At 41.4% G+C, this 72,089-nt stretch overlaps 1 protein-coding gene across 1 annotated transcript; it reads right to left on the bottom strand.

Moving 5' to 3' along the window:
* Positions 1 to 17,436: 17,436 nt before the first annotated feature.
* On the bottom strand, positions 17,437 to 45,462 carry LOC146782679 (extracellular calcium-sensing receptor-like). Its single transcript, XM_085637793.1, has 5 exons — positions 45,229 to 45,462; positions 43,263 to 44,099; positions 32,275 to 32,502; positions 27,298 to 27,421; positions 17,437 to 19,153 (listed from the first exon to the last, which is right to left on the bottom strand). The coding sequence occupies exons 1-5, from the start codon at positions 45,379 to 45,381 to the stop codon at positions 18,219 to 18,221; spliced, it is 2,277 nt and encodes a 758-aa protein (XP_085493919.1). The 5' UTR covers positions 45,382 to 45,462; the 3' UTR covers positions 17,437 to 18,218.
* Positions 45,463 to 72,089: the final 26,627 nt, after the last annotated feature.

The following is a 72,089-nucleotide window of genomic DNA, read 5'->3' on the forward strand; positions in this document are numbered from 1 at the left end:
AATCTGAATCTAAAGAAGAGTCGCTAAATAACAAGCAATATGTACAGCATATTCCTAGAATATTGTCGCATAAGCAAATGTGTAATATGTGGACTTGTGGAGTAGAGTTAGGAAAAAAAAACATCTAAAATGTGAAACTAAGGGAGAACCAAAGTGGGTCCAGAAGGGAAATCACTAAAACCCCTCCTTGTTCGTGAAAAGGCTTAGCATCTAACAAAACAATAATAAAAATAATAATCTAATAATTAGCCAATCAACCTCAAAGCAATGTTATTATAATGAAAAATAAAAAATATAAGTACAATGGATAGAGGACTAATTTATGTAAAATCAAAAAGTAGCTAAACCAAGTAAAAATGAGGGCTCGCAAGATGTTATCCAGATTATCAATGTTTATCAAATCCAGAATCAATTCAACATCCACAGATGAGGATTCTGCCATAGCCTGTTCAGACATTCCAAAGAACAAACATGATCCTCATTAACAGATCCATGCCCATAGGGACAATGAACTGCATTGCAAGGCAAATGTTGAGTGCCCACTCGAAAGTTCACCACTGGAAGGTAAACCAGGCAGGTCTGAAAGACAATGATCAGTCAGTATTCAGTTCTTGGAGCAAAGGTTCTCCAAAGATTTGTATCTTGCTTTTACTGCACAGCTGGACTGATGATATTTTCATCACTAGTGGGCTTCAAAAAGGAACATTCATTGTGGATGCCCCCATTGAGGAATAACACCAAGGGTATACCTCCAAAAACACTGCAAAATAAAGAATGCATAAAGGTCGGTTATCACGGCAAAGATTGTTTGGAAGGTATTTGTGGTGTTGTGTGATTTAGAAACAACGGAACCCTTATAGCTCCTGATGGACTCCATAGACCTATGACGTAATTGACAGAGTGAACCGAAGTGAATGCAGGTGTAGAATGTTGAGTTTGTCTTTACATGCTGATGAATAAAGACATCTAAAATTACTCTCCATGTGTGGTGTAGTTATTGGTGAGTTCCTGGGCTGGGGAGGATACTACAACTGGCAACAAGATAGGGGATAAGTAACCCAAAGATCAACAGTGCTCTCCCAGAGAGTTTGTTGTGGGCCAGCAAACTGCTTGTACGTGCTGCATGTGCAGCAGTCGAAGTGTCGAACATTGGCATACGGGAGTCAAAGAGCAACCTCAACCTGTGTAAAGCAGTTTAGGAGAAGGAACACTTTCTTAAAAGATTTCCACATTGGTAGCTGAAAACCAGATGAGAAGACTGCAAATAAGAGGCACTGCGCTACTAAGCCATTTAATACAATACGTCATATGGAGTGATAAAGTTAAAAGCAGAGATCAACCAAGTCTTAAACAATATAACAAGACACTGGAGCAAAGTCATTAGAATACACACGATTGTTTAATTGCCAAAACTAATTAAAAGAGGGCCAGTATGACCTCAGCACCAGGCGCGGTAGCCTAGAAGTATCCCCCGGAGTTGTGCTTAAGGATCTGTCCATAGATGAAGTAGCATGCCAACAGCATAGGTCTCCACTACTGAATGAATGAATGAATTAAAGCTTTATTTCGATACATAGATATCATAAAAGCACATACAATAATAATAATGTGAACAATCTAAATATCGAAAAGATAAAAAATAGCAACAACACCTACAGTTCCTGAGCAGATGGAAATTGAGTAAAAAAACACATATAGACATAATAAATAGGACAATTAAGTTACAAAAATATATCAGAAAAATTAATCTGCATTACGTTTGAGCTGCGAGACCTTTGGTTCTTAAAAGCCAGGCCCACCTAAGAAACTTGGAGAGTACACAGACATACAGGGTTCTGGTATCGGATTTGAAGATACGCAAAGCATGATTAAAATCTCTGATCCCCATGTCTCTGCACAAAGGTTTAAGCCAAAATGTCCTAGGATATTTATATTCCGGACATGCAAATAAAATATGTGCAATTGATTCGGGCCTTGTCTCGCAGAAGGGACAGTAAGGTGGTGTTTGTAGAGGAGGCTTCCAGCGCGCGGTTAGTTCGCGGACTGGAAGAGTACCAACCCTGAATTTAAAATAAAGAGCGCGGTCAAAGGGTTTCTGAATAATATCCAGATAAGGCTCATAGCGCACTTCATCTTTGAGCCTTAAGAATTCAGTGGTGCATCTGGCACCATGGGAGCTTGAGTTCCTCTTCGCAGTAACCCAATTCCAGTAGATTAACTTCAGTTCAGATTTAGGTGGGGATGTTCTATTTAACCAAGCATGTTTTAGGCCAAGTTCAAAGAGTAAGGACTTAACATCCTTTAGCCATTTGATCTTGTGCCAGCAAGGCATGGAAAGGATTTCAGCCAGACCCTCAGCATACTTCTCTAACTCCGGAGTACGCCAAAGCCGAGCCCAAAGAAGGAGTGGACGGACTCTTGCCATATCCTTCAGAGCTTGACACCCTAAGTCCATCAGCAAGGGGATAACGGGAGTACTCTGGGGAAGTGCCATCAGTTCCTTAAGGAAAGACGACTCAGATTTAGCAAGCTGGTCGATGTTATTCATACCCCATAATTCGGCTCCGTAAAGTGCTGAACTTACACCTCTAGCTTTATATATTGTGAGGGCGGGTGCTATTGGTCTAAAGGAAGATGTTCGATGCTCTCTAAGGAGGGCACCAGTAATCCGCTTGTGGTTTAAAAGCATCTTGAGTATATGTGTCGACCACTGCATTGTGTCCGAGATGCGGATACCCAAATAATCAAATTCTTTTACCCTTTCCAGGTTGGTTGAATTAAGTACAGGAGGCCGACCTAACTTCTTTGGTGGGTTCAGAATTAGATATTTGGTTTTAGCAGAGTTAATTATAAGCCCTCTATTAGTGCAGAAGGATTGAAAGCTGTCCAGGAGAGTTTGAAGACCCATTGGAGATTTTGATAGTAAGAGGGTGTCGTCAGCAAAGAGGAGAGTTGGAACACGTTTGCCCGCCGGGGATGGTGCATCAGAAGGAACTTGTGCCAAATGCTCCACTACGCCGTTCACATAAAGTGAGAAAAGAGTAGGGGCAAGAACACATCCCTGGTGGACGCCCCTCTTCACTGGAATTCTCTCAGTTTTTTGGCCTTGGGAGCCCCATCGTACCTGCGCGAAGTTCCCCTCATGTAATTTTTGTAGGAGAGTCAACAGATACGGTGGAATCTTCAAAGTTGCAAGGACATTCCAGAGGGTGGGGCGAGGGACTAGGTCGAAGGCTGTTTTGAGGTCTATAAAGGCAAGGTAGAGACTACCTTTCCCAAGAAAAACAACCTTCCAATAAATGAGGAGCAGTCTGAATACTTGCTCAATAGTGCCAGTCCCGATTCTGAAGCCCGCCTGATAGTCCGAAAGGATGTTGTTATCATTTATCCAGGATAGCATCCTTTCCAGGATCACTTTCCCTACAACCTTCTGGGTTGAATCTATCAGGCTAATAGGGCGGTAGTTAGCCGGGTCTTCCCTACCGCCTTTCTTAAAAATCGGAACAACCTCGGCCCCCTTCCAGGAATCCGGTACTGGAGCGCCATTCACAATGGCGTTAATTAAGGTTGAGAGAAGCTTCCCCCATCTTACAGGATCAAGTCTGAGTATATCACCGGGAATACCATCTGGGCCTGCTGCCTTCTGGGGGACAATGGATTTTATAGCATTAATCACTTCCCCTTCAGTGAAGGGGTTGAGAAATGCTGAATCCTTGAGCTGGGGGGCTTCCAGACAGGGAAGTTCCCCCTCATTCTCAGGACAAGGAGAATATAGCTTGGAAAAATGATCAAACCAAGCCACACAAGAAATGTTACAAGTAATAAGATCATGGTCAGGTCTATTCTTTGTCCTAATTGTACTCCAGAAAAGGCCAGAATCCCGCTTAAGGGAGGCTTCCATTAGTGTCTGCCAGTATGATTCTTCCCAAGCCTTTTTGGCACCAGACACGCTATTCCTGTACTCTCTCCTGGCCAACTGGATCTCGGACAAAACTCTGTTTTTAAGGGCCACAATTAAGGCCGATTTCTTCCGCCTACAGTCTTGTGAATACCACCCTCCTGCAAAACTCTGCTTACCCCCCCCCCAAGTGGTTGTCTACCTTTACCTTGTACTAAAAATAGAGACCCCAAATCTCTAATTAGACCTTGGAAGACCGTAAAAACCTTAATATGATGGGTCTCATGGGAGTGTAGGGAGGCTATCTCTTCATGTGCTATATTCAAGATATAGCCAATCGACTGGACTTTAATCTCATTGAGCATCACTTTACGCCATTTAAGGCGTCTCTCGCAGTTAGATGGACGTACCTCGAGAGTAGTCATGAGTGGACCAACTGGAAAGCTAACAGGGCCAGTATCTTCCACCCAAAAAGGGTGAATGCTTAGGGATAGGTAGTTGTGGTCACTGTCAACAGACGAAATTACTTCCATGTCTTGGACAAATGGCCACAGTTTGAGATCAAGGAGGATGTAATCAATTCTTGAAGTGTGGCCTATCCTGTTATAAGTGTGGGCACCATGTACATCCGACCGAGTTCTACCATTAACCGCTCTCAGGCCAAACTCCAGTGTCATAGAGTTCATAAATATGACTGACTTAGACCATCGCATGATGGGGGGCAAAGACAATTGGGGAATGCCTCTTTTGGCGTCATCCTCCAGGAGCTCTGGGGAATCCAGCACAGAGAGGGGCTCAAAGGAGCAATTAAAATCTCCTGCAACCAGAACATGAGAGGCCTGAGAGCACTTACGCAGTTCCTGTTCAAGAGATATAAGAGTAGGTGACAAAGCTCCCCCTCTTAAGCCTCTAGCATATACATTAAATAGGGTGAGAGACTTTCTGCCCTGGGTTCCCTTTAGGGTAATCCTTAGTAGATCAGGAGAAATGTGGCGAGCCTGCCTGATGGTACAACCCAAAGAGATGCTTACCCAAATGAGGAGGCCGCCAGAGGGGCGGCCTCTCCCAGACGGGGATAAAGTGGCGGGTTCAAAGTAGGCAGTGTAGCCTACCATATGGTGGGGCACTGTGTTCCATGTCTCCTGGAATATACAAATACAATAGGATTCAATTAAGGAATTCCAGTCGGGAAGATCTAACTTGCTCGGAAGACCCGCAACATTCCAACTTAAAATCATCAAAGGAGGAACGGTTATGGAGGAGGGAGGAACAGTTGTGGAGGAAGCACAAGAGGATAGTGGAAAAATATGATTAGACGCACCCTGAAAGCTAGGGGGTGACAAGGCCAGTGGAGGGGCGTCACTTGGCTGGGGGTATAATCCGGATTGTAGCCTCTGGGTAGAGTCAAAAAGCGGAAAGAAGTTGGGAGGGGGATCCGTGGGCAATACAGGGGAGGGTTCAGCTGTATCACTATTGACCACCCCTGTAGCAGAACAGAAATCAACCATGGAAAGGTTTCTACGTCAGTAAGAATCGTACTGGTAGGGTGGTTCAGTGTATCTATTAAGGGGAAAGATGGCAGGATCAATAACTCCAGTCGACTGGGCCCCATCATGGCATCCGTGGTAAATTTCATAGGAAGAAGAGTGTGGGTGCTGTGAGTAGGAAAAATCTGTGTAGAATTGGCTTAGATCATAACAGCCTATGCCATTCTGGGCAAAACCAGAATGATAGTTACAAATAAACCTTGGGACCCTTGGGTCTCTAAAGTTAACAATGATGCAATCTCCAGACAAGTTTTTATGTCTGTTGCCAACCCAAGAAACCCTTCTGACATAGAGAACATGGCCATCGAGGTGCCTCGGGAGTGGCCTGTTTTTATTCAGCCAGTATGTGATTTTATTTTTCAATTCGGAAAAAGATTCGCGTTTACCAACTTTAAGATGAGGAACTCCCACTAGGACAGCCACATAAGGTAAACTCTCTGGTGGTAAGTTAATATGTGGCAAAACTTGCTGGGTGTTTGCAGAGTTAGTATTCATGTGGACTAGAGTGGGGCTCTCATCCGGTGGTACGGATTGATTCTTAGTGGACTCCATCTCATGAGTCGGTATTCCTACACTAACACAACCTGATACCGAGCCATGAGCTAGAGTTTCTTTAGACGTGGTTTTGCTATTCCGAACGAGAGAGGATGATGAGGATGATGAGGATGCCACATTCTTAGGCCTCGTACTTGAAATGGTATTAGGAATTTGCAAGGTGGGCGGGGAGGTAGACTCACTTGATGTGATCAGAATAGGTTGAGCAGTTGTGGGATTTTCATAGGCAATTTTTGCATGCAGTTTGATCATAGATTTGAGGGAGAAGAAATTATCTAAAGAGGCCTGTTCGAACCTCTCAAGTCTCTCAGACAAGGTCTTCACCCTTTCAGTCAGAGGAAGTATAATGGATTTAAAAAGATGCTCAATTTGAGTAATTATAAAAGATAGAGACTCGGGGTCATGGACATCTAGGTTGGAAAATGGGTGTTCTGCTGATGTTGATACGGGGACTGGGTTAATAGGAAGCCGAGGTGATGGGTTGTTTCTCTGGAGAGAAGTGGAGAGTGGAACTGTCCAACCAGATTTAGTGATGGTATTAATGCAAGACTTGGATTTATGTTTTTTAGAAACATTTTTAGGCGGTCCCCCTTATGGCCACTACCTGCTCTTTTCCTTTTGCTAGGAACAACTTTTGGACCTACAGTAGTGGGAGTCTCAGGAGAAGAAGCAATAGTGTGAGCTGGTACTAAGTCTAAAGATGACTCAGGGGGCGCAACATGAGCTACCTGTGATGTAGTGCAAGGAGAGACTAGGTAGAGAGGAGGTCTGTTGGTGGGAGAACCATTGGTAATTGTGTCTCCGCTGCGCTCCACACAATGAATGGGACCCGGGCTAGACGCAGAAATCAGTCCGGGTCCAGGCTTGGGGGAGACAGCTAGAGCTATGTTACCCAGTGACGACCTCTTACAGTGCAACGAGTCAAGGGAAAGACGTCGTTCCGTAATGGCAATTTCTTTTTCAAGTACTGAGCAAGCACGAATAATAAAGTGATCGAGAGTCCCACTAATAGAGCATCCACCAGTCCCACCTCCCTTTCCCGAACGTGTGGACATGGCCATGAGTACAAATGAGATGACCGCCAATACATACAATGCACAGATGTCAATCCAATTACTCTGTCCTGGAAACTTTTACCAGTGTCGACGTAATGATCCTCGAGGGCCAAGGGGGGTGGCCCAGCCCGGCCTCCTCTGGCCCCGGACGGCCACAGACGGTCCCGCCCTTGTCCCGGGCTTCTCCCGGCGCTACACGCGCGCGATCCCGCGTCACGGGAGCGGTGACGCTGATTTAAGCGCCTCCAGGCGCGCAGCTGCAAGTCAGGTGGTGTATGTCCACTGGGGCTGCTGGGGCGTGTAGTCCTGTCTCCCCATTGCGGCCGTGATGATTGAAACACGGCGGCGGGAGACCAGGATCACCCAGAGAGCGGGGCAACCAGGCAAGCAACAGGGTCCACAAGTCCTCTCAGCGAGGGGAAACAAGCTGCCAAACGAGCTGCCAAACAGGTAATCCTGCAAAAAGAAACCCGCTCTGCCGGAGCGGTGACGCTGATTTAAGCGCCTCCAGGCGCGCAGCTGCAAGTCAGGTGGTGTATGTCCACTGGGGCTGCTGGGGCGTGTAGTCCTGTCTCCCCACTGCGGCCGTGATGATTGAAACGCGGCGGCGGGAGACCAGGATCACCCAGAGAGCGGGGCAACCAGGCAAGCAACAGGGTCCACAAGTCCTCTCAGCGAGGGGAAATATGCTGCCAAACGAGCTTCCAAACAGGTAATCCTGCAAAAAGAAACCCGCTCTGCCGGAGCGGTGACGCTGATTTAAGCGCCTCCAGGCGCGCAGCTGCAAGTCAGGTGGTGTATGTCCACTGGGGCTGCTGGGGCGTGTAGTCCTGTCTCCCCACTGCGGCCGTGATGATTGAAACGCGGCGGCGGGAGACCAGGATCACCCAGAGAGCGGGGCAACCAGGCAAGCAACAGGGTCCACAAGTCCTCTCAGCGAGGGGAAACAAGCTGCCAAACGAGCTGCCAAACAGGTAATCCTGCAAAAAGAAACCCGCTCTGCCGGAGCGGTGACGCTGATTTAAGCGCCTCCAGGCGCGCAGCTGCAAGTCAGGTGGTGTATGTCCACTGGGGCTGCTGGGGCGTGTAGTCCTGTCTCCCCACTGCGGCCGTGATGATTGAAACGCGGCGGCGGGAGACCAGGATCACCCAGAGAGCGGGGCAACCAGGCAAGCAACAGGGTCCACAAGTCCTCTCAGCGAGGGGAAACAAGCTGCCAAACGAACTGCCAAACAAATAATCCTGCAAAAAGATAGGGGATAAGTAACCCAAAGATCAACAGTGCTCTCCCAGAGAGTTTGTTGTGGGCCAGCAAACTGCTTGTACGTGCTGCATGTGCAGCAGTCGAAGTGTCGAACATTGGCATATGGGAGTCAAAGAGCAACCTCAACCTGTATAAAGCAGTTTAGGAGAAGGAACACTTTCTTAAAAGATTTCCACATTGGTAGCTGAAAACCAGATGAGAAGACTGCAAATAAGAGGCACTGCGCTACTAAGCCATTTAATACAATACGTCATATGGAGTGATAAAGTTAAAAGCAGAGATCAACCAAGTCTTAAACAATATAACAAGACACTGGAGCAAAGTCATTAGAATACACACGATTGTTTAATTGCCAAAACTAATTAAAAGAGGGCCAGTATGACCTCAGCACCAGGCGCGGTAGCCTAGAAGTATCCCCCGGAGTTGTGCTTAAGGATCTGTCCATAGATGAAGTAGCATGCCAACAGCATAGGTCTCCACTACTGTATAGGGCTCCAATGGGGCCCAAGTTGGAGGTCAAAGTTTCACAGGCTACCTGAGACGATCCAGAGCCCAGCACTGCACAGGGCCTCAGAAATAACTTGGAGGCAGGAGTTGTGAGTGGGCATCCAACAATGTCAGTAAAAACTCCTCCCTCTGGATCAGCCAATCTCTTGAATGGTTACAATGCGGCCACCTTCCTATAACCACTATTAACATTGTTGTGCAGTTCCTAAAAATACCTAGAGTCTGCACGTTTAGACAACATAAACTAAGGGATTGATGTCCAGACTGATTCCAGACACCCCCAAATTATTTGTCAGCCTTTAGACCAGCTACCTCACAGTGCCACCATAAGCCCCCTAACCTTACAAAGGAGCAAATAGTTTCTGTCAACTATCGAACATGATATCCCTTCATTCTTCAGGGATCATGGAAACAGTACAGAACTTTTCGCCCAGTCACTCATGCTTACTTGGTCTCAGAGAGACACACAGAATAAACAATAGGGACTTTTTCAAAACGCATTTATTAAACCAGCATCATTCTAGTATAAAACATGTTTGCTGCGTCAATCATTAGTCAGAAACAGATATATAAGATTACAAGCACCAACAGAGTAAATAAAAGGTAGAATTCTACCATGGTGTTAATACAGTTGATATATGCAGGCATATAGACACGTGGCAGCAATTAAGCATACAAAGCAAACACAAGGAGATGATGGCCTGAGAGCTGAAACTTTTCAAACACTCACCCCCAGTCACAGATCTGGGTTAAATCCATCATCATTCTTTAGCTCACATTGCCACCCCAGTTCAGACACAGCTATATGCAAATCAGTCTTGACCCTGTGCCTCATGGGAACAGTCCAGCCCGAACTGCCAAGCCATGTCTTCCCTGGACCGGACATCATCCCCTTTGGTTTTGCAGTAATTAAGCGTACTCCTATGATGCAATCCCCACCTAAATGTACCTAGCATGTATGTGGGTGTGAAGCGAAGAATCCCCTAGGAAAGAGGCAAACCCATTACCAGATGGGAGAGAACAAAGGACCCTGTCTTGGTCTCAAGTTGAACACCCTGCAAGGGATGTCAGACAACTGCCTCAGCATCTAGTGTCAGCGTGGAAGCTTTTCCTCTGCCTATCTAGTCTTGGTATGGTTTTGTTACACCATAAAGATAGCCTCGGGGTTCCTTACATTATCGATGTGTTGTGAATATGATTATGCAATGAGTCTACAACAATACCTGCGATTATGCAAAGTAGTTCTTTTGCTCTACGATGAAGATGACCATGACATTTTACACAGAATACGTCCATGCTCTTACTTCATGCGCTGGGACTTTTCTAAGAATCCTCAAGCATAATAATGGAGGCTAGAACCATGATCAACATTCATTCAGCGCATAACTGGGCAAAAGGTCAGTGCTGAACCGTTACGCAGAACAAGGTAGGACAAATGAAGGTAAAATGTTGCATCGCTTCCTAAGCCTAGATTGGGGTACATTGGGGTACATAACAATATTTGGTACCACCAAAAAGCAAAATATTGGCAATCGCTGGACTGTGTGGATAGAGATATTAACAGATTTCATTGATGCGATCGAAGTAGTCGATAACAAAAAGATTATGACATACCTCAAAAATCTTGCTGGGCAAAGGTGTAAAACACATCATAAAGAAAAGTTGATGAAATTACGTATAATCAAGTTAAAAAGGCCTTAAATCTCAAGTTCAATCCTGTGCTAAATGTAGACTATTAAAGATATGTGTTTAGTCAAGAACTACAGAAAGTGGGAGAAGCCATCGATGAATTTGTTGAGAGACTGCATACGCTCGTCAAACACTATAAGTTCAACAAATTTAATGATTGGGAAGCTATATGTCCCAGAGTCATTGATGGATGTCTGTCAGATTCATTTCAAAGATGAATGTTTAAAGAGATTCTTAGCTTGGAGAGGGTCCTCATGTCTGCCAGGGCAGAAGAGAGGGCTGATCTGTATGCCACTGGCATGGAGGCTGGAAGTGTCTAGAAGAAATCAGTCATGACTATAAAAAGTATGCTGCAGCACAAGGCTGAAGGGCACTGTGTGGTGTCTTCCAAAATAAATACCTTGTGTTTCAGGTGCAGAATGTAATTTCCACAGTAAAGTTAAATGTCATGCTGTTTGCCACATCTGCAAAGGCTGTGATAAGGTGAACCATTTTGTGAAAGTGTAGAGAAAAAGCAAGTGCATCACAGCGTGAAAACATAATGGCCGCCCGTACTCTCCACAAGCGACCCTCGAGGTGTGCCCATAAGGCTAATTGGCAACACCAACTGAGGGGAATCAACACCAAATGGAGTCGATCATTATCTAAACCATCATCAAAGAGTTCCTCAGTATCAGCCTAAACTGAAAGTGATGATCACAATTGGGCAATGTTGATGTTTACTTCAGAGAGACATGCACATGTGGGACTGGTCCCATGAGAAGAAAAACACAAAATAAAGAGAAGTTGACATTAAAAAGCACCAAAGACATTCAAATATTGTCTAAAGATCACCTTAAGGATAAACGGGTGTTAAATACCCTTTATTGTCAGTGGTGCATCAGTAAACATTATGCCTGAGGAGAAATATTGTAATCTGTTTCCATTGCTGCAACTTCCACAGTCATAAACAAAGTATATACGTGGGCTGCATCTACACCATTAAAAAGTCAAGGTTCCTTCATAACCACAATGAAACACAAAAAAACAAAGGTGCAAGCACCTATTCATGTACTTCAAGGTGATGCTTCAAGTGCCTCTTTGCTGAGATATAACACAGCTTCTGAAATGGGACTAATATCAGTGAACTACAATATGAATGTTCATCGTCAAATAATAAGTCAGTTTCCTTTATTCTTTCATGGGTTCAGAACACTTATGTATAAATGAGGATGTTCGTCCTGTTGCTCAAAGACACAGACAAACTGCATTTCACATGCAAGAATTTGTTGAAAAAGATCTTCAAATGATGATGCTGAAGTTATGTATTTCACCCAAAAATTATTTAGGAACATTCATTGGCACTGTGGGCAGATTATTCAGCTGCTCTGACAAGACCAGTTTAGCTGAGACTGACCATCTGGGCAAAAGCACTGACACAGGCAGATGCTACTAGTCTGAAAACACAGCTAGTCGCAGATCCGTCTGAAGACTAGGGAAACGTGGGGGCGCTTGGAACTAGGATTGGGCTGGCATTGGTATTGGTTGGGCCTTGAACCAGTAGGCAAAGAGACAGTGATTCCTTGAGACTGGCACATTTACAGTGGTAAATGGACAACGGCCCCCTGCTATTCAGTATGAGTTCCTTTCGGCAGGGATCAAAATGCAAGTGCACGGACCTAATGCAACTCAAAATATAATCAAGAAAAACCATAATCCATAATTGAACCTGAAGGAACATGACCTCAATAAGTACAAAATATATGTTATTAAAGAAGTACAATAAATATTAAATATCAATACATCCATTCTTACTACAATCGTGTCTGCATTCACTCACGCATTCAATAAAATGAACACACAAATATACATAAACAAACCAATGACAATAACCAAAGGAATAAAGTGAATTTTCTTGAAACTTGAATCACAGAATTAGTCCTGACGTGACTGATCAGTCTACATTATATGAACATCAATAATTAAAACAATGGGTTCATACAGCAACAATGGATGAGTCAGTTAGTGGCTGAAAACCAAATGGTGTATACACGCGTTTCTGCGCAGAAGTGCCTACATCAGGAAATGCCACACAATACCATTTCATGATAGCCAAAGGCTGGGTAGTCTTGGAAGCGAGAAACAATGATGGAAGACGCCATTCAGCTGCTGAGTCTTTTATGTCGGCGGCTCGAGACATCATCAAAAAAAATCTTTATCAACCTAACACATCAGGCCAAATCGTTTATAACTGGCTTATTAAGCAAGGGGCACTGTATATTCCTTTGCAAATTCAGAATTTTTCCCCCTTCCCTGAGTATGTGCCAACTGCTTAGCAGCTGTTCCACACAGTTGCATGGTATCATTTGATTCATCTTTCCATTTGAAACCAGACTATTCACCACTCCAGTAGGGGTGTGAGATACCCTATCCTGCTATACTGTGCCTCAGAGGCTTTTTTTCCATCATTGTTTCTTGCTTCTGAGACTCTCGAGCCTTTTGGTATCAAGAAATGGTATTGTGTGGCTTTTCCTGATTAAGGTGCTTCTGCCTGAAATTTTTCAATAACATATATTTGTACTTATTGAGGTCATGTTCCTTCAGGTTCAATTAGGAATTATTGTCACTTTTCGATCATATTTTGAGTTGGCTTAGGTCCTTGCGATATATATATAGCGATATATATATAGCGATATAGGGTATACTTTATTTAGATATAAAAATATCTTTAAAAGATCACCTCAAAATTACACATCAAAACATTTTTTAAAACAGAACCTTGACATAAAAACAGTGATTAATGGAAACTTCAAAATGCAATAAAAAAAACTTCACCAATCTATCAATGGAAAAGAACTTAGTATGCAAAGTGCAATGACCAGTTTAACATTTAAAGTGCATTTAGATTCCTGTCTTTGACAAGGACCATAAGTTCAGACCATGGACCGTAAAGTAACAGCCAATTGTGCAAAGCAACAGTTCAATAAAAAGGTATAAGCAGCAGTTGAGAAATCACAGGATAAAATGAAATAGCTCTTAAAAAAGCATAAAAGCGGACCAGCCCGTAACTACTTAAGAGAGCAGTAAGCATTTCGTAAAAAAATTGTAAAAGCGATGTTTAGATCTGTGTTTTCTGGCATTAATGCTGCGATGATTGCTTGTCTGCAAGATCGGATTCCCAGCCTGTTCCACTCAGTTTTCAGTTTACGTCTGCGTTGTGACAAAAAAGAAGGACAGAGACAGACTATATGCTCCATGGTTTCGGGAGACATGCCGCACCCCCTGCAGATTACATCCTCTGACAGACGGCGCCAGACGGGAAGATCTTTTAAAAATTGCCATTCACCCAGTCTGGCGGCCATAAAGCTGATTTTTAGGTGCAAGGAGTAAGTGCAGGATAAGTAAGATGCGGGGGCTAACCGACCATATGAAGACATTGTTGCCCAGGCGTGTCTGCGTTTGGCAAATTGGGCTTTATCAATAATCAAGGACCTCATTCGAATACAGTTCTTAATGCTATTTTTAAATGCTGCTTTACTAGGGTTGAGGTCCCATAATGCACCGGCAGACATTTCTCGGATCGAATCCTTAAAAAGGTGGCTGTATGAGCCGCGTGGATTTGTCTGGGAAATATCCAACCAAGTTAAGGACTCCAATGATCCTGGCTTTGCCTGTCTCAGTTTGTGGCACAGGTTTAGATACAGACCAGTGACTGAAATTTCATAGTTTAACAGACCGAATTCTAGTCTGATCTGAGCAGCAGAAGCTGATTTGGGCAAGTGGAGGATTTTTTTGTAAAGTTTCGTCACGTGTTGGTTAAAAGAGGGATTTAGTTTCCCCCTAAAAATCTCAGCACCATAAGTCAAAGTGGGCCCAATTTTTGCTCTCATGACTTCCAGTAATGGGGACAAGCTTGGGCCAGACAAATTTCTTGAGAGCTTACAGAAGCTTACCTGAAGGTTCATGGCTTTTACTGAGATAACCTTACGCTGTTGGTTAAAGTTGCCCCTGGAGTCAAAAGTGACCCCAAGATATTTGTAAGTATTTCCTGTTCTAAGGCTAGAGTTGTTAAACTGCCAACCACCCCCATGGTATAGCTTTCTACCAAAAGTGACGACTTGGGTTTTCTTTAAATTGACCTCCAACCCATTCGTGGTTGTATAGGCTTCTAGTCTGTTTAATAGCCTCTGCAGCCCTACCCGTGTCAAACTAAAAAGGACCAAGTCGTCGGCATATAAAAGATTGCTTATCGGGACACCTCCCATCTTGGGCGGATGACTGTTTATTTCCTCAAGGGAGGATGGCAGATCTGCTATGAACAGATTGAAAAGGAGGGGGGCCAGCACACATCCCTGTTTGACTCCTCTAGTTGTCATGATTTTCCGAGAGAGATGCGTGCCGGTCCCCAACTTCACTTGTACCCACATGCCCGAATGCAGTTGGATGATCGCGTCCAGGAGCTTATCTGGGATCCCCCATTTTTTTAGCTTCTCCCATAGAGCAGCCCTTGGTACCCGATCAAATGCAGCTTTAAAATCTATAAAACAACAAAAAACCATGCTAGATGTGACTAATGCTTTGTTGACAATAATAGACAGTGACAGTAAGTTGGTCATGGTGCCCGAGGAGGCAGTGAAGCCAGTTTGGTTCAATGGAATCAGATTGTTCTGCTCTACCCAATGTCTCAGTTCCCCCAGTAGTGTTCCTGCAAAGAGCTTGGCTTCGATGTCCTTGCATTTGAACTATTACAGTGGTAGCAGTGGGGTAGTAATTACACATCTAGAGATAGTATGGTTCAAGTAAAGAATGAATCAAGACAAAAAAGAGCGGATTGTTTTATGTATTAGATGTGCTCATCAATAAAAGACCCTGCTACCTATGGATGTGGCATGAGTGAACAGTCTAAACAGCTAATCATAAGTTTAACTTCAACGGATGGAAGAACACAAGTACAGTAACATGGGATTAAAATTTTGTAACCAAAGCTCATTAAACATTTACAAGGTTATATACTAGATTTACTTATCCAAGAATCCAATAGGTCCGTGTTAGGTGAACATTATCAGTGACATAGAAGACATTGTCAATTGGATGTAACTGAAATTTAATACATAACACTAGCCTTTTGTAGTCATCACCTACATAGGCTATTGATAGGCTTCACATGAGTGGATAAATGTGATTGGGAAAAGGCAACACACATGCCCTCATTGTTCACCTATATGCTCTGAATGTTCATCAGTATATGACAGCAAACATCCTCATATGGCTTACATCAGTGTCATAGGTAAGTGACTGCCCAATCACCAAAGTTCATGCGTGGATTCATGGAATATGGAACCCAGAAACTTCAGCTTAGAAGTAATTTCTTTCAGGCAAAACCTGGGGTTGAGGCCAGTAAGAGTTATGCCTCTAAAAAAAAAACATTTGCTATGTGACAGGTGTCAGCACTTTAGGCACTAAGGGCCATATTTAGCAACATATTCTGCATTCACAAATTGTATGAATTGCTAAATTTGACCATTTGTTAATGCGAAATACCTTTCAAGATGTATGAAAGGCATTGGCAGTGCATTTTAGGTAATCACACTCTTTTGCGATTACCTAAAATTGTGACTCCAAATAGGGAATCATAATTTGTGATTCCCTAAGCACATGTACCAAGCATTTAGAAAATCCAAACTCGGCATTTATGAAATGATATTCCCATTGACTCCAAGTCAATGGTAGCCATATTCACTTTTTGAAAAATGCACAAATGTCATGGTCAACAAGTGATGTTTCTTTTTTGAGACATAATCATAAACATGATCATGGAAAATTAATTTGCCCTTAAAAAGTCCATTGTTATGGATGAAGCATGTTGGCTGTTTTTGCAGTAAACTGGTGATGGTTTCTTGAAGATTAAGAAAATAAAGAGAAGAATTTGATATATTCTGGAAGTGCTTCTTGATTTTATTGTAAATTTCATTAATTGTGTGAGAATTGAAAGGTCCTTCTTTTTGGACTGCATTTAGGCAGCAGGTGCTTTTGGTGTGTGCACACATAGGGCTGGATTCCTGAGGCGGTAACTGCATTGGGACACAGAATAGGTTCAGCGATTCTTGGTCCACTGCCTTGTTTTGGTTGTAGTATTATAAAAATATTATTCAATCCAAATAAAGCTGCTAATGATACCAACATTATGTTAAATTAAATACGATTTCACATGCTAAGGGTACTTTATTTTGCTCTTCCAATCTCTGGAATAAAGTTTGTTACAGATGTTACTTTACTGTAACAATATTAATTTACGTGTTAAATCTGTTTTGGGTTGATAGGTAATTTAGTCAGTGACATGAGCATTGGACTCAATGGTTCTGCTATTGATTAAGTCACCAGCATCATACTGCAGTAATGAAATATTGTGTCTTCTCAACATCAGTTCTAGGGCTTCCAAATGTTTTATTCGTCCACAATTAGAAATACAGCTCATCATCACAGATATAATTCAAGTCAGAATCTCCAACATCTTGCAAGGGTTATCAAGTATCCTCTTTTTGGTACCCATTGTAAATATTTGGCTGTACTGAAAAATCAACACTGACTATGGAAATGTATGAGAGAATCAGGTTAAATAAAAATAGGAGGAAGTTAAGGCATTTTTTAAAACACTGGTCACAGCAAATCCCACTGAAAAGCCAATAACACTTTCAAGACATATTGGCAATATCACTCAAAGACAATTTATTTTTTAAGTATGTTCTTCTTTCCTGATCTACATCGCCGAGTGCTAAGTTTCTTTATATCATACTATGCCACCCTTATAAACAGCTCTTTGTTGTCATTGCAATATGTCATCCTGTGTTAATACTTTGCACATCATTTAGAATACCTTATGGTCTACATTGGGGAAGCATGTATACCTGACAGACATAGTTGTGCTGGCCTTTATTATTATGCACAATCATGGCTAATTTGTGTTGCTTTGTTTTTTAAAGCATGAGCTATGAAAGTACAAAACCTGCTATGTCAATTCTGGTTACATTATGTCATTTTGTCACTTAACTAAAAATGTTTTAAACAATGTGAGTACATATACCTTCCTCCAAACAGTACCTTTCTGGTACCAGAGAAAGACAGAACTTCAAGGTCAACCATAGTTGTCTTGTTGAGTGGGGTTGGCAGTTGGACACCTGATGTTTGGGAACTTATGCAGAAAACAAAGGGTTTTGAATTCAGCCAGCTGCTTAACTGCCATTTAGAGGAGTGCATTCAGTGAAGGAGAGATGTTATTAGATCTCTTCAAGCCATGAAAAGAAAGCATTTTCTCCAAAGGGTGATTCTGTGAAGAATTATTCTTCACACCCAGATTACCCTGCTTAAGACAGAAAATGTTAATACTGAGCTATGTGTTTTTTTTGTTTTATTTTTTATTGCTGTAGAACTATAAAATAAACCAACAAACTGTTACACCTTCTCTTTTTTATGTATTCAATATTGACCTATATTTTGTATTATCTTTATACCGGGTTGCAAATCATTAGCTAAATGACTATGATTATCTCCAGTTATATCTCTACAGTTAGACTGCACCCATCTGGTGAAATCCAGTATTGCATCTTTTTTTTCATTATAAGGTTAGAAGTTAACAATCAGCAGATGGCTTGAGGTTGTGTTAGAACATTGGAATGCCTTCATGAAAATGAATGACTTTGAGCTGAAATGCAGTCATAGAAATCTCTCTATATGTTTGTTCTTTCTTTTTCTGTGGGCTTTGTGTGACCTTTCCTTAACAGATGATCTCTTGTATTTATTTCCGGCCTGAACAATATAATAAAGCATTTCGGAATAAATATACAGATGAGTATTCCTGCACTCGAGGAGATGATTGCAAAGACCTCCATGGCAGTTGTGTATTTCCCTTGTGTGCTCAGATATCCAGGAATGAAAGATACCCACACACTAAGAAAGACAAGCATGCTGAAGGTGATCCATTTGGCCTCATTGAAAGTGTCGGGCAAATTTCGTGACAGAAAGGCAAGAACAAAGCTACCACCGGCCAATATCCCCATGTAGCTCAGCATGCACCAGAAGGCAGTCTCTGAACATTCATTGCACTGCACAACGATTGTCCCAGTCTTTAGTTTTGTGTTTTTGTCTGGGAAGGGAGGGCAGATTAGCAACCAAGTGCCACAGATAATGACTTGACCAAGTGTGCAACCAGAGACTGTAAAGATCGGGATCCGAGGACCCATCCACTTCCTCAAGTTGCTTCCAGGTTTTGTGGCATTGAAGGCAATGACCACCATGATAGTTTTGGCCAAAACACAAGAGATGCACACAGCGAATATAACACCAAAGGCAGGTTGGCGAAGCACACAGGTGGTTTTCTGAGGTTTCCCAATGAAGAACAAAGAGCAGAGAAAACTGAGCATCAGGGCAACAAGGAGAATGTAGGTGAGCACTCGGTTGTTTGCTTTAACAACGGGAGTATCTGCATACTTAATAAAGATAACTAAAATGGACATTGTCTTCACAGAGCAATTGATTCCTACCATGACCAAAAGAATACCCAAAAGGCTGTGATAGGAGAGGAATTCTGTTTGCTTAGGGACACAGGCATCACGTTTGTCATTAGACCACTGATCTGATGAGCATTTCTGGCATCCTCTTGCATCTGAAAGAAAAGTTCAACAAATGTAATCAATAGTCCACTATTCAAAAATATTATTCTTCATGGTGTCAGATTTGAATGCTAATGGTTCGGGTATGTTAAGTCACTTAGCATCTCAAGATTATGTGTAAATTGAAACTTTCCACATTTTCTTCTTCCGTTAACCAGCCACAGACCAAATTTTATATTTGTCATATGCAAAAATTTGAAAAAGTTAATTTGATCTTACCTGTAAATAATTGTAATTAAACTAAGTGGAAGGGAAACCCAAATAAGAGTTTTATTTTTAACAAGTTGATGAATAAACTTTGAAGGCGACAATTCATCTATTATTCACACGAACAAAGTAACATTATAAATTGTCTTAGAAGGAGGAAATGGCGGTGCAGCACTGGCTCGGCCCTGCCGTTGCACCACCAAACCCCTGGTCGAGCTGTCCACCAGATTACCAGTGTTTCTTGTGTCTGGCAGGCTTTTTTGGACATTCCGACAGTAGAGCCCTGAAAATGGGCACCACAATGGGAACACCAGAAAAGGTTTGCCACAGCATGGACTGTAAAGTCCATGCCATGCAGGAACTGGGATGCATGCACACAGGGGGGGCATATGTTGTGCCCCCCTGCATGCACCCCATGGTGCAGAGGAACAAGGGGGCCCAGTAGGACCCCCTTTGTTTCCTCTCTGCCATAGAATTCATGGAGGAGGAACCGCCATGAAAACCGTGGCAGAGAGGAAAATCGTAATATGCTTGGTGGGACCACAGTAGTCCCGCCAAGTATATTGCAGCCTCTGTACTGCCGCAACACCACAAGAGAAAAGCGGTACCCTGTCAGCTGTTGAGGGGCAATGGCGTTCCGACCGCCTTCATTGTAATTGAGTGGTCGTAAGACCACCACCGCCGAGCCCTCGACGATTCTGGCAGTCCGTGGACTGCCAGACTCATAATTAGGCCCTCAGTGGCTGAATTGCACAATAAAAACCTGGAATTAATCCTGACTTTCTCCTTTACCAAATTGTGTGATCATAGGCAATTGTTTTAATTGTTTTATTATTATTTCACTTTTTCTTCATGATCAGAGATAAGAGGATTTCAAAATACATGACTTTAGGCTATGGGATGTGCCAAGCCTTCTTCCGAGTTTGAGTTCATTAACTGTAATGTTGTTCATATGTATTATGGACTGAGGCCACACAAAGTGTGCACATGACAACTGACTTGCCTCCAAGTTCACTATTAGCATTGTTGTCAGGGTTGAGGAGGGTACGGAGCAATGAATATTTCAAAATTCATGTTTGGAAAAATAACACTTCTCAGTACACTGATATAATCTGATGTATTAAGTTGGAACGGTTCTGCAAGATGTCTTTCAAAATGAAGTTGTTCCTAAAGTTAAGTGGTGCAGGACAATCTAGTTACGTTCTTTCTTTAACTTTGATTAACCTCTAAATAAATACTTGCCTGTTCATTTAACATCTTTTAATAGTCAGTGTTGAGTTGAATAAACAGCAGGTCAGTACTGCTGTTGACCAGGGGCCCGCATGTAAACTATACATACTATGAGTATCACTGCTATAGGATATAATGTTATATTAAATATTTAAAATAGTTGAAAATCTGTTTTGTTAAATATTTAAAAATATGTTTATTTCTTTTCAACAACACTGTCAGTGTTATGACTGGAAAGCTGCACTAGTCACAGTTTTCCAGTGGCACTTAGAAGCATGTCATACAACAATTGTTCTGGTCTGGTGCCTATTCCTACTGTGCGTAACTCTGCATAATGTAGGTGTTAGAGATGTCAGCTTTAGGGAGGTCTGCTCACAAATCTTTCCCCCCTCGTTATTAAACCTTATTGACTATAAAACCGAACAACCACTACAACGACCCTCTCCCATCGTATTGCCTGTCATCTATCAACCATACTGTTATCGCCATTTGGAGCAAGATAATCAATGCATCGCTTTTGCAAGGATCCATCCCAGAATGCCTAAAAACCGGCCAAGTCAGCCCCATCCTAAAAAAAACCAACAGAGCACCCTTTGGACCCAAATAATTTTCAACCGATAACCAACATTCCCATGCTAGCCAAAGTAATTGAAAAATATGTTCAACAATAGTTGAACCAACACATTAGGGAATTCAAGCTACTTGACATCTGCCAATCAGGTTGAGACCCGCGCACAGCACCGAAAAAGCAATCCTACATGTAGTAGATGATGCCCTACTCGCATTAGACAGTAATGAAACATGTCTGCTTGTGCTGCTTGACCTCTCGTCTGCTTTCGACAACTGTTAACCATGGCAAAATACTGAAGATACTTGAGAACAGGATGGGTGTAACAGGAGTGGAACTAAAATGGTTTAAATCCTTCTTAATTAACAGAACTTAAAGATTTCTGGTGAATCAAAAGCTATCCTTCCTCACCATCCGCCAAACCTATTAGGAGTTCCAAAAGGCTCAACACTATCCCCATCACTATTTAATCTCTATATTGAAACATAACTGAAATATTACAGCAGTCTAACATCTCCTCCATATGTATGTGGAGAACTCTCAGATATATATTAAGATCACTTTCCTAGAAAAGAGTAAGACGATGAACCAGGCATTAAAAATGACCGTTTAATGGCTAACAAACAATCACCTTAAGATTAACTCTCCAAAAAATGAATTCCTTCTAATTTCCCCCCTAAAACCTCCACATTGACTGAGGATTGGACCAAGCCGATCACTGCACTAAACTGTACTCCAACCCTGGTGGACTCTACCAATTCGCAAGGAACCTCAGTTTAGACATTAGTCATCTCGAGACTTGAATACGGATCTACCACTTTTCTGGACTACCCAAGATTTCAACAGCCCCGCCTAAGGCATATCTTAATGCAGCCGCAAGACTCTTAACAGGATCAAAATAAATTGATCATATCACCCCACATTCGAAAGCCTCAACTGGCTGCTTTATGAAGCAAGAATCCAACGTAAGATGCCTGCATCACTCATAAAAACTCCACTGTAACTAACACAGAAAATGTCAATTTCTGGAGGAAGCAGACTCTCTCAGAGCGCCGGTAATCTTCTTCTGAAACCTTCATTTTTCAGTAAAAAAACCCACCAAATGACAGAGCCTTCTCTGGAGCTTCACCGAGAATATGGAACTCGCTCCCTATAAGCATCAGAAAAATCTCATCTACTGCTACTTTAAAAAAAGAAGCTAAGTCCTTCCTAATGAGCAAATTCCTCCCTTAATCTGCAGCAGCCCATTCACACCATGTTCTAGTAGCCCCAATCAGACAATCACTCGACTTTCTCTAACCTGCTGAGTGATGCTCTCTGTAAGTTCATCGTTACCAGACTCTAGATGGAGCTCTTTCTCTATTGCTAGGCGCAATCCACTTGTTCTTATTTCGCACTAAGACATTCCCACTGAGATATCCTCCTGAGGACAGCCACATCTCATGTCACCATTGTGAATACCCAGAACAAGTACAAATGTATTATAAGTTAATAACCTAAGTTCTTTCTAACTGTTTTATTGATTGTACAAATGTTGCCTCGTTTTATTTTTTTTTCCGTTTATAGATATCAATGTTTACTGCTTAAAACTACCATGCTATATATATGTGAAGTGCTCTGATACTAATTTCTGGGTCTTGTTCGTGCTTACAAAACACAAAATAAATAAATAAATTTTCCATTTTGCTGAACTTCTTTTTTGTTAACCTTAGGTTGTGCTCACTCCCCTAAAACTATGGTTAGATTGTCATATACCCAATTGACATATTTAATTTACTTATAAGTCTCTTTTAGAGGGAATACCATATACCCATAGCATTGTCAATTTGCTACCAATGAGCCTGCAGCACGTATTGTGCCACCTACTTAAGTAGCACATCAAAACATGTCCCAGGCCTTCCACTGCAGCCTCAATATAGTTTTAAACTGCCATGTCAGCTTGGAATTAAAACTCCTTGCCAAGACTTAAACTCTCCTTTTATTACATGCAGCCACCCCTATGGTAGACCCTAGGTAGCCCATAGGGCAGGGTGTTGTGTAATTAAAAGGTTGGACATGTACTTTTAAGTTTCACATGTCCTAGAAGTGAAAACCTCACACATTTATTTCACTACTGTGAGGCCTACACCTTCCACAGGATAAGATTGGGAATTCCTTATTACATTTAATAAGCTGTAATTTTCTATTGGGAGCAGATAGCTATCTCATGTTTGATGTCTTTGAATTGTAGTGATTTTTAAAATGTTACTTTTAGAAAGTTGGCATTTTCCTGCCCTTAGCCTTTTATGCCTTCAGCCTGTCCTGGGCTGTGGAAAACAAATGATGGATGGAATGCTGAATGAATGAAACATACACCACCAGTCAAGAGATATGGGTTAAACCCATCTTTCTTTTTCTCACTATGCCACCCCAGTTTGGACCCAGCCATATGCAAATTAGTCTTGACCCTGTTACTCTTGGGAACAGTCAAGCCCAAACTGCCAAGCTGTATCCTCTCTGGAACAGTAATAAGCATCCTGGGACCGGTCTTGGTTCACAAGACTGGGTGTAACTGAAATACTTTGTGAACTACTCCTAGACAGTCACACAATAGAGGGATTAGGTATGCCTGAATGGGCTATATATATTGGCAGGAGGGTAGGGAGCTGAGCATTGCCCACTTGCAACTGAATAGGGAGGGCTCTGCCTTCACACAAAGGACCTATAGCCTACACATTGTCACTTCAGCTAGCTTGGAGCCAGGGAAGAGGAGTTAGAAAATACCGTGCACTTCAAAGCCACTCTCTAGAGGCTTTTCCCACCTTACAGAAAGAGGGCACCAGGGTATAAAACTAGGGCCTCAGACACTAACTCTTCAGTAAACTACTGGACTTGTGGATACTATGCAAGGAAGACGGATTGCTGTGCTGATGAAAGGACTGCCACTCTGCTGGACTGCTGGCCTGTTGAACTGCTGCTTTGCAGGATTGCAGCCCTGTTCCCCTGCTGTCCTGATTCCCTCCTGTTTGAGTCTGAGGGATTTGGACCTGCACCTGAACACAGGACTCCGGGAATGACTCCAAGGGCTAGTCTGCTGGTCTCCTGTTCTGGGCCTAATTGACATAACAGGTTCCCAACCATCTGCACCAGTACCCAGATCCAGCCTGAGCAAGCTTAAGCAAGCCAAGGTGGTGCTCCTTAGGTCCTGGATCCTTGGAGTGGCCTCAGAGAGGTTGAATTTAAGTTTTTGGGCTCTTCAGAAAGCGAATAGGCCCGCTGGTGTCAAACCCTTGTCACACGCACAGACGGGCGATGCGAAGTTCCATCAGCCCGACCCTTTGTGCCACAACATCGACAACTCACAGAGTGTGCCACCATGAAGCACCAGCCCGACGGTCTGTAATGACAACATGATCTTTGTGCTACAATGATGACTGCCCGGACTGCTCTTAACGCTACATTGATGGCTGCCTACTTCCCTATTCCTCGCAGCCCCCCTCCACCGCGAACGGTACTCTTGATGCTGAACAGAAAAGGTAACTCTTCAGTGGGATTAACCTGGTCCCTGTATCCGACCCGTGCACCATCGCAGTCAGACTGAACTTGTAACTTTCTCCTGGTCTGACACTACCGTATAGCTGCAGTTGGTGCTTGGAGCTTTTTGGCTCTATTTTATACTATAATCTTTAAAAAGTGATAACTTCAATTTTCTAAATTAGTGTGGAATTCTTCTTGTGTTGTGTTTTCACTTTATTACTGTTTGTGTACTGCATAAATACTTTACACATTGCCTCTGCGTTAGGCCAAACTGCTTTTTGTGCCAAGCTACCCAGGGTTAAGCACAGGTTAATTTAGTGACCTTTTGTAGTTCACCCTGCAAGGGATTGTGGATGTTGCTTGACCAGGGTTCACACCCCAGTCAACCGACTTCCCAATTTCTCACGGTAGGTTTCATGCTTCCTGTTCAAATGCGCAGCTTTTTTTTTTGGGCGATGAAACCATTTATCACTGCAGAGAAATAATTTCCTTCCCCTGCCATCACATCTGTGGGTGATCATTTCAACCTCTCTTGGCAGGGGGTATTCTTCCACCATTTACTGAATAAAAAGATCTTGGATTGAAGTTTACAAATTTCCATTAATGGAGATGTTTGTGGGCATTATTGAAGCTCACAAGCACACGTTTTAACACCAATTTCCCACCATTAGAGTGGGATTTAGTACTGTGGGTTTCTCTGCACTTGTAGCAAAAAATATCACAGTGATAAATGCTTTTACAAATGTCAAGATCCCCTTTGAAAATTCCTGACAGGTGTAAATAAGATATTTTTGGACATATACTTACTTGATAGCACAAATGGCATTTTACATGTGAATTCTGTTTATATGCCCAGAGTATGACACTGACTGCATTTAAATGTATAAAGTTAACTATGTGTCTGATAATTGTTCAGCTCCTATTTTGAATATTCAACTACTTGAGATGATGTTCTAACCTGAAGTCACCGGCCAGCTCTTTTTCATGAGATGTGAAAGGTGATATTAAACCACATAGGACCTAAATAAGGTCCTAAGTGGAGTTTGGCGGTTGAAATACTTTGCCACAAATGTGACAGATCTCCCATCCACCTTAATAGAAGTGCTATAGAAAATAATGCACTTGTAATACTGATGATGGGATATTGTCATGTTTGTGATGGAGTATCTCATCTGAAGAACTCTAAATTAGGTCCTAAATTATGTTTTGTTCCGCTAAAGACCCTAATTAATAGATTGGGTCAGGGAAATGTTAACATCTCGGGACTTATGTATTGACTGTTTGAATTTCTGTACACTTCTATGTACATGTATATGTATCCTTATAAATATTAATAAAAGCCAAATGCTGAATAATTGTTCGCTTTTTCAAAACAAAGGTTATTTTTATATCATTCACTATGCACCTTTCCACTTTTGCAGTTCAGTTGCCACCACTTTGTAAAATAAAAAAAAACACTAAGGGACTGATACCGAGTCTGTTGGTCCTTGGACTTTCAGACTTATGGTGGGGCAGAGGTGGCGATCTTGCTACCACCACAATATGACCCAGTGGTCGTGCCTCCCTGGGACTGCCGGCTCTGCCAGGGAACCGTTGTTCCTTGGCAGAGGCGCAGCATTCATGAGGCATCAATATGCTTGGCAGGACTGCCACGGTCCCGCCAAACATATTACGACTTTCATCACCACCTCTGATTTCATGGACGTCTTTCCTCCATGAAAACAGTGGCGGTGAGGAAAGAAAGGAGGCCTTGCAGGGCCCCCTTGAGCCTCACGCCTTGCACAACATGTGCCCCCATGTGTGCTTGCACCCCCTGTTCCAGCACAGCATGGACTTCACAGTCCATGCCGTGCTAGAACTTCCTTTGATGTTACCATTGAGGTGCCTATTTTATAGGCACCGCTGTGGGAACGGCAAAGGAAATGCCCGCCAATTACTAAAAAAGTAATTATATGGCAGGCAGTTCTCATGCTAATTTGGCAGTGCGGCGGCGGGGCGGTCCCACCGCTGCGCCGTCAAACTCGGAATCGGCCCCTAAGCCTTTGCTAATGTTTAAGATGCTGTCTGTCGTTTGGCTCATGAGCTATTGATCCAGTTAAAAGGCTGATTTAAACAGCTGCATTTCCATAATCCTTTAAATGTATTTTTCCACAAACACATCTGGTGAAAGAAACTTATTGAATTGGATTTTGCATTTTAAAAAACACAACTTTAACAATCAATTTAAATAACTAGTGAGAGAATATGTTTGTTTATGGTTGCACATGTTCAGGTTCCTTCACAAGATTGCAGCATAGGCCTATATATTTTTGAGGCAAAACACAAATATTGCGGTTTAAAGCACACATAATAAGCATGGTCACATGTTTTCCTATGCAATTGTTTTGATAGATTGTTTTTATTATTATTATGATTATTAGTAGTAGTAGTAGTATTATTAGCAGTATTAGTAGTGTTATTGGTGGTAGGGGTAGGGCAGTAGTAGTAAAAGCAGTAGGAGTATTAGCAGTAATATGAACAGTGGTAGGAGTAGTAGCAATTCTAATAACTACAGTAGTAATAAAATAATAATAAAAAAATGCTTTTATTATTATAGTTTTTTGCAGAATGTCTTACCTTTCTCATTGGAGATTTCTCCTTCGGAACATTGGATGCAGTCGAAGCAGCATGCGGGCTGTCCATCTCGAGCAGCTTTCCTATACCCAGGGACACAGCTCTCACTGCACACGGATCGGGGAATCTGAGGAAGATAAAGGAATTTAAAAAAATGAAATTGTATTAGAAGGTCAAGAAAAACGAACCAGTTAGGATCAGAAAATGGGAATATAATAGAACATGTTTACAAGGCCTGGGCAAAATTTAAATTATGCAAGCGTTATTCACAATTTTGGGAATTGCGCACTATGCTTGTTACACCAAACTACTGGGAATTACGTTATTATGCAACTTCATGTCATTACACTCGATGGACAGTAAAAATGTATAGAAAATTCACAATTTGTGGTGAACACTCAGGAGCAACAGAAGAGGAAAAGTTGTTGCTTGTGGGACTTTTTTTTTTTTTGCACTATTATTTTTGTATGAAAATATTGTGTGAATGATAGATTTACAATTCATATAAATACCCCCAATATATTTATGGAAGTATATAGAGGATATCTGCTAGTTTTCTGTATTTAGCATTATTTTGAATAGCAACTGTAATGATACAAGCAATAATGATATGTACACATACAAAAAGCAGTTCTCAATAATTTGTCCCTACCACTTTAAGCCTGTTAGAGACAGTAGAAGACACAGGCTACAAATATCCTTGCAGGTTATTACATCATATTGCTGAGACCACAACAAGTCCCAGATGAGCTGAAAGCCAGATTGTCTGCCTTCCTACTGACGGAATCTGAGTTCCAGGATTCCTCTGGCCTCAGAGAGATGGGCTGCTGTTTCTTCACCCGTTTTAACCACCAATGAACTCCTGCTGTGCGGACGCCGGATTGCCTGCCTTCCTGCTGAGGGACTCTGAGTCCCATGATTCCTCTGGGCCCAGAGGGAGGGGCTGGTGTTTCTTCTCACGCTTTAAGCGCTGACAAACTCCCACTGCCTGGGACGCACGCGGACCCATCCTTGCACGTCATCGCCAGTAAGAGGCAGGGCAGGGCCATCTCACTTTTGTCTAGCCCACAGGAATGTTCTGGGTGTTGTTGATCTTACCTCAAGGTACTGGATGATGTAATAATTTCTCCTATCCGTCCCTTTAGCAAACCGGTGGCAGCCCCACTCCTGATCTATGTTGGCAAAGCAGTAGGCTCCACTCTCTATGGAGCCGAATTGTGGGGTTTTGAAAAGATGGTCGCCCTCTTAAACTCTGAGAACAAGTTCCCCAGGTCCCTGGCTTTGCTACCGCAGAGTACATCACTCCATCCGTTAAGGCTAGATTTGGGTAGAGCCTCGATCACTGTGAAGGTTAAACTATGTCCCCTATTGTTTTGCCTGCACGTAAGGACCACTCCTGAGCTGCTCCCGTATGCCGTTGCCCTCAAGGAAGTTAGCGCACTTGACCATCTTAAGAAGATAGGCTGGATCTGTAGTGTGAAATCCCTGCTATGTACATTAGGATTAGAGGGTTACTGGGATGTTAAGGATCCATTACTGCTCCCCAGTAAAGATGCAATCAAGAAGCACTATTGGGACTGTGTAGCCCAGGGCCTACTTACTAGCACTTTGTGGTGACGCTTAACCACAGAGTTCATGAATTTTAAAATGATTGGTTCATACGAGCAATACCTAGAAATTATTGCTATACCCCATATAAGGAAACTCTACATGCCGTTCAGGTTTGGTTCCCTCTCTTTGAACTCGTTTATAGGTTCTTTGAGGCAGCCAACTGCTACCTCCCAGTTTTTTCCTAGCTGTATTTCTTCAGTAGAGTCTGTTGCCCATGCATTTTTTTGTCTGTCCCAAGTACTCCTGCCCGAGAGGAAGATGGTTGAGGCCAATTTATAAGCAATTGGGCACATGTTGCTACGATGAAGCTCTCCACATCTTATGGTCGGACTCCAGGCCAGCGATTGTTTGCTCTGTTGCAAAGTTTCTGGGTCATATGTGAACAATTAAAAGGATTCTGCTGAAAGCATGAGACTATTGCAGAGGTTTGTGTTTAAATTTTGATCTCTAAATAATTTTTATAATGTTTTTTTTAATCAATTCAGCTGCTTATGTTTCATGTTTACTTGGCAATAATTAATCGGCTTCAATTAACTCTAGAACTTAGCCAGTATAGTGGGCCATGTTGTTAATCTTTGAAATATGCAGAGACTCCTGTTGATTCTGATCTATATGCACATTCATGTTTATCCAACTTTTTTACTAACCTTGGGCTAAGCATCAACAGATATTCTCTAATAGGTTATTAATTGTACTTTGAATTGTCTTTTCAAATTGATCTGCATGAAATGTATTGTATTTGTACTTTTATGGTCTACGACTGAAATAAAGTTTTATGACATGAGCTGAAAAGTCTCTGAATATTGGATACTTTTGGGTAATATGTAACTTTAGGAGGAAATTCATACTTGAATTAACACTGATTTTAGTTTGACATCCCTTCACGTTTGTCCAGTGCAGTGCAATACACATTGATAGTGGGATGAACACAGAAACGGATAGAAAATGCTAGTCTTATCCCATGTAATTGTTTCTCTTAAACCCTGCCACAGTAGCTGATAGATGCCATGTGGTGATTAAGACAAACATTTTATTTGTTGCTTTCATTTTTATGACTTCGTTTTACATTTCAGTTTACCCATCAGATGACACTGCGCCGATTTAGCAAATTGTCAGGGAGCTTGCAGTATTAGATTAATCTAAATGTGCCTTCTTATCCCGCAGAAAGCCCCAAGTGTAAAGTGCAGAATAAATTAGATAGATCTTCAAGGCCAGTTGGCAATGAGTCAACGTTTTAGTTTATTAGCAACGATTCCCTTTAACACTTATTTATCCTTACAAACCCTATTTCATTCAGTTTACTTGTAAGAAAACAATTATTACGTTTAACCAAAAAAAGTTAGAAAAGGACCTTTTCAAAGGTCTTAATTTTCTCAAATTTAATTGGTTCTTTGACACTACATTTTATGATTTGTATGGTTAATTGGCCTATATGTTTGCCATCAAAATGTCAGAAAAAAAGTCTAGGAACTTGCCATCAGTCAATTTTAACAAATTTTAAAACCTAACCTTAATATCTGGGTGGGGTTTTGTTCCAAGTTATCACAGTAAAGCAATCCTTATTGGAGGCTGAGAGTGTCAGCTTAGTTATTTCTCTTTTTGAGAAAGGTTAATAGTTAAATTCCTCTAATCGCAGGTTTTCAAAATTAGTAGTTGCCTGTGGTAATGTCTTTTCTAAGACTTTGTCTAAAACATTGCACGAATAGGCATCTTTAAACATCATAATCCCATTTTAGCAATCAGGTTTTAAAAGGCATGCTTTCACAAGTTATAACATAATATCATTACATAATTAGTCACAGAAACACATAATAAACAAGAAACAAACACATACGGGGCAGATTTACAAGCCCATTGTGACACTTTTACTCCGCCGTTGCATCACTTTTGTGATGCAACTGCGGCATAAACAATGCTGCCAATTTACATCTAGGGAGATGCGTAATGTTGTAAAGCCCTGCGTCACATTAAACCTGCGTCAGGCATAATGTATGCAGGGTGGGCATTCCCAAGAAGGAAAGCCTCGTAAAAGTGACGCAGTGAAATCTACAAGATTTCACTGCGCCATATCTAGGACGCCACTGCATCAAAACCTTACGCCTGCTTGAACCAGGCGTAAGAAGTGTCCGTTTCAGATCTCTCTTTAAACTGGCTTGTTTAGCCTTCCAGGCTCATTCCCTTTCTGCTCCTCACTTTATCACCTCTCTCATTTCTTCTCATGCCCCCAGTCGCACCCTTCGTTCTTCTTCTCTGTCCCTTTTGCACATTCCCTGTTTTCGCAAATCCAGAACGGGGGGCACACAGTTTTCAGTCCTGGCCCCTCAGCTCTGGAATAGTCTCCCACTTTCTATTCGCTCGATTCCCATTTATTCTCATTTTCGTAAGGCCATCAAAACTTTTCTTTTCCTTCAGGCGTTTCCCTCCTAGCCCCTTGGGATGCTTTCTGTGAGTTTTGATCAGGACCTCAGCGCCAGGAAGCCGCTTGGCCGCAGTGCGCTTTATCAAATATTTTTTTCATTTCATTTCATTTCACAATAAGTATAGGCCTCAACATGCATTGCTGGAGTTGCTTCGTGCTTGCGGCACGACTCCAGCAATGCGTGACTTTTGGGCCAACAGATGCATCAGAATGTCTGACGCATCTGTCAATCTTTGTGCCATGGTGCGCCGTATTGTAAATACGGAGCATGCATAGTGGTACAAGGGTATCGCAGACTGTGGCAGAGAAACTGACGCATCTCTACAGATGGGTCAGTTGCTTGTAAATCTGACCCTTTGTTTTTAAAACGTATTAACTTATGAAGATTGGGCTGTTCTTCAGTGTAAATAGAGTTAGTGGCTCATTTCCCCCATTTTATTAACTTGTTGGTTGAGCTGTGAGGCAGACATGTGGTTACAGTTACCACTGAGATCTGTAACAGGTTATATATAATACATCACCACCCCTCCATGATTTATGTTATCCTGCCCTAGTTCTTTCTTGCCTCAAGATGTAAAGCTCGTATAGTTTTATCTCCAACCAAATCACAATGGATGAAATCATTAAACCCATTTTGCATAAAACAGTGGTGGTTGAGTAGTTCTGAACGGCTATAAATGGCTATTGATTGTTGCTTCTGATGTGGTGATGTTTTTATAGCCTCATATCTTCAGGACAAAGGTGCTTAAGAAGAAATTTTAAGTTTCCAAAAATCAAACGCATCATTTATTAAAGTGTCCTAAAATTATATTTTCATGTTTTAAGGGACAATTTCAACTCTTTTTGGCATTTCTTCAATAACAATGTTAAATTTTCATCAAACAACCACCTCTTTAAAACATCACTATCTTTAGGATGTAAAAAGGTCTTGTATATGCCTGGTGCTATACCTGAGTTCCGGGCAAGTTCCATTTTATGGCACTAAAGTTGATGAACATTTCTTGACCCTTGGGTGCCCTGCTGTTAAAACTGCCAACCTTCACATACTGGATGGTGCCTTCCTGGCTGCTTTGCCAGTTGACAATGTCGTACAAAGCAGGGGGGTCTCCATGGCTGTCAAATGAAATCTCCTCTCCAAGTTTGTTCCTAAAGTTAACACTCTTGAGGTAATGTAATATCTGTTGACGAAGAGCAGAGAGACACAAATGGAGTTCAATACATTATTTGCTTTCTAAAGAACAATCAAATCATTCTGCTGCCATCAATCTGTCCATAATAGTATTCTAATGGGAGCTGGTACTTGCATTCTGTACTGCTTACATTACAGGTTTAGTTGGAGAAGAGAATGGGAATTTTTTGTCAAAAGGTCAGCGGGCTTTTCATTTACAAAATGTTTACTACGTTTTACAAGATGAGTGTTTTCGTTATTGAATAACTGTCATGTTTACAGTAATTAATTATTAGAGTGTTCTAAATAACTATTCTACATTGAGAAACTAGGTGTTTAAAATGCCATTGCATAATAAAAGGTTAAAAAGAACGTTTATAACTTAAAACATTTTGATTGGAAGAAACCAGATCATTGAATGATGGGGGCAAGAGTATTCAGTAAAGGTGTGGACCAGTGCTTAATTTGAGCAGGTAGTTTCCAGTGCTCAGCAACATCAGTTATTTGTCAACACCGGTGCGTATGGCAGTCTGCCACTTGGTGACACTGTCGGTCTAATTTAGAGATGAGAAAAACAACAGTTGTTTATGAATTCAATATACATTGATAACTGCCACCTAACCATTCTTATAGTTTTGGGGGCATGACATTTTCTGAATTGACACACTTGTAAGAGTGTGATTATTAGTAGTTGTGTTACTACTGCAAAAGGCAGCGCTGGCAGGGAGAAAGGCCTCCAGACGAGGGCCCTGGCAGTTATATTTTTACAAATTAAGCACTGGTACAGGTTGTTAACGAGCTTCGACTAAGTGAAAACAAAAAAGTTCATACTAAGTATACAACTTTGTGTGAACAAGTCTCAGAGAAAATTGTTACATGAAGAGCAGCACCAAAATATTATTAAAGTTAAGAATCAGCTTGTACTCAAGCCTTCAACTTGAGTACCTTTTGCCATATGTTGGACAATGAAGATATTCTTAAGGTCCTTGGTTTCCTGTGAAACAACATCAAAAGTAGCCAAAGTATAATAAATTGATTAAAAAAATTAATAACTAAAGGTTTGCTGTGTGAAGATTGATCTTCTCCTTACTTTGTGAAACAGAGAAGATAGACCTTTTTTAACACAATGTTTGAACTTATGCAGGGGTTGTTACATATTTCAGATGATTGTGGTATCTATTATCATGTAATCTGTGGGTGGGATATGTGGTATACCCAGAGATAAATCCAAAATACTCTTGCAAAACTTGTTTCCTCATAAAGGTAAGTCAAAGATGTTCTCAAATTAATACTAGCAAATGTCATAACATCTAGTGTTCCCACACTTGTCTTGTTAAAATATGTATCTCACATATGTGGATAGGCCTGTTGAAAGGACCGTCAAGCAGCACTTGGCAAATCTAGTCAATGAAACGTAATAATCAAACTGAGTGACAGGGAGAAAACTCCCTATGCATTAAGGCCAAAGTATTTTCTATTTTGAAGAAATAACACCCACCCCCTCGTAAGAGTTTATGTCTGCAGAACAAAATAGAATGGCAAGTGTAATGCAACAATCAACATGGTGAGAAGCCAGCCATTCAGTGTGAGAAGTTGGCCTGGCATATGCTGGTCACTAGTTAAAGTGGCCACCTTGCACCAGTCCAATTCGACTCTTATGGTAGATAGGTTTAAAGACAACCTTTTTAAGAAAGCTTTCCTAGTGGTAGCTGTGGAGAGCAGCCTTCAGGCTAAGTCTCTGAGGAATGTAAAGCAGCTTGTTTTCCCTTATAATCTCTTGAATTACCAAATGAAAGGACACCACACAGGTATATATATATATGAAATATATATGTATTTATTTCTAGACACAGTCTACTAATCTCTTTATGAGATTAAAAGTCAGGAACATATGCACAAATCAATGTTTCACAACAAATTAAGCACTTATATGGCTGGGACTCTAGGGGCATACCAGACCATATACTAAAAAAGAGGTATAAGAAGAACGACTTGAGAAGGGAGAAGGCCTAAGGTCTTCAGAAGCGCTGGGGCCTCATTAATCCACCCAAGGCAGGAAAGTAAAGGACCCACGGGAGACGCTGATCCCAAAAGACTTCACTGGAGCAAGTCGCGGTTGGAATTTTAAAGTTTTAGGGTACTTCGGGAGAGTCTACAAGCAAGTCACTTACAGGGTAAGTAGTTCTAGAGCCAACACACACAGGAGCACCGGAGTACTCCAGTTACCTCACCCAGGGAAGCCGGGTGCATAGGTGTCTTTTGGTGTTGGGTCGCGGCGTCGTTTTCAATGGGAGCCAAAAAAGACTTGCTGCTTGTGAAGACAGGAGAAGTGTCCTGTGGAATCCAAGGCTGGATTCTGAAGAAAGAAGACCTGAAAGCAGTGGAGACAGTGTTCAAAGTTACTTGCCAGTGACCCGGGGCCAGGAAGCTGGATGCCCACAGAAGTCGAGTGTTTTCAGGTGATCACAAGTGTCTTGACTCTTCAGCCACGAGGTCCAGAAGGTGTTGACAACAACCAGGAGCTGGATTCAGAATTTTCCACAAAGTCTGCAGCTTACTGATGTGTCGGCAACAGGATTGGAGCCAACAAGCCTTGGCAACAGCAAGTCTTGTGGAATAAGAAGAAAGTCAGCGGTGTAGACCAGCAAGATCTGAAGGACTCACCCTGCGAGGATAAGTCAGGGCAGGCCTGGAGCAACCAGGGAGTCCTTTGGTTTGATGAAAAGTCTTCAGGGGACCCACAATCCAACCGGCAAGGGATCGCAAAGACGCCTTGGGAGGATTCACTTCACAGGAGCCTACGGTCACTTGGGACAAGGTAGGCCTCTGATTTTCAGTGGAAATCCTGTTGGAGGCTTGGAACACATGTGGTCCAATGCACAAGTTCGTAGAATGTCGTGAAGGGGTTGCACTTGACAATAGTGCATGGTACCCGGGTATTGCTGTTCCTCGTCACTCCTAGGGTCCACTTGCCTCCGTTTTGCTGGGGACTCACAATGGTCATCAAGAAGTCAGGAAATCTACTTTTGGGGCAGCAGGGACTTCGGACTCCGGCGGGAGCGGGAAAGTTTGCAACTGTTGACGCAAAGTTTGGTGCCTGCCAAGCAGGGGAGTCACTCCTTGACTCCAAGGGAGATTCTTCAGTCTTCCAAAGGTAGTGGAATGTCGAAGGACCAGGATTCTTCTTGTAAAGCGTCATCCAGGGGTATCTAGTTTGCAATGGCAAGGTTTCCCTATCTTATACTAAAGGAAATGGAGGGACTAGCTCTATGACCACTCCTATGGGAGGGTCAGGGGAGTGGGTGGTTACACCCACTTCCCTTTGTCCAGTTTCGCACAAGATCAGGGGCTGGTAGCCCCTGAACCAGTTTGAGCTGGCATGTGCACAGAGGAGCCTACTGCTCCCCCAGTGCAGGACTTCAAAGTACTCTAGGAGTGCACCTACCCAGCCCCATTACACTAAATCCTGTCTAGAACGTGGTTACACCTCCCTGTGACAGGATGCCTATTGTTGGGCCTCCTCCACTGAGAGTTTCAGTCAGCAGCAGGAGGGCAGCCCAGTGTCTGTGCTGGTGGCATCCATTTTGTGATGCCAGGGCTCTTTCAAGATTCTACCGTGTTTCCACAGTAGGTACATGTCTTCCCCTCTAGAAGGGTGGGATCATACTCCCGCACCAGTTGCTGGTGTGGGGGTATGATTCCAAGGCGTTTGATACCAAACACGACATGTTTTGATGCAGCCAATCCAAAGTTAGCATTTACCGCTAGGTTATAATGTACTTAAGAGTATATGGTTTAACCGCATCCACAAACAGCGACAGAGAATAGACTCTGCCAGCTGTAGAGGGGCCCTGCTCAGACAGAGGCACCCCCTCACATGAAAACCAAGCACCTTGCCCTCAGGATTGGTAGGGCCTGCCTTAGGGGTGACTGATAGGTTTATATGTGTGTGTAAGGTGAGATATAGGGAACCTATACCTCAGTGAGGAGTGCTAACACTACCTCACCCAGGCTGCAGTAGCAGGCCTGTGGTGTCAGATTTAGTCTGCTTCCCAGGGGTGGCATAATACATGATTCAGCCCCTGGTAGGCCTGTGAAGTACCTATGCCCTTGGTACCTAAGGTACCATATACTAGAGGCTCATAAGGTACCACAGTATCCAATCACTAGTGCAACTAATATGCACTCCAAGTTGTTTAGAGAGAACAGAGAGGCTGGGGCCCTGATTAGCAGGGACCCAGCCAGACTATAGCCAGAAACCAGTGTAAACATCAGAAAAAAAGTGGGGGCAACATAAGTGCAGATCCTACTCTCCTACATTCAGTTTTATTAAAGTTCGTCATTAGGACATGCAAAGTGTTTTTTGTAAAAGATATTCCTACTGGTGCAGATCTCTGCAGGTTGTCCTCCACCAGTTCATTCTTAAATGTGGCCTTGAATTTCAAAACCCTACAGGTGTGCCTGCAGTGTTTGTGGCTTGGTTCTGCTGACACCCAAATAAAGCCTAGTACTTGGAACATTTCTGAAAATTACAGATGTGGAGAGGCCCAGGGAGGGAAGGCACCATTATTATACTTAGAATTATTTGCTGCTATTGTTGAAATCTGTCCCCTAAACAAGGCTCAAAGGCTGATATTGCTGTGACGGATATGCAGAGGACATCAATGCCCTACGCACGCACAGAAAGCATAAATAAACTAATTCATGCTGTCAAACAAAACAAACAATTGAGGTAAACTCCTCAATCTAACCCCCCTCCTCCCCTGGGTCACTGATAGGCTGCTATTACTGGAAAGTTAGGAAGCTAGGTTCTGTATAGAATGGTTGCCCTCCCAAGCAAACCTATTACTGGTGGTCTAGTGGTGGTTTTATGATTGACAATCACCCTCCTGTAGTCATCTTTGCCCTGGCAGTGTCAGAGCTTTTCCCCAAGCTCTGATGCTCCTGCCACTTATTGGAGTTAGGATGATGACTGTTAACTCTGCCATACTCAGTGTGCACTGACGCCATCAGTCTGGCAAGGGGGGACCTGGGGCTTGTGTGGAAGTGCCTCCATGTCAGACATAAATAAAGGAACACAGTATGGAACACCTGTGGTTTCTCTGTGCCCCAGTGCAAGGATGTGACCTGGACATTGTATTGACTAGCATTGGTGAGAAGAACCTCAAGGTCACATATTTTCCATTCAAGACCAAAAGTGTGGTAACTGAATGCTAGTAACGTGTAATAAAAAATCTCTTATGAATAATGTTTTTATTAAAACTTTTAAGCAGGTATATGCATTGTGAATGGCTTTCCTCTTTCCTAACTTGAGCTATCAAAAAACAGGTTTTAGCATTTAGGAAGTGTGCATATACTTACTCCTAGCATAAAATGTAATTTATGTTACCTTTTTAAATATAGGTACAGTTTCTATTCCACGTTTAAGCTCTTGGTAGCTGTGCATAATCATTTCAAGGCACAGATCCAGCTCAGATACACAGGCTAAACCTGGCATTTGGAAAAAATAAACTGCCTCAGCTTTCCTACTCACATATAGACCTTACCTAGATTGCCAAAGGGTTTTTCTTACACCAACACTGCCTAATGCATTCCAGATGTGAGTATAGGATACTCCCCCTTATGAGCAAGCTTGATATTTGACACTAGACTTTGTGTGCAATGCTTGAAAAGACAGCTATGCAAATTCTAGATCCGACCCTCACACATGTCAAATATGCCAATTGCATTGCAAAAACATTGTCCATATTTATGGAAGATCACTTACAGTTAGTGTTAATTTGACAGGCTCTAACTGCCCAGAAGTCAATATAAGCAGCTGTTCAGTGTCCATAAAATCAAACAATGATAGGGCAAAACCCAGAGAAAAAGATGAATTTCCTACATCTAAAACCACTATTCATATTCATAGCTTTTCATCCAATGTCATGTTTATCAAAGAAGACAAAAGTTATGTAGGAACAATACCAAAACTTGAAATGATGTAAATGTTCTTTAATAGACTTGAAACCTTGGAAACTGACTGTGATTGTAACTGTAGCAGATATTTTTTAAATGGTAATAAAAAAAAAGGCACTTGCTCGTGTAAATTGCAGAACGTTTCCACTAACAAGTAGACTGTGTTAAACGCTATACATGTCCAAATATTGTGTTTAAAAAAGGCTTTTTCTGAAAAGGGTAACACAATATTTCTAAGGTTTCAAGGAATAATTTTACCTTTTTTCAATTGAAGAAGTTTCTTATTAGAAGAAAACAATAAAATTAACCATACATAGGGGCAGATTTATGTTTCCTGGCGCATCCCTGCAAATCAGCATGGATGCGCCAGGAAAGATGCGTCACGCAAGTTTACCCTTGCGCCACCACAGATGCGCCGCATTTACAATGCAGCGCATCGTGGCGCAAGTATAAACAGATGCGTGACGCATCTGATGGCGTAAGGGCGGCGCATTGCTGGAGTCGTGTAGCAAGCACGACGCAACTCCAGCAATGTTTAGGGGCTGCCCATACCTTACATGCTGCGTCATGCCTTACGCCTGCTTCAATCAGGCGCAAGGTTTTGACGCAGCAGCGTCGGAAAAGTGACTGAGTGAAATCTTGTAGATTTCACTGCGTCACTTTTCCGATGCTTTTTCCGCTGGAACGCCCACCCTGCATACATTAAACCTGACGCAGGTTTAATGTGGCGCAGGGCTTTACACCGTGACGCAGCTCCATAGATGCGTCACAATGTAAATAGGGCGCAACGTGGCGCAGGGTTTACGCCGCCGCTGCGTCACAACAGTGACGCAACGGCGGCGTAAAAGTGGCGCATGTCTAACATAAATCTGCCCCATAGTGTTTACAGCTTAATGTTAAAGGGGGGGGTGGAAAGGCAGGCATTTGACGCAGTGAACATCTTGTTTTCAGAACAATGTCAGCTTTCATATGGGATCACTCAGTGGAATGCAGTGAAGATAATCTTATCACAATGGACAAAACTTACATTTCCTGCTGAATTCCTTCTCACAATAAAATAAAACATATACAGTTTAGTAAAAACTATATTATTGTAGAAAAATCCCACAAATAAAATTTTTTATTTGAAAAAAATGGATATCTATTTATACTTTCAAGGTTTGTCAAGACGAACTCAATTTTCTCAAAAAATATTGGGAATGTGATGCTGTTTTCAAGCAGATATTGGAATTCTGAAATAGGCGAGGACATGTTTGCCCTTAGAATCCCATCTGTTTTGGAGTGTTACTTCATCATTCTCATTTTGGAATTACTATTGGCCCCTCATTACAAGCAGTGCTTGGGATTTTATTAATTGCACCAGAAGAAATCTGAAATCCAAAGCCCCTTATAGTGGCTCTGTTAATTAATTATCTGTTAATTATCTGTTAATTGCAATATTTGCAATGACCTCTGTTACCACACATTACAAATAGTTTTGTGGCTAGCACCACACTCCTGCAGTTTTCCAATTAGAGATTTTGGCAGGTCAAACTTGGCAATATCTATCTGGTGGAGAATGCCAGATAATTCCAATATACGCAGTAAGTACTATTATTGCACATACCACAATTATGAATTTTACAGCTAACACCACACTCCTGCAGTCTGCCCTGGATGGCCAACCCTGCCTAAATTTATGAGGGAAAAAGTACCCAATAATTTCCAGGACATGTTAAATTTTGGTGTGTTAAGCACCAAAATCTGCACATCATTCTTCATTACAGAGAAAAATCTCATACTAGGGTAATACTTATCAGCAAAAATACTCGATCGCTCATAATAAGGGTCCTACACTGGTCTTTGCAATAAGTACATGTGTGTTTCTTAGGTGGAAACATACTTGCAAGTTATTGGCGAATGTCCACCAACATACAATTATCTTGGTGCTTAACAACTTTTTTTTCATATGGGCCAACCCACAAATGTTGTCAAACCGTCTCATAAAACCAAATTCATGAAAGAGGCAATTCCAACACATTGGCTGAATGTCCTCATAGGCAACTATTCTTTGATGAAACATTTAAGATTTGGACGCATTGATTATGGCTATTAAGCCAGGCAATCCCAATGTTTCAGATCAGAAACGTGTTATTAACCTGCAAACTAAAGATGGTGCGTTGGACTAGCTGGTCCTCAAAAGACGAATGCCGAGCAAAATACCAAATACAGAGAGCCCTGGTGGAGCAATGATGAAATTAAACAAACGCCTCCCCTTTTAAAAATACAATGCAAGCATTGTTCACTGAAATGCATTTGATTTATTAGTGCATGACTGAACTCAGAAGATACATTTCTACTTACATACTTTCTATGCGAGCATATTTTAGAAATATTTCTAAGCAATTGCATAGATTTTATGAATAACATTCATAACTAGAGTAGGCACAGTGTAGGTATGCTGTTATATCCATAATTGATGTAATATAAAGTAGGAATATTGTAGTCATGCATTATTGCTGTGATGAGGAATTGATACGCTATGATGAGGAATTGATACGCTATGATGAGTATGATACGCTGTGGTGATGAATTGACATTTTAGTTTTTATTTTCTTGGTTTTAGATTTTTAGATTTTTTGAGTTTGGGGTTAGGTATTAATATTGTGTTATTGTTTGTTTAAGGGGGGATATGTTATATCCATAGTTTATGTAATACAAAGTAGGAAAATTGTAGCCATGCATTATTGCTGGGATTACTTATGTGATGTGAGTTTAGTGTTCATTTAACTGCGTTAAGGGTTCCATGAAGTTGCTGTATTCTGGGACCCTGTCTACAGTCAGTTAATGGAAGGCTTTGTATTTGTAAGTGAGGAAATTTCACTAGTGCGAAAAAGCTCTTTTTAAGGTGAAGGGGAGGGCAGAAGTTAATAGTATGTCTCTCTTAAAATAATGTAATATAAATATATAGAAAAGGCCTTCAGGTTTCTGGGGGGAATGGAGTAATGAAGGAGCAGGAAACAATGGGAAATGGTTGTGGGGGATAAAATAAAATAAAGTCATGTGTGGGGAGAAAAGGAAAAGTAGAGAACAACTGGAGAATTGAGTGGGAGCATATGAGGAAGAGAGCAACACTGAGCACAGAGTTTTTTTGGGGGAAGCACACATAAGGGAGAGTGAGAAACATTCTATGGAGAGTGCAATACAGAGCATAAGGTCAGGGATGTGGCAGTGGGAAAGGCCAATCAGGAACTGACCTGGAAAACACGTGCACTCTCAAAAAGCTGTTAACTAAAACTGAGTAGCACAAGCATGCAAGTCAGCCAATCAGAAGTATGATAAAGAGGCCATGCTCCAGTGGTGGGACAAACACAATAGGAAGGCAAGACAATTAATAAACAAAAGCAAGCAAATAAGAATGACAGTAAAGGCAACCAATGGTAAGTAATGGGCGGGCTGTAAGCACACTGTACATTGTTGGTGAGCCCACAAAAGGTCATTTGCAAATACACCGCTTGCTGACAAATGCTCTTGAACCAGGATGTGCAGCAAAAGGTCAGATTTACGTAGGCACATAGTACATCCCCATATATCTATTACTTTTACCTATGTGATAAGAGTGGTAGTATTAAATTGAGGCATGAAAGCACCACTCTGACCGGATTTCTAACCAGATCCCTAGACTTCCACTGCCAACAAAAGGAGAGGAGTTAATATGATCCATAACAAGCTTGGGAAACTTCACTAGACTAAATGACACACATTATCCCTGACCCAGGCGTCCCTTGTGAGACCAGCATGTCATACAACAAGGCAGGTCACGGTGTGAGGGGACCCACTGATGAAGCGTGTCACATGATGTAGGTGAACTGCCTGTCCTGTTAAGAGAAATGTCTCTGGGGATACAGTGGTGAGCGAGGACTGAAAGCAGATTTACTGGTAAGTGATAACTGCAAGGCTCAATTGTATCCCAGTAGTTCTTGTCTCACTGTATTGGTTTAGTAGGGACTCAGTGAGATTAAAAAAAAAAAAGTCCTCTACTTACATATGTTTACTGTACATGGTGCCAGCGGTTAGACATCTGCAGTCTTCTTCACCCTAAAAAAAATCTGACGGTGAAGAATTTAATCTGATTTGATCTGTGTTTTTGTGAAGCCAAAACAAATGTCCAGAGGCAACTTGGCACTAAGTGAGAGAAGTTAGTGAATCACTACGGCTTCTATTGACTATAACACCATATTTTTAAAGACTTTCAGAACAAGAACAGGGACAGGGCTGTTTTCAGTTTGAAAGTAAGCAGATTCCAGTTTCATACAGTACAATAACAAATCTCCTGCCTCCCTAGGAGTAAAGTTTGTAGGAGGGGACTGCCACAGCTGTACTTCAGCAAAGAGTCCTACCTGGCACATGGCATCTAAATGTTTCCCTCTAGTAAGCTGGGCCCGAAATATAAACAGCCTTGTATGCAATGCACAAGGTCTTGAAGACAATGCACTTCATCACTGGCAACACCTGAGCAGCCAAGTTTTGAATGATTGGTTATTTATGAAAGGAACTTATGTGTATGCATATTTAAATATTTTTTCGCTCAGCCTTCTATTTGTTGATTTAACATATGAATTTATCCCACCTTTCATCCTCTATTGAAAGCTTGCCTTTGTCAATAATGTCTCTTAAACTGCCTTCTTTGAAACTGGACACTCTTTTCAATAGGGTTTTACAAATACACTAAAGAGTAGAATCATTACCTGTTTTCATCAAAATACCCCATCATTGTGATTTAGTAGTACATCTACTTCCACCTTTCACTCATAACTTGTAAGTCTATCTCACCTCCCATGGTTGGACGTCCCACATGTTGGCACAAGTATTATTTGTAAAAGGTCCCTGTCCTGATACACAAGACCACATGTTTCTTAATGTGTGCGCCATAGCATAGACTGCATTGTAAATGTTATAGCTGATCCTCAAGTCAGAGTCAATGAAGTATAGGTCCCTGATAGCCATTGGGTTCTCATAGCCAGTGCAAATAGTTTTTGATGTTGTATTTCGATCTGAGTCAACCATAACAGCAGTGCCTGGCCACTGGCATTTGAATATATGTTCCCAAAAGAGTTTCAAAAATGGATCATGTGGGTAGGATGTGGGATGAAGCTGGAGAAGGAACTCTGTGAACCCAGGCATTTCTCCTTCATGGATGGCAAACCCAATAGTGCCCCTCAGCAAGTCTGCAAGTTCTGCAGTTGAAACAATAGGGGAGGTTGACCAACCCTCTGAGGCAAGCCAAACTTTCCTCTTGCCAGTCAGTTTGGATAGTTTCTCCATTATGGGACATATATAAGGATCAGAAGAGAAGACGAGGATGGCTGTTGCTGTAGACCTCTGGACCTCCTCCACTATGTGGTTGATCTTGCTGTCTTGTGCAATAAGAGGGATGGTTTTGTGGAATGCAATGCACACTTCAAACTTGGAGAGCTCTTCTTTTAAAATCTGAGAGCCCAGCTGGCCATAATCATTGTCAGTTGACAGAAGTCCCACCCAAGTCCACCCAAAGTAGACCACAAGTTGTGCAAGGCCTCTGGCTTGGAAGTCATCACTAGGAATAGTTCGGAAGAAGGACGGGAACTGGACCTTGTCACTTAGCACAGTGCTGCTTGCAAAGTAGCTAATCTGAAATTAAACAGAGAGTACAATGATATCGAGCATAGAGTTCAGTGTCACACTATAGCTTGAGAAGACATGAACTAAAATTATGAGATTTAAATAATTGAGCCTGGATAATGCTGCAATCCCTATTGTTACAGGACTGAATTCTGCAGCAGTTAGGATTAAGGGTTATATGTACTATAAGACTTATCGTAAATAGCGGTTGCAAATTGTCCATCAAGTGTTTGTGACAATTCTTTAATTTTGCACTGCCACCTATGTACTAGAGGTTACATTGCAAATTCTCAAGTAACAGATTGTCACAGAACTGGCCTAATGAATACTAATTAATCAGGTGGCAACCCCCTGTGCTTAGCTACATAATCAGAGATTTTGGATGGCAAGGAATAGCAGATCTTCATTCATTTTTTGCATTCCCAACAGGAAGCATTTTTTTCTAAAGAAACCTGTCTTTCTTAAAGAACCACATGCTGCTTTAAAAAAAACCTATTTCCATTGGTGAAAACATTGGGGAGCTGGCAGTGGTTCCCCCAACTATTGTCTATTTCACCCAAGGCTGCTGACAGCATTCACAAAGGAAAAGGTGTCCCGAGGAAACCTCACCTTTGAGAATTAGATACTACCTCCATTTAGGTATTGGTAACTGGTCAATAGTTTATGAACACTGTTGCAGTTGAAAACCGGGGATACATACATTGATTCATGGTATTTCAACTTGCATTTAGGAAGGGACACATCTTTAATGCCCAATCCTACCTGTGATTTGAAATGGATTGCAAAACACATTTTGCAAGTTAAAAAGATTTTTCTGACTCGCAAAATGGGTTTAGTGAGTAGAAAAAAAGTCATTTTGTGGTTGCAAACCACAAACCCTGTGATTTTGCAAATCGCTGGGTCGGCGATCGTAAAATGGCTTTGTACATCTGGACTTGAGTGTTTGGTTCAAAGGGATAATACATTGTCCTAGCTCCTTAGAGTTAAGATAAACCATATTTATAGAACATGCCATAATTATAAGTGATTTATTAATTCATGTGTTTAGTCTATATCTTATTAATGTTCTATAACCCATCCTTCAAAACTTCTTTTCACCTTGTTGCACTCCCTAACATGTTCTACTCTCTGACATTACCTGTGGGTATCTGTGAAGCCCCAGCCACCTGCCGATGGCAATTGACTTTGTGGTGCCTGAGTCTGCAATGATGACTGCCAGTGGGGGCTTGTCCGGGTAGCGGTAGTTTGGAAGGCCTCGGTCGTCCCCTGCCAACAGCCAGGTGATTCCCATGAGAGACCTCGTCAAAGACAGACAGGAGTCAAAGATCCGCACACCCAATGTGATGTTGGGAAGGAATGTTCCATCTTGATTAATCTCGTGCACAGCAAAGTCTATGGCTCGAGCCCAGTGGTAAGAACGGATGCTGAAGCTGCAGACATAAGTCACATGACAAAGAGATGCTGTGTGATTAAGATGGAGAGTTGGCAAATAGCTTAATAGTGTTAAGGGAAACAGTGACTTCAACTCATACCCATAAAAATCATCCACACAGAAAGCATCAAGTGGATTAACTTAATAGAAACAGTGCATACTGTCAAAGATCATATGTTCTTATGCTATGTATATTTGTAAAATGCACTATCACCCATGAGAGTATCCTGCAGCTATGAGAAGATACGTTTTCAAATTGAGGTTGTTGGTTGACTGGGGTGTGAGCCCTGGTCAAGCAACAGCCACAATCACTTGCAGGGTTAACCACAAATAGTCACTAAATTACCTTGTGCTTAACCACAGGTAGCTTAGCACAAAAAGCATTTAGGCTTAACTTAGAAGCAATGTGTAAAGAATGTATGCAGCATACAAACAGTAATAAAGTGAAAACACAACAGAGGAAAAATACCAAACCAATTTAGAAAAATAGAGTAAATTTCAATAAATTATTTGTCACTGAAACAAAAATCCAATAAGTAGAATTTATAAAGGTCTTAGTGAACACTAGCACCTAAAATATTAAAGTGCCAACTGTGGACATCTGGTCACAAGGCCAGGCCAAAGTGAAAAAATATGGCCATCCCCGATGGAGGGCTGTTCAGATCCCAGAAGTGGATTGGGCCCGGCCAGCGCTTACATTCAGACTTAAAAAACATTCTGAGAAAAATGTTCTGAGAAGGTAAAGTTCAGCAGGGCAAAGCTGCAGGATGTGTATAAGGAGGGAGTGTCATCTTCGTTGGATAGCCTTGGGTTGAAGCTGTAGTGAAGATTTCTAATTTTGGACTTGATATGGAAGTCAAAAATCTCCAGCGACACAAGGCAGAGGGAGACAAAGACAGTTCCACAAGGTTGGATACCTCTTTGGGGATGGACCGCTGAAAAGGACTTGCTGCTGTGGAGAAGAATGTAGTGGGAGATGCCGCAAAGTTAATCCGACCGGCAATGCACCTTGGTCGGATAGGTGAGCAGGTTGGTCCCAATCTCCTTATGGTTCTCAGAGCAATTTTTAATTCAAAATTTGACAAGTCCACACTTTAAAATTTTGGCTATCTGGGCACCTTGGAACCCACTTTTAAGGGCCCAGGATGAGAGGGTCACCACTTGGAAGGCCACGACTCACTCAGGCGGGGTCCAGGTGTGGGTTCAACACAGAAGAAGCATTTTTGTTCCCCGTGGCTCTGAGTCACTCTGGAGGTCCTGTGGCGGATAAAGATCAAAGGGCACATGCATCATTGGAAATTGCGGTAGTAAAGGTGAGGATTCGCAGAATCTGCCCCTTTGCGACTGCAATTTTTGAATTTGGGATGCATCATCCCAGATGCAAAATTCGCTATTTAAGTAATCGCTAAATTTGCGATTACTTAAATTGCAGTTGCATTAAAGGAATCGCAAATTGTGATTCCCTAAATGCAATGCAAAAAAAAAATGTGATTTTGCATTTAAGAAATGGAAATTACCATCAACTCAAAGTTGATGGTAATTTGCGAGAACTTTGAAAAATGCACAAAAGTGCATTTTTCAAAGTTCTATGTTGCACACATACATGCCCTTGGGGCATGTGTGTGTTCAACATGTTTTTAAATTGTAATTTCAGGGGTGCAGCAGGGTGTCCTTTTGGCATCCTTGCACCCTTGAAATTTCATGCGCAATTTGCGAGTACCTATTTGGTACACGCAATTTGCGCATGCAATTCCCATTGATTCCAATGGGCCTCCAGGCCCAAAGGAATGAATGGGAAGCAATTCCCTTTTTGTGATTCGCATTTTGCAAGTCGAAAATAAGGAATATGTAGGAATCGCAATTTGTTTTGCAATTCCTACATGCATAAGGAATTGCGATTCTTAAATTGTGATTTCTAAAAAATTGCAATTTAGGGATTTTAATTACTAACTTTGATGCAAGTGGCCCCTAGTCCTAGTACCCAGGCAAGAGGGAAGCAGTCGGCAGATCAGCAGGGCACGGCAGCAGTTCCTTCAGAACAGCAAACAAGCAGAGTGGCAGTCCTTACACCAGCAGAGCAGTCCTTCTTTTTGGCAGAGTATCCTCAGGTCTAGAAATGTACTGAAGAGTGGTGACTGAGGTCCCTTTTATATATCCTGGTGCCCTGGCTCTGGAAGGTGGGAGACGCTTCTAGACAGTGGCTTTAAAGTGCACAGCCTCCTGTGCCATGGTTCCAAGCTGGCTTCAGTAACAATATGGGGTCGTTAGGCCCTTGGTGTGAAGGCAGAGCACAGGCTATTCAGTTGTAAGTAGGGCTGTGCTCAGCTTTGCCATCCACCCTGCCAGCAGATGGTCCATTCAGGCACACATAATCCCTCTATTGTGTGACTGTCTGGGAGGAATTCACAAAGTCTAACAGTCAGTTACACCCAGTCATGTGACCCAAGACAGGGTAAATGCACAAAAGGGCTAGGGGCCACAAAATGAAAACTTTCTAAAAGGGGAAATTTCAAAATTGTAAAGAAAAAATCTGATTTACCATTAAAGAGGGCTTGCTATTGCCATTTCTAAATGTTAAACATGACATAGCTACCTGCTCCTGATCTGAAATTATAGCTTATTATATGTAATGTGGAATCCCCATCAAATGGGTGGGGTAGGTCTCATAGTAGTGAAAAACGGATTTGGGAATTTTCACTACCAGGACATGTAAAACTTAAAAGTACATGCCAACCTTTTATTTACACAGCAGCCTCCACTATGGGCTTCGTGGGGCCCAAATTAGGGGTGACATGTATGTAATAAAAGCGGAGTTTAAGACTTGGTAAGGGTGTTTTAATGTTAAGTCGATATGGCAGTTTAAAACTGCCTTTAGACTGCCTTCAGGCTGTTTTAAGATGCTACTCAAGTGGGTGGCACAATAACTGATGCAGACTCTCTGGTAGCATTTAAAATACAGGCCCAGAGTATATGGTATACCACTCTGCAAGGGACTTAAAAGTAAATTAAATATGTCAACAGGTGTAAGCCAATCAAACCATGTTTAGGGGAGAGAGCAAAAGCACTTTAGTACTGATTATCAGTGGTAATGTGCACACAGTGCTAAGGCCAACAAAAACGAATTAATCCAAAATAGGAAGAGGAGAGGAGGAAAAATGTTTGGGGTGACCCTGCAGAGAGGGACTGGTCCAACAATAGGCATTAACCATCTTACAATTACTCACAGCTTCATAAAGCATCTGTACAGCTCCTTAGTTCATAGATAAAGCTGTCTAAATCTACATAAACTCTTGGGGCCTGATAACGAGTTTGGCGGACAGGTTACTCCATCACAAATGTGACGGATATCCCACCTACCATATTACAAGTTCCATTGGACATAATGGAACCCGCAATATGGCAGACAAGATATCCGTCACATTTGTGATGGAGTATCACGTCCACCAAACTCGTACAGTACTACTTCATGCCTTCCAAGATATAATATAACAGAACATGAATTAACATAACATAACCATGACCTACCTTACCATACAATAGTACATGTAGCATAACATGCCTTTCCTTGGCATAGCATACTGTTTAAAAAAATAACAAATCATAGCATAACGTACCATAACTTAACACAACATAACATATCATATACCGAGGCTAAAACATTAACATAGTAAAACATGCCAGCATAACCCAATAAAGACATATAAATGGTAGAACACATACAGTGCTGGATGAACTCATTATATGTCTGCAAAAAGATTTTTTAGCCTTAACTTTATGTGTTTCCTTGACATGCTGGCACTAGTAAAGGGTTTTTAGCAAGCTGTGCAGCCGCATATCAACCCCAAAGTCTTTCAGAAGCCTGGCTTTGTATTCTAAATGTGGATTGGCCCTGTGCTTCCAATCCACATAAAATGTGTGCTGCTTCCTCTGCTGTGTTGTGCCCGGGCTGAGAAGCTACATCTGCAGAAGGATCAATACACACTGGAAAAAGTTAAACAGGATAGCATGTGGTTCTAACACAAGATGAGGGCTTACAACTTTATGCACATATATTTGATGTAAATCAAAAAACAGTCCATAAGTCTGCACCACGGATTGGTGTTCTAACAAAATATCGGGAAAAAATATTGTGTGGACAAAATATTGTGTCAAGAACATGAGAACAAAAATATGGTGAAGGTAGGTTCTATGGGCAAGAATAGTTATACTTTATATAACTCCACATATATGTGTAACATATGAATATCGCTGTTTTTTATTCACAACGTGTTTTGCTTAGACAAGCTTGATCACGTGAATATTGTGCATCCAATGACAGCTGAACGGTGTCAGCAAGGAACTCACTCAATTTCTCACATGCAGTTCTACGTTCGTGGTTTATGCCATCGAATGTACGTGCAATCTATGGTACATAGGCAGCACCACATGCATGGCAAAGAAGCGCATCTTAGAACATGAGAGGGCCATCAACAATTTTGACCCCAAATATCCCGTAGCACGACACTTTAGAGAGAGACATTTTTCTAACACCAACGACATGAGTTTCTTCATCCTGGAACAGATCGAGAAAAATCCCAGGGGTGGTAATAGGTTACTCATGTTAAGACAGAGGGAGTCTAAATACATTATAGACTTCCAAACAAAAAATCCAGGAGGACTGAACCAAGATGAAGAGCTATCGATAAACCTTAAAGAATAACTCCTGAATGCTATTCACAGACAGAGTATCCACTTATTTTTGCTGTTTCTTTCTCTTTGTCTCTATGCTTCTATCTTTGCTCTCTTATTAAGCCTCAGGATTCTGCTTGCATTACGTAGAACGGTTGTACTCAGAAGCTACAGCCGTTTTCCATTTCTGCAGCTTGTTCTGTGTTTTCTCAGTAGATAGTGTTTATCTTCCTCTTCCTCAGTAGTGATCTACGGAATCTACTTAATGTACAATTTACAGATTGATATGTTCAGGATCGAGTGATCCTTATTTTAATTCGTTCTCTTGTTTTTTATTTGTTTTTGTATAGGAGGAAAGGAAGGGGCCCATCCACCAGCATTCACCAGCATGGGCCGCCTACCCTTTTTCTCTCAAATCAAGAGCACATACGTCACTCACTCTTTATTGACGGCTGAACTCACTAGGCAACTGATATATAAGATGCAGGCTGAATGCTGAGGATCAGCTTAATATTACCGGCCCTTGACACCTTACGAACTATTTTTAGTCTGTTCACACAACGGGTGTCATCTTCTGGAATCTGGGAATTTGGCAACTGTCTCTGGAAACTCATGGAGGAATATGCATTTGATACAGTGCACATCACTCTTAAGGCCTTGGGCACTTGCCTTATTACCCCCCCCCCTTTTTTGACACTATGCAACGACAATGGAGCAGCAATACATCAATATTGTCAACCTTTTTACCTATTAAGATGTCTGATGTGCACATACACACTATGCGAGCTCATCTGTCTCACAATTGTAGCATAGGTGATACGTTATAACTGACCGGCCATTTGTAAACATGTATCGTTGACACAGTACATACCTGACTTGACACAAGTTAACTGTACACCGAGGCACATTTATTGCTTCAGTTTCAACATGTTTACACCAATTTCATCTGGAGTTATCTGATGACCAATTGTTTGCATTTACACATATAGAAGTGCCCCAGCAGGATGCTTTAATTTAATAATTTTTTCATTTGCATTTAGCATTTAATCTTGTTTAGTTGGGGCATCGAAGACACTTATCCGTTATCATGGATTATGCTCCATTCCAAGATGTCTGCCAAGTTGAATCCTTTAGTCCCCTCTTCATGTTTGCTTTCTTGCCTGTGATGGACATGATTACTATAAGTTCGGCTGTCATTGGATGCACAATAATCACGTGATCAAGCTTGTCTAAGCGAAACGCGTTGTGAATAAACAGTGATATTCATATGTTACACGGAGTTGGTGTTTCTGAGAGCGCACTTATTGAGGATTTATGCATTGTTTACGAACCGGTTCTCTCCGCCGGTGCGTGCGCCACTCTTCAAGGGTCCCGAGCTGACCAGAAGGAGTAACTTACAGTGTTTATATATATATATATATATGCCACAAGGAATCGCCTCAAAGGTTGCGCTGCATACACACGCCAGAGACGAACACGGACCCAGAAGTAGGTGCTCTTAGTTTTTTATTCAATCCATAACCTGCACCGCCGCCATGACGCGTTTCGACCTACTGGAGGCCTTGATCACATGACGCTGACGATAGAAGCCTGAATTTTTAAAGTGCAAGTGCAAGATAACGTGACATCATAACCATGAACATAGAAAACAGATTTTCACGTCGTTTTTTTGAACACCAATGTCAAAGATATTCATGCAATTCATAAACTTGTTATAATACATGTAAAATACATTGTAATCTCTAAAAAACAACGAAAGAAGGCCACAGAGATATACAGAGATAGATGAAATATCTAAATCAATTGGGGCATGATTGGGGGGCACCATAAAACCAGGGAGCACATATTGCTTAGAAATGATTTCATAAATATTTTTTGCAATAGATTTAAATAGCTCTTATAAGAACCCCATATGGTGACACACCACAGGCATAGGTACTTATCGCCTGAAAACCACTCCATCATTCATTATTATGTTGGCTCGTGAAACTAACCTGAATTAATAACTCGGTTTGTTTCTACTTAATTAAGTTGCTGCATATAACTGGTTCAATCCGTTGCAACTTATATTAAACATTGCCCCACAAACAAATTGGCCACTGAAGTAACTGAGACCGTCTAAGTTTAGCTACATTCAAGAAAGTGCTTGTGCTGCCAAATTGAAACCAACATCTTAGTGGTTAGTGAGGCAAAAGGAAGAGACAACAAAAGGGGGTGATAACAAAAATTGAAAATAAAAGCAAATAAACAAAAAGGAAAAAATGATGATCGCCAGTTACATTGGATCTGAGCTTTTGCGAGGAACATGTGCTGTTTGATGCTATGCAGATTACATATACAGGGCAAGTATGGAGTATTAGTTGGATTTAGAGCCATGTAAAGAAGTCCTCACTGGCGTTTAACCCGTTTGGTACCTTGGAATCTAGCTCCAAAATGTACCGCGTCTCCAGTTTTCTAAGGATAGCTTCCCGATCACCACCACGTCTAAGTGGAGGCACCGAATCGATGACAAAGTAGCTAAGATGTTCAAGGTTGCTGTTAGGTTTATCACCAAAGTGTCTTGCTACAGGATAGGATGCGTCATGATTGGTAATAGCCCTCATGTGCTGGAGTATACGTTTGTGTGCCTGCAATTTGGTGCTACCAATGTATTGCAGGCCACACGTACACTCCAGCACATAAACTGAAAAGTCTGTCCTGCATGTAAGTTTCTTAGTAATCTTACAGGGTGTGCTGAAGAACGGAGAAGAGTAAGTAGTTGTACTCTTGCCCAACATACAAGCCTTGCAAGAGGAACATTTAATGAATCCCTTGCTGGCTTGTAGCCAATTGCTTGTATTACTGCTTAATTCGGGACTGCTCTTTACAAACATATTGCTCATGGACCGAGCCTTCCGAAAAGTTATGGCAGGGGCATTTGGTACATTGCTACCAATTACAGGGTCATGGCGAATGAGCGACCAATTTTTCTTGAAGATTCTACGCAAATTGTGATGTTGGCGACTATAGGTTAAGATCAGTCTAGGTGTGTCGTCTTGAGTGGATACCAAACTAGAGGCATCGTCAGAATTAGAGTTTGTATTTCTGGTATTTAGAGTTTGGTCTCTAGCCATAGACCTAGTTCGAGCCATAGCCTTATCAATCACTGCCGGGGAATAACCCCTTGCTAGGAACCTAAGTTTGCTCTGTTCCTGAACTGACATGCAGTGTGCATCAGTGCTGCAAATGCGTCTAATACGCAGCATCTCCCTGTAGGGGATGCTGCGTATGAGATGTTCAGGATGATGGCTGTGTGCATGCAGCACTGTGTTGCCCGCAGTTGCTTTGCGGAACAGCTTAGTATGTAGATTACCCTCAAGAACAAAGACCTCTACGTCTAGAAAGTTAACTTGGGTTTGGCTGATCTGGGCTGTAAACTGCAAATTAAGTTGGTTGACATTGATGGCCTGAATGAAAGTCCGAGGCTGCTGTTCTTGACCCCTTCCAAACCACAAAAAGGTCATCTATATAGCGAAGCCATGTAATGATGTTATTTGACATGACCTCACTAAAATCAACTTTGAGGACTTGCTCTTCCCACATGCCTATGTGCAAACACGCGTAGCTCGGGGAAAAGCAAGCCCCCATTGCCACGCCTCTTAGTTGCTGGAACACAACATTCTGAAATAAGAAAAAGTTGTTATTGAGACAGATGTTAATTATGGCCAGAATCATTTTGCAGTGGTCCATCATATACATGGGCTCAGTCCTCAGAAAGTGTTCAACCGCTTTAATCCCATCCTGATGATGAATACTGGTGTACAAAGCAGTAACATCCAGGGTGATTAACCAGTATTCATCCTGCCACTCAATGTCATTGATCTTACTCAAAAAGTCGTCAGTGTCTTGTATGTAGGATGATAATCCCTTCACGTGCTTTTGTAGAAAAAAATCAACGTAGAGCGATGTTTTCTCCAAAATACTGCCCCTGGCCGAGATAATAGGCCTACCAGGGGGTTTAACAGTGTTCTTATGTATTTTAGGAATAAGGTAGAAAACCGGCATGATGGGATGATTAACTTTCAAGAATTTGAATTCCTCAGTGCTGAGAAGACCAGCGCTCTTCCACGCCAATAGTTTGCTGTAGAAATCGCCCCATGCTGCTTTAACCACCTTCCACTCGCTTCTATTTATATTTATATTTATATTTATATTTATATACATACATATCTTTTAAGTATACAGAGTTTGCACTTACCTTCTAGTTATTTTATACCTCGATATTTTTTGGCGCAAAACTTGTCAACGCGTTATTTTTGTTACCGATTCTGTCAGTGATCCCCAGAGGTTTGCTAGCTCACGTCTGCAGATTCATGAATTGAAAATTCATTGTAATCCACAAAGATTCCCTAGAGTTCGCCCAGAAATGTGTGACATTCAATAGGTTCCCAGCAATACTCCTCCTGAAACAGATTTATTAATTATGACCATGCAAGGGATTTATGCGCGTGTAACTGCACATAATGTGCAGCTGCGCGTGGGGGGTAAATGTCATCACCCATGCACAGTGGCATCTTTATGCTTTATTGTCTACATGGGGGAAATATTTTTGCCATTGAGAAACCCATTAATTATGGGCGAGCTCCCATCTTTTGTCATCCCAGAAAGGGAATCAGGTCTGTCCTGAGTAATTTATTGACCAGGTCCAAAGTGGTATTTGGTGGCAAACAAGTTTTGAATGTCCACGATCTAGAAGGGCCAACCCATTTTAAAATTGACAGTCCTCACTCTTGCAGTGGGATATAATTCTAACACCAATAAGGAATAATATTGCATAATATTTAATGTATTTACAAATGAAAGGGGATCTAGTGTGAAAACCCTGTACTTGAAATTTCAACCACTGCTGTGTGAAAATTGAACTTCGATTCCAAAAAGGCTTTGGGGATAGGGCTCATATATTCTGCAGAAAAAGATGTAGAGACGGTGTTAGGAAGCAAGTTATAAAATAAAGGTACAACCAGAGAGGGAGAGGGGTGTATGGTGCAAAATGTAAAATAAAGGGTAGAACAAGAGGCAGTATTTAGGTAGTGGTGCACTCAGATGAGGAGGGGGGGGGGGCGGAGAGGGTACATACGCTACAAAATATTTTCACATTCACAGAAAAGGATTGGTAAGTAGACAAGCAGGGAAATGAAGAGAAAGTGCCAGAGCAAAACACAAGGAACCAGTGAGAGGCAATAATGGAGTGAAATCCATAAGGGACATCAACGCCATCATGTTTCTGTTTGATCAGTTGTAAGGAATTTTAGTAAGGGACTATAGCTTAGAGATGCAGCTGTAGGCTTGAAACTCTGAGAGAAACGGAAAACATCCCCATTTAAGCTGTACCGTACTCGTGGGTAAAGTGAGTATTAGACTAATAAAACACAAGGCTTTACTCTTACTCGCGACAGAGGATAGGCGTAGGGGCGTCCATGAATGTAGCTTCGGGGTCTTTCCAGTTCCAGTGCACCGGGATTATCCCTCCAATCAGGATGTCTCCGTCCAGCTCGTGACCAGTCTCCTTCCGGGTGTCAAGTGAGCACCCGGGACGACAAGAGCAGCAGGAAGGAAGAGACATGGTAAGTAGCCCCATGGTCAGCAGTGCACAGCAGCCCATTTCTGTCCAGTGCAGAGGCGACGAGGTCACCGTACAACTTCTGGATTTGTTTGAGATGAAAACACTCACACGCACAGATATTAAAAAGCAAGAGAATGAATAGCTGGATCTTCCATAGCACAACAGCCTCCCACACACCACTTATCATTCTGCCAGCAGCCACTGGTTACCTGCAGCCTTTATGCAATGTTTGAACTAAAAATAGACGTCCCCAGATGTTGCCATTTTTCGAGAGATAATGAAGCCATCTGGAAATATAATTTTGGTTTCTTTGGGAAGTTTCATCCATATCATTACTTTACGAGAGGTCTAGGCTATCAAACATCTGGGAACCTTTATGTCAAAAATTATGTTTAATAGACAGACTAACATATCATACTTTGTTTTGTGTCATGCGGATTCAGTGGTGAAATAGTCTCAGCATGTGTGTGAAGAGCATGTTTAGTACAAGCAGCAGGAGGGCAGCTTTCATCACAGTAAGGATGCCACACAGCACGTGCAGCAGCACTGCAGGCTTCAGTCACATACCTGCCAAATGAAGCACAGACAGAAACAGTGTAACTTTTCCTTGCACAGAACCGATAATTCAAGGTCAGAAATGTGGGCTTCCTTAGCAAAGAACATTTATTTATTATTATTTATTTAAAATATTTATATAGGGCAGGTATCCTGGCGCTGAAAAGCTCGTGTATAGACAAAGTGTATACTGTTTTCGTACTGTTTTTGGGTGGGTAGCTGTAGACATAGGGTTGTACCGAGAAACGTCAAGTTTTCACTCAGGCCCTTTCTAAATTGCAATAACTCCCTAGAGGGCCTTAGAGCGACAGGGAGCTTATTCCAGAGGTGGGCTGCTCTGATCATGAAAGCTGGGCCGGTCTTTTCTTGCAGAATTGTGCGACACAAATTAAATTTGTCGTTGTGGAGACACCTTCCTGGAACATACCTTTTAAGTCTTTTTGGTAAAGGTAGTGGACCCTTTGCCTGGAGTGCTTTAAAAACTATGCACAGGGATTTAAAGACGATTCTCTGTAGGAAGATAAAGGGGGGGCAAAGGTCACGCCGTGTGCATAGAGATACTGTATTGCAGATATCCTCTAATCAAAACATGATACTAGGCCTTAGCAAACGTCAGCCACCTCCTTTATTGAGCCATAGTTACCTCAGTACTCGTTCTATGATCACGGAGGTCCCCTCTACTTCTTCCACTTCATCTCCCGTGCAGAAGCAAGATTGAAGTTGCCCTGCCACCAGCGTCAGCTCCTCTGCTAAGGTAGAGGAGCGTCACGCAACAAGAAAAATAAAATTATTATCATTTCATTTTTTCATAGCGGCTCTGTAGGTTTGGGGCAGGGGGGGTGTGAGCTGCCTACAGAGCAGGGGAGGAGTGCATGACTGTTTGGCCGGCCGTCTTGCGGCGGTCAAACAGTCAGGCGCACTTTGCATGTTTTCCACCGGCTGTAATGCACAGACAGCCTGGGTGTAGAAAGAACACAGGCCCCCAGTCCCTTGGTGCTCAGACCAATGACAACACTGCTCAGCCGCGTCATGATTGGTTAGGGGAGTCTGGGAGCCTGTATGCTTCTTGTTTCCTGCATCGCGGCAAGAAGTAGAGGTGAGGCAGCTGCTGGTAAGGTACTTTTGATTTCGTTTTTCTTTTCAACCCTCCCCTCTCCGCCTCACCACTGCTGCCCCATAGCAGCCGCTACTGCCTGCCACTCAGGTCACACTTTCCTTCTGTTCCACTCTAGGGACTTAAGAATGGACAGGCCACACAGCACAAGCCCAGCATGTCCCTCCACATCTCACCGAGGCTCTCCATACTTACAAGGGGAGAGGGCCTACAGGAACAGCCAGCCCTAGGACTGCAGCCAGAAACCGTGCATGACCTTGCTTCTACCACAGGTGTAGCTACCAGATGGTTTTCCAGATAAGGCACAGAGGGGAAATGCCAGTGTCTAGCAGATTCCTGGCACTCTGCGTGGCAACACAGTATTAACCAACTCTTGATACCTACAATTATGATCTCAAGTATGGAGATGACTCTGTGGCAGCAGTAGTTTAATACCTCTATTGGGAACATGGACATTTGACGTAGCTAGACTCAGCAAAAAACAGATAGATTAGGCCTTAAGCTGAAAAGCTTGATTCACTTCAAAGATGGAAGGGGGATCTTGAGTGGGTGTTACCACCAGTGGTAGGTACTTGCTCCTTGTTAAGCACTGCTTGTCAGTTACCCAGGAGAAGGCCCTGGATAAGATAGTCATGTGACAGAGCCTCTGATTTCATTCTGAAGGAACCTTGAGAGTGGAGAGACCTTCTCCTTAGCTTGATGCTATCTGCCTGGCAAATGACTGGAGAAGGTCAGTCGTGTCTTTGCTAATGGTTGGGAGCCCCAAAATCAAATTCCTTCAATGTTGTGGCTACAGGCTGTGTTCTTCCACAGCTAGCCTGTATCAGACATTGCTACAGTCCCATGAGTAAGCCACTATGAATCATACTTAGGGTTATCTAAGGTTGTCTACTCATAATGACCTCTGGTAAGTGCTTGAGCTTCTCCACTACTTGCTGGAAAGTATATAAAAGAGGGAGAGCACTGGTCTGGGGTTACCACCAGGGTGAGTAAGAGGAGGAGGCTATTTTATGCCAACTAGTGTGTGTGTGTGTGTGTGCGTGTGTGTGTTTTTGTGTGTGTTTGTGCGTGTACGTGCATGTGTGTGTGTGCTCGCTCCATCAGATTCCAACAATAAAAACATCTTATATTTGTTCCTGTCTTTTCTTTTACAGCGAGCCACATAAGATGCTTTAAATGCTACACTGGAGGGAAGGGAAAGGCGTTTAAATCTAAAAGGAGTGACACACAGAAACAAGGAGAAGTAGTACCGAGGTCCTACTCCCAAACTCAACCCTGTGAGCAGAGCTGTAGGCAACGTGGAACTCTTTGATTTTTTTCAATTATCAACCAAAAGCATTCTGGGCCTTTTGAACTGAACCAGAGTATCAGACTATCTTTGTATGTAAATAAAAGCTCATGTTTAAAAGAGTATGTCCTCCAGCAGGGAGGCTCACTTAGTTAAATGACTCCAGATAACATATGATGTGATCTGCAGGTCATGCATTTCATTCCTAGCAGCCTCCATCCCTCAGATGCACCATCAAAAGAAGTAAGGTGATACAAACACTGGTTATTGACAGCACTTAGAAACTGCAAAACTGCGGTACTAGGCAGTGTCTAAAAATGAGTGATTATCGGCATGGAGTCATTTAGAGATGACAACTTAACTATATGCATCAAGTGAAAGCTAAAACAGTTCAGTTTCTGAAGATTGAAGGGAGAGTTCACAAAGGTAAATATACACATGTAGTTTTAGTCACGCGTATATTTATAACCACACCTATATGTAAGTGTACATTTGTTTTGCTATTCACCATTGTTGGATGTAGAGTTACACTTAAGTGCAGACTTATATGTCTCCACCCCTGGTGGAGCCTCCTACAACAGGATTTATGAGTGTAAAGTTACTACTTGGAACTTTTCAGACATAGGTGGAGATTTCTGCTACTGTGGTATCGATCTCACTGTTAGAAAATGTAGGGAAATGTTTAAAGTTTGTTCATCTATACAGAAAATTGTAAAAAATATTTTCATATAAAATATAACCTAATTAAATATATTATTAATATTTATTTTTAACGTAGAACTAATACAATAAAATGTTAGGGATGAACTCATTACATTAGATGTGTATTAAAAAATGTATTAATGAAAATGTATGTATTTAATTTGTGAATATTATTTCTTAAAGAATAATCAAAAAATATGCCCACAGTAACATTTCTATTTTTATTTAATGTGTTTTAAATTTTGCTAAAAGATGTGTTGAATTAATTTCAATTATGTTAATATATATAATAAAAGTTGAATATACTTTTTATTTTAAATTAAGTTGATGACAACATTTTAAAATAATAAAGTAATTGTTTAGTAATTATGTGCATTTTTTATATTAAACAGAATATATATATATTCTAAATGTTGAAATAATGTTAATTATTTAACAATCGTTTCTATGAGGTCTTATTGCAACTTCCTGTCTCATCTTTTTCTATTAGAGTGTGCCGTTGTGCCTGTAAGTGGCCATGTGTGGTGCTTAACTTACTTGAAGGCTGGGCTGGAGTGCATTTACTACTGTTTTAACATCTTTAGTGCTATAGTAATTGAGCAGTGCAGTTTGTGAAAAATAACAGGGCTCCTCCCTAAACCCATCCCATTTTGTAGTAGGAATTCCCCCGTTTCCATGAACTCCCCCACTGTCCCTTCCACATTTACTGAGGCGTATATCTACAGAGATCTCTGCCACAGAGTGGGAAATCTCCGCCTGGAAAAGATAGGTAAGGCAAAAGTCTCCATCTATAGATTGGTGAATAGCATTTTGTAGTACATGAGTAGTCCTGCTCTAGTACATCTTCACATACTACAAAATGCAGTTTGTGAATAGGTCTTATAGTTCATTGTGTAACAACAAAGGTTAATGTCCAAGGCCTTACACCATACTTAATATCTGCACTTCATAAGTTTCCAAGTGCTGTCATGATTGGCGAACAATCTGAGCAAGCATTTGGCATAGCCAATAGGTCTCGCCTTTGGGACCTTATAAGTGCTTAGCCATGCAACAGTTGATGTTGTTGCACAAAGGATACTGTGCTGCATAACTAAATACTTATAAGGTCCCAAAAAAGAAGCCTATTGGCTATGCCAATGCTTGTTTCGGACTGCAGTGACAGCAGGCACATCGCTGCTCACACTGATCTTCTCACTAGCGGAGAAGTTACGGCATGACGTCATGCGAGGTGACCGTTGTAGGGGAAAGGGAAATCCTTTAACCCCTTGCATGCCCGCCCCTTTCCCCGCCCAGTGCCGCGCCTTCCATTAGCGGGCGGAGTTCATGACGAGCTGGACTCGTCATGGGCACAGCGCCACCGCAGCCCATGACGAGTCCAGCTCGTCATGGGCACTGAAGGGGTTAAAGAGAGTCATTTTATCTCTGGATTTCCCTTCTCTTTTTAAACTCAGGAGCAGCAACTTTGTAATGGTGTCACAAGGACTTTAAGTGGAAGCTTTTTCAATATTATATACAAGCCATAGTTGCTGCCTATTTTTTTATGCAACTAACAACCATTGACAAAGCCAATAGTCCTGACTTGTTGTAGGTATGATGTTACTTGTTGTATGATATCTGGATGCAATGACCAAAACAGCAAAATACGTCTGGCGGCACACTATGCTAAGCACAGATGTTTAGCTTATGTTTTTAAGCCACGCCCTTAATTACATTGGCCACGCCCCTTAGACCCCCCTCCAGTTTTTTCATCCCACTTAAAGCCCTGAGAATATGTACATAAATAGATGTGCTTTCCCATCAGCCTGGCATCTGGGGTTAGTTATACGGGAAAGGAATGCGGAGGCAAAACTGGCCCTTCCAGATTCATGGCACTACATCTGTTCGACTGAACTGATAACCCGAGAAACACCTAGGACTGACAAGGGAGTTCAGTGGGTCACATAATTTGTACCACCGATACACACCTGAGTAAGGGAGAGAAAGGGGGTCGTTTGATTTAGAGGAAATGAGAGATACTGGGATGATTGGGTGTGGCAACTGTGACTTAGATCAGGGGATTACGGGATATCAACAGGATATTGTATATGATGAAACTGAATAACAAATATTTTTAAAAAGCACGCGCAGAAGTCACATTCGGTTCTTAAAACGAAGAAGTGTTAATGCTTTCTCCTCAGACGTGTTAATATTCCCACATTAAAAGTACCGAATCCTTACTTCGAAATGCGCTTGGTCAGGCGAGACCTAAAAAGAACAGTAAGATGGAGTAAATTGCTTGCTGGGTAATATTACACTTAAATCTCTGTTATCGGGTTCCACAGTTCAAAACTTATCTATTGAATCAAATTTCTTGTCATGGTCAATTAATCATGCCATAATATACAACATGCATTTTCCTACAACCCGTAAAACAAAATTCGGCACTCAAGGATTTTTCAGCCCTATTATCATAAATGTAATAAGTTGATATCATTGATTGTAAATCAAAAATCAGATATCTGTTTTATTTTGATTGAGGTCTTGGCAGTTGATATCTAGCAGAGAGAGTTATAGCCAGAATTGGAGACGTGCCTCTTTACAGTCACAACCCACATATTGTTTACATCTTCTGTTCATAACAGCTGCCTGTAAAAATTAGAGCCCTAATAAACAATTAGAGCCAGACGTAAAAATGAATATTTGTGATTGCAAACTTTGCAGTTCACCAAATCACCAATGGCTATTTCTTATGTATAAACCCATTTTACAAGTCAGAAAAGTTTTTCCATTGGGTTTTGCAATCCATACTGAATCGCAGTTTGGAACGGGTGTAAAAGGCACTTTCCTTCTAAATTACAATTCAGTATTTAATATAACAATACTTTGCCACAGCAATTCAGGTTGCAAACCATTTAACAGTTACTAACACCTAAAAGGATGTTGTACGTGATTTGTAAAGAAAAGGTGCCTCTGTGGGAGTTTTGTTGACAGTGTTAGGGAGTAGGCAGTGGTCCATGTAACCGCTGCTTGCTACCCCTGATGTTCTCCTAAATAGAAAGCTTTTTTCTTTAAAACCAGCAGCAGTTCCTTTAGGGAACTGCTGCTGCCTTTAGAAGCAGTTTTCCATTTGGGAATGCAAACAAAAGGATAGTGATCCATGTCCCTTGCAGGCCACTATACCTATGTTTGTGCCCAATCACAGGGGATCACAAATTGTGACCTGCTTAATTATTAAGCAATAGGCAGGTCATTCGGTGAACTGCTTCATGACCTACGAGTACAAAGGTGAATTTACAAAATGGGAGTCCATTTGCAAAACTTCAATTTGCAATTTACATCCATTTCTTGGCAACATCATTTTAGTACATCTGGCCCTTAGTGTGCTAATCTACCTCAAATAATTTACTAAGATAGACAGCTGTGCTGCCAGAACAAACACCTCAGGAATTCTTCTCTTTCATATTTCAATAAATAATATAATTCTGAAGTGTCATCATTTATGTCTTTAATTGTCATTCGTTTGCCTATTTTAAACATTGACAATATACATGTGAATTGAATTTGTTTTTTGTAAGTGTCAAAAATATCTGTGCAGTTTATGTACGCCAGGTCTGTTAGTTTGGTGCACTAATAATTAATTTCATGGCTCTGTCTTCAATCCTTGTTGCTCCACTCAGCCTTCATCTTTCTGATGTCAATAAAATGAAAACCAATTAGTTGGATAACAATAAACATTTGTTATTCAGTATTTCGCGGGGGCAAGGATGTGATTCAAAAATATTTTTTTTATAATGTTTGTCATTTTTGTATGATAAATAAACTGTTATAGAAAAATAACCTTTCACTTTTTTATGTACCAGAAATGATATGTAGATAAAAAAGTGCTGCTATAAGTTTCAAACAAGAAGAGGTCGAAAATGGTATGTGTCAATTCATAGGCTATACGTATATATATATATATATAAAAAAAATTGCGAAGATTCGTCAACCGGCGCCAAAGTTATTGGGAATAGAATGTTGCGGATTTCCTATGGAAAATGGGTCCTAACTATAACTACCTACTGGCAAACGCCAGTAGGTATTATATATATATATATATATATATATATATACATATATATATATATATATATATATATATATATATATATATATGTATATTCACAATTGTAACAAGTATAACGACCACCACCGTGCTTCTTTCACCAGATCTAATTTATTAGGTAACGCGTTTCGCCTGACACAGCAGGCTTGATCACACACGGAGTCGTGGGATGAATACACGTATATACTCTCAGGGAAACAGTAGAAAACGGACCACATAGAAAACTGTTAACCAAGTGTGTTACTGTGGCGGCCATTTTGAGCTAGTCAAAAGTATACATGGAAAATATCTACAATCTAGTGCTCCTATGGTCTAATACATGTAATTTTTTTGAACTATTGTGTTCATAGTTTCAAACAGTTGTTTCTTTTATATACATGTTCGTAACATTTATACACGTACCTTCAAAAAAACGAATTATTTTATGCAGTCTAGTGCTGTATTCCATATATGCACACAATGTTAAGCTTATGAACTGATTTCAAATAATGATTGTACACAGTCTAGTGCTGTATTCAATATATACACAATGTATAGCTAGATATGAACTGATTTCAAAGTTGGAAACAAAAAAGTTAAACATGCTATCTATATATAATAGCTAAAAAGGAAAAATTCTCCTCTATTTAGTTAAGAGCTAACCAGTGTATAATATCCTCACTCTGCGTGTAGCATAGTGCTTCTATATGTCCTGTACCTCAGATGAAATTCTTGTGTGCGAAGTGGTACGTGTAAATTAATTTCTAATACAGTAGCATAATACAGTCCGATAATCAAACCGTTTCCTCACATAACGTGACCTACTCTATCCCTGCTCCACCCAAAAAGATCCACACCCAATCTACAAAAATAAATAAAAATAATGTGCTACCTTACCCTTATATAGTCAAAACACTACAGCAAAGAACTAAAACATATCATTATGAATATGAAGGTTCTCTTATCTGTCCAGTGATTCAATATTCTTCTGGAAGAAAAGGGTAGGGGTGAGATGCGATTCCCTTCCGGAGTCGTCCCCTTCCTTTCTTCCTAAAATAAAACAAATTACAAATATATTAGATACACTTGTTCAATTAAAAAAACTGTTCAAATACCTCTAAGTACACAGATATACAGATCAGAAAAGATATTCAGAGCACAGCATCCACAGCTGTGGTGGGCTGTTGCGTCGGCCTCCTTCGCCAACTCAGGAAAGTTTCCCCGCTGCTCTCTTTTTCCACCTTAAGGAGCGCGGTCTCTGCAATGATTTTGGCTAGGTTGGACTATGGCAATTCATTGTATATAGGCCTCCCACAGGGCCTTTTAAACAGAATGCAGACGGTCATGAACGATGCTGCCAGGCTCATTTTTAAGAAGTCGAGGAGTACCCAGGCATCCCCCCTCCTGCGGGAACTCCATTGGTTGCCAGTCAGGCAGAGGCTAATGTTCAAGGGGCTCTGCATTGTACACAAAGCGCTTCATGGCAGAGCACCCACCTATCTGAAATCTCGCCTGTCCCTTTACAAACCAGGGAGGGTGCTTAGATCTGCTGATTCCATATATTTGGTTCAGCCACGCTGTAGACTGACCACTGTGGGTGGGCGTGCTTTTTCACATACTTTGCCGGCTATGTGGAATAAACTACCACTGAAACTCCGCAATGAAAAGAAACTAATGCCCTTCCGCAAGCAATTAAAAACTGTGCTCTTCCAGCAAGCGTGGGGTGGCCGCTAAATTTTTAATTTGATGCATCTTTTTATTGTGTAGCTGATCCTAACAAAGCGCTTAGAGACCCCTGGGTTATAGTGCGCTATACAAGTCACAAGAAATAAATAAATAAATAAATAAATAAATGCACACTAAGTTCCTCATCTTGATTCAAACCTCCTGGGTTTTTGCTTTGTAAATTAATGATATGCCAAGATTCCCTCTGCCTGAGTTGTAATTCCCTATTGCCACCCCTTCTGTTGTACTCTATCTGTTCTATAGCAAAGAAGGATAGCAGTGAGTTGTTGGATAGATGGTACTTAGCAAAGTGTCTTGCCACAGGGTAGTGTGGGTCTTTGTTCTTGATAGCTCGCATATGTTCCAACACCCTCTTTTTCACTGCCAGAGTGGTACTTCCCACGTATCTTAAGTGGCAAGGGCATTCGAGGATATAGATAACATATGAAGTTCCACATGTAAGGAATTGGTCAATGTTCCTTTCACCTACTGGTGTACTATATTTTTTCCGCATGTGACTGCTGCGGCATGCTCTACAGTGGCCACATGGAAAAAACCCCTTTAAATTGAGTCGGGTGTTCTGGGGTTTAGAAATATCCCCTTTCATCAGTATGTCTTTCAGATTTGTACTTTTCCTGTAGGTGATTAGTGGGCGTGTGGGTAAGTCTTTGGCCAAACTGGGTTCCGTCTTTAATGTGTTCCAGTTTTTATTCAGAATTTTGGCAATATTTTTAGATTCTGCGTTAAATGTGAGGATAACCCTAGGTTGGTTAGTTGTTTCTCTCTCTTCCTCTTGTTTTTCAAGCAAAGTTGTTTCCCTCGCAATGTTTTTCACTTTTTCGACCGCTCTGTCTAGCACCCACTTGGGATATCCCCTTTCTTTGAATCTCTCAAGCATGGTATTTTGTTCAATACAGAAATCTTCCATGTTACTGCAGTTTCTTCTTGCCCTGAGCAGTTCTCCAAACGGAATACCCCATTTTAAGGTTTCGGGATGGCTGCTCAGGGCATGAAGAAGACTGTTCCCTGCTGTTTCTTTTCTGTGTAACTTGGTGCAGATTTTGTTCTGGCGGATTTCCACCGTGACATCTAGAAATTCTATGGCTACCTTACTGATATTATATGTAAGTTTCAGGTTGTAATCATTGACATTTAGGTTGTTTATAAATGTGATTGCTGATTGTTCATCCCCCTTCCATATAATAAAAAGGTCGTCAATGTACCTAAGCCATTTAATTATTTTTTCTCCTGACTCAGTTTGGGTAATTTTACTCTGTACCTCTTCTTCCCACACCCCAAGAAAAAGATTGGCAAAACTTGGGGCAAAACAAGTCCCCATAGCAGTACCGAGAACTTGTTTGAACATTTGATCATTAAATAAAAAAATGTTGTTAGTTAGACAGAATTTTATCATTTCTAGTATTGTCATTGTGTGGTCCAAAAAGCAAACTTTTCTTCTTTTCAAGTAATGGAAACAACATTTTAGCCCCAGTTCATGGTCAATTATGGAATAGAGAGAATTCACATCCATTGTGATTAGTTGATAGTCTTCCTCCCATACGATATTATTTATTTTACCAAGAAAATCCTTAGTATCTTTGGTATATGAAGGAAGAGTTATCACGTACTCCCGTAGGAAATAGTCTACATATTTAGAAATGTTTTCTGAAACGCAGCCAATAGATGACACAATAGGTCTCCCTGGCGGTGAAGTGGCATTTTTGTGGATTTTAGGCAATAGATAGAAACTGGGTAACTTGGGGTAATCTTTTTTTAAATAACAGAATTCTTCCCATTGTATGAGGCCTTGGTCTTTCCATGCTGTTAGCATTGTCCAGATTTTTATTATTCTGTCATTGTATTCTTCCATATTGCTAACCACATAATATTGTTCATCATTTAACTGTTTAAGTGCTTCATTGATATACAGATTGCGATCCCATAAGACAATGTTACCGCCTTTATCCGCTGGGCGGATTATTATGTTGTTGTCTTCTGCTAATGATTTCACAAAATCCCATTGGTTTTTAGTGAAGTTCCTTTTTGGTTGTTTGTAAGAGGGTTTCTTAGTTTTCATGCGAAAAGTTACTAGATCTTTCATTACTGTTTCGTGGAAAGCATCTATGTTGTCCTGTGGTGTTGTGGGATAAAAAATTGATTTGGGTTTAAATCCTGTTTTAGCCGGACAAAGAGAGAAAAATGCAAGGGAATAGTGCATAGGTAAGACGCTGTCCTGTGCCCTTGATGCCGATTTTGTCGCTTTTATGCCATTCTAATATTCCCAAGGCATATGGACAGTTCGTTCTCCATCTGGGTGAGTATGCTCCCGGAGACGCAGTAGCGTGTGCGGTAGGGAAGGGGACAGTCGCGTTTCCTCCGACCCACTCCACTCCCCTAGCCCCCCACCCACACCACGCGATACCCGGTCTCTCATTTTGTCCTACAGGTAACTTTAATTACCCAGAAACCAGAATTGATATTTTTAAATTTATACGCAAACTCAAGCTAAAAAAATGGCACAACAACAGATATGTAAGACCACCTAATGAAAATGACAATAGTTATATGGAAATGGAAGATACGCCTTATACTAATATAGGAGACTTTACCACACTAACTACGTTAGTGGACCTATATGATGACCCTGAATGCAGGACTAATGTAGAGGAAGAAATTGTTACGGATTGTCCGGCTAAAACAGGATTTAAACCCAAATCAATTTTTTATCCCACAACACCACACGACAACATAGATGCTTTCCACGAAACAGTAATGAAAGATCTAGTAACTTTTCGCATGAAAACTAAGAAACCCTCTTACAAACAACCAAAAAGGAACTTCACTAAAAACCAATGGGATTTTGTGAAATCATTAGCAGAAGACAACAACATAATAATCCGCCCAGCGGATAAAGGCGGTAACATTGTCTTATGGGATCGCAATCTGTATATCAATGAAGCACTTAAACAGTTAAATGATGAACAATATTATGTGGTTAGCAATATGGAAGAATACAATGACAGTATAATAAAAATCTGGACAATGCTAACAGCATGGAAAGACCAAGGCCTCATACAATGGGAAGAATTCTGTTATTTAAAAAAAGATTACCCCAAGTTACCCAGTTTCTATCTATTGCCTAAAATCCACAAAAATGCCACTTCACCGCCAGGGAGACCTATTGTGTCATCTATTGGCTGCGTTTCAGAAAACATTTCTAAATATGTAGACTATTTCCTACGGGAGTACGTGATAACTCTTCCTTCATATACCAAAGATACTAAGGATTTTCTTGGTAAAATAAATAATATCGTATGGGAGGAAGACTATCAACTAATCACAATGGATGTGAATTCTCTCTATTCCATAATTGACCATGAACTGGGGCTAAAATGTTGTTTCCATTACTTGAAAAGAAGAAAAGTTTGCTTTTTGGACCACACAATGACAATACTAGAAATGATAAAATTCTGTCTAACTAACAACATTTTTTTATTTAATGATCAAATGTTCAAACAAGTTCTCGGTACTGCTATGGGGACTTGTTTTGCCCCAAGTTTTGCCAATCTTTTTCTTGGGGTGTGGGAAGAAGAGGTACAGAGTAAAATTACCCAAACTGAGTCAGGAGAAAAAATAATTAAATGGCTTAGGTACATTGACGACCTTTTTATTATATGGAAGGGGGATGAACAATCAGCAATCACATTTATAAACAACCTAAATGTCAATGACTACAACCTGAAACTTACATATAATATCAGTAAGGTAGCCATAGAATTTCTAGATGTCACGGTGGAAATCCGCCAGAACAAAATCTGCACCAAGTTACACAGAAAAGAAACAGCAGGGAACAGTCTTCTTCATGCCCTGAGCAGCCATCCCGAAACCTTAAAATGGAGTATTCCGTTTGGAGAACTGCTCAGGGCAAGAAGAAACTGCAGTAACATGGAAGATTTCTGTATTGAACAAAATACCATGCTTGAGAGATTCAAAGAAAGGGGATATCCCAAGTGGGTGCTAGACAGAGCGGTCGAAAAAGTGAAAAACATTGCGAGGGAAACAACTTTGCTTGAAAAACAAGAGGAAGAGAGAGAAACAACTAACCAACCTAGGGTTATCCTCACATTTAACGCAGAATCTAAAAATATTGCCAAAATTCTGAATAAAAACTGGAACACATTAAAGACGGAACCCAGTTTGGCCAAAGACTTACCCACACGCCCACTAATCACCTACAGGTAAAGTAAAACTCTGAAAGACATACTGATGAAAGGGGATATTTCTAAACCCCAGAACACCCGACTCAATTTAAAGGGGTTTTTTCCATGTGGCCACTGTAGAGCATGCCGCAGCAGTCACATGCGGAAAAAATATAGTACACCAGTAGGTGAAAGGAACATTGACCAATTCCTTACATGTGGAACTTCATATGTTATCTATATCCTCGAATGCCCTTGCCACTTAAGATACGTGGGAAGTACCACTCTGGCAGTGAAAAAGAGGGTGTTGGAACATATGCGAGCTATCAAGAACAAAGACCCACACTACCCTGTGGCAAGACACTTTGCTAAGTACCATCTATCCAACAACTCACTGCTATCCTTCTTTGCTATAGAACAGATAGAGTACAACAGAAGGGGTGGCAATAGGGAATTACAACTCAGGCAGAGGGAATCTTGGCATATCATTAATTTACAAAGCAAAAACCCAGGAGGTTTGAATCAAGATGAGGAACTTAGTGTGCATTTACGAGAATAAGATTCATTGGATGCTGTGCTCTGAATATCTTTTCTGATCTGTATATCTGTGTACTTAGAGGTATTTGAACAGTTTTTTTAATTGAACAAGTGTATCTAATATATTTGTAATTTGTTTTATTTTAGGAAGAAAGGAAGGGGACGACTCCGGAAGGGAATCGCATCTCACCCCTACCCTTTTCTTCCAGAAGAATATTGAATCACTGGACAGATAAGAGAACCTTCATATTCATAATGATATGTTTTAGTTCTTTGCTGTAGTGTTTTGACTATATAAGGGTAAGGTAGCACATTATTTTTATTTATTTTTGTAGATTGGGTGTGGATCTTTTTGGGTGGAGCAGGGATAGAGTAGGTCACGTTATGTGAGGAAACGGTTTGATTATCGGACTGTATTATGCTACTGTATTAGAAATTAATTTACACGTACCACTTCGCACACAAGAATTTCATCTGAGGTACAGGACATATAGAAGCACTATGCTACACGCAGAGTGAGGATATTATACACTGGTTAGCTCTTAACTAAATAGAGGAGAATTTTTCCTTTTTAGCTATTATATATAGATAGCATGTTTAACTTTTTTGTTTCCAACTTTGAAATCAGTTCATATAGCTATACATTGTGTATATATTGAATACAGCACTAGACTGTGTACAATCATTATTTGAAATCAGTTCATAAGCTTAACATTGTGTGCATATATGGAATACAGCACTAGACTGCATAAAATAATTCGTTTTTTTGAAGGTACGTGTATAAATGTTACGAACATGTATATAAAAGAAACAACTGTTTGAAACTATGAACACAATAGTTCAAAAAAATTACATGTATTAGACCATAGGAGCACTAGATTGTAGATATTTTCCATGTATACTTTTGACTAGCTCAAAATGGCCGCCACAGTAACACACTTGGTTAACAGTTTTCTATGTGGTCCGTTTTCTACTGTTTCCCTGAGAGTATATACGTGTATTCATCCCACGACTCCGTGTGTGATCAAGCCTGCTGTGTCAGGCGAAACGCGTTACCTAATAAATTAGATCTGGTGAAAGAAGCACGGTGGTGGTCGTTATACTTGCTACAATTGTGAATTTCAAAGTCGGCGCGCTCCGCCGACACCGAACGACCTGCCTGCCTGGGGCGTGGGGAGACAGAAGGAGCAACCGTAAAATGAATATATATGTATATATATATATATATATATATATATATATATAAAACCTACTGGCGGTCGCCAGTAGGTAGTTATAGTTAGGACCGTGTTTCCATAGGAAATCTCAAAATTCTATTTTGAATAACTTTGGCGCCGGTTGACGAATCCTCGCGAAAGTTTCAAAACTAATGGGGCGCTCCGCTCAGCTCCTACCCTGAAAGTTTCGGGGTGATTCGTCAAGCGGGGGCAGAGAAAAAAGGGGGGACCCAAAACGCGTTTTCCCCATGCATTTTTCCATAGGGACTTTAGTCGCAGCTACAGCCCGAACGGCTGAACAGAATTATGTGAAATTTGGCAGAGAGGTAACCATAAGGTCCATGAAGTGCCTTTTGCAGGTTTGGTGTAAATCTGTTCAGTATTTCCTGAGAAATTAGCATTTAAATCAATATATATATCCGTACGTGCATACCGTGCGCGCACTGAGCAAGTCCTGTGCGCGCACCTTGCCGATCGCGAGCGCACTTCTGATTGGTTCTTAGATGTCGGTAAACATTCGAATCGGTGGAAATCAGGAAGCGGCGGCCGCCATTTTGTCTCTCGCATAAAGAGGGGGTGATAAACAAAGGGGGAGAACTTGAAAAGGGGGCAGAGTGGGGAGATATTGACCCACTAGGCATTGTAAGGGGGTCACAGTAGGACCTTGTAGGGCAAAAAAAAAGATTTATATTTTGAAAAAAAATATCGCCGAGTGCGCGCACCCAGCGCGCACCCGAAAAAAAACTTTAAAAAAAATAATAATAAAAAATCGTATTTAAGTGTTTAGATATAAGGTGGCTCTAAAAAGAGCCCTTGTGTTTATTGTTTGTTTTTTGGTACCTACAAGTAAGTACCGATGCAGAGTCTAAAGTTCAAGAGGAAGACTCTGTTGCCTTC

This window comes from Triturus cristatus, chromosome 12 (assembly GCF_964204655.1).
Source record: "Triturus cristatus chromosome 12, aTriCri1.1, whole genome shotgun sequence".
Lineage (NCBI taxonomy): Eukaryota > Metazoa > Chordata > Amphibia > Caudata > Salamandridae > Triturus > Triturus cristatus.

Bases quoted from the DNA above. Each gene is read 5' to 3' on its own strand.
- LOC146782679 (XM_085637793.1), bottom strand. From the start codon at position 45,381: ATGGGAATCACCTGGCTGTTGGCAGGGGACGACCGAGGCCTTCCAAAC. The intron at 44,100-45,228 runs GTAATGTCAGAG...GTTTAATTTCAG, and splicing joins GGCTTCACAGATACCCACAG to ATTAGCTACTTTGCAAGCAG. The intron at 32,503-43,262 runs GTGAGATAGACT...CTTCGTCAACAG, and splicing joins GGGACGTCCAACCATGGGAG to ATATTACATTACCTCAAGAG.